Source organism: Chiloscyllium plagiosum, unplaced genomic scaffold, assembly GCF_037043375.1.
Source record: "Chiloscyllium plagiosum isolate Xiang-an unplaced genomic scaffold, Cpla_swu_hap1 HiC_scaffold_46, whole genome shotgun sequence".
Classification (NCBI taxonomy): Eukaryota; Metazoa; Chordata; class Chondrichthyes; order Orectolobiformes; family Hemiscylliidae; genus Chiloscyllium; species Chiloscyllium plagiosum.
This window is the reverse complement of record NW_028270184.1, coordinates 41,806,146-41,878,067: the sequence shown is the minus strand read 5'-3', so window position 1 is coordinate 41,878,067 and position 71,922 is coordinate 41,806,146. Positions and strand designations below refer to the sequence as shown.

Sequence of the window (71,922 nt, the reverse complement as noted above, 5' to 3'; positions counted from 1 at the left end):
GCTTCTAATAACTACTTGCACTTAATTCGTCCGGGTGTTTTCCGATGTCTCCTCAGGCCCAGCTACACGCTTGCAATGGTTGACGTGTATCCACGTAGCTCTTTCAGCGATCTTAACAGCTGTCTGTGTTGTAAGGAGCACTTGAAACGGTGCCAGCCGACTCTTCACATTGAAGTTTTTCCTCCTGATGTCTTTCAACACTATCCAGTCTCCAGGTTCAAGATTATGCAGTTTCCCTTCGGCTGGTTGGAGTCGTGCTGCTTTCACTTGATTCTGTATTTGAGACAAAAGTGCAGAGAGTTGTATACAGTAACACAACATTTCATCCTCATAGTCGTCTGTTATCTGTCTTACCTTAGGTCTTGGTCCAATTCCTGTGTGGGGTGGTCTACCAAACAAAATCTCAAACGGGCTAAGATTAGCTCTTCCTCTCCTCCTGGATCTCCATATACTTTTAGCACATTCAGGAGTGTCTATGTCCACGTCACCCCAAGTTCCTCACAACATTTTGTCAATTTATTTTTAGGGTAGCATTTTCTCTTTCCAATGACTCACCGCTCGCTGAGTGGTAGGCACAGTGTTGTCTTATGTTTATTCCCAAGTGATCACTGATCTGTTGTAAGGCATTACTGACAAATGGTGTCCCATTGTCGCAACTAAACCTTCCAGGGTTGCCCCATCTGGGAATTATCTCAGTTAGCAAAGAGTTGGCTACTGTACTGGCATCCTATTTAGACGTGGGGATCGCTTCCACCCATTTGGAAAACATATCAACTATTACCAGACAATACCTTTTCCCTTCACTGGGCGTTAGTTCAATAAAATCCATCTGTAGAAGTTCAAAGGTTTTTTGGGTTTGGGGGTGTGCTGCCTGACTCATTTGTATTCCCCTCCCCATGTTATTAGTGGGGCAGATAACACAAAGTTCACAATATTTCTGGGAGTAATGAGTAAATCCATCAGTGCCATAATACTGTCATAAATACCCACCCCCCCCCCACCCCATTTGACACACGGTCCTTACCGTGTGTCAGTCTGGCATAGAATAGAAATCATGATCGTAGGAGACAGGGTTTACCATTGGGGCCACGCTATACTCCTTCCCTCACACTGCATCCTGCTTTCGTCCACTCACGCTTTTCTTCAGGTGTGGCCTGTGACTATAGCTCCCTTACGTCTGCTGTTGGGGCACAAATTTTTGTCATACACATGCCAATCTGATCACGTGGCAGCTGCTGGGCTGCTAAGTCTGCCATCGCATTGCCTTGAGAAATAGAATCATTATTTTCTGTGTGGGCTTCACATTTACACACAGCGATTGATTTAGTCAATAGGACCGCTTCAAGGGAGGTCAGAAATCAGGCCAGTGTGTGATTGGCTTCTCGGTAGGGGTCAAGAAGCCCCTTTGTTTCCACAGGGTTCCAAAATCATGTACAACCCTGAATGCGTATCTGCTATCGGTGTAAATATTCAATGTGTTTCCCTCAGCCAATTTACAGGCCTCAGTCAAGGCAATCAGCTCCGCTGCTTGTGCTGTCAGAGCAGCATACCCAACACAATTCTGCAGCATACCCAACACAATTCTGCAGCATACCCAACACAATTCTGCAGCATACCCAACACAATTCTGGCCTGTCTCCTTGCTCCTGAATGCTGACCCATCCACGAAAAATCTCCATATCTGGATTCTGAAGTGGTGAATCCTGCAAATCTGGTCTCGGGCTGCGAATTTCATTAGTTATAGCGACACAATCATATGGGTCTCCGTCTCCTTCTGTGTGAGAAGGCTAGCAGGCTTAAGAACGTTACATTGCTATATTGTAATGTTCGGCATCTCCAATAGCACAGTATTATATCTGAGCCAACGTGCTGCCGACATGTGTGCGGTAATTTGCACCGAAAGCAGAAAGGATACTGCATGTGGGTCCAGAAGAGTTAATTCACCATAGCCGATTATATTCCTGGATGCTACAACAGCCTTTTCAGCTGCGGCCACGGCTCGCAGGCATTTAGTGATCCTTCTGCTACGGGGTCTACTTTTCGCTGAAAAATATGCTACTGGCCTCAATTTGCCCCCCATGATCCTGCAAAAGTACAGATGTCATGCAGCTACGTTTCTCAACTACTGATTGTACAAAAGGCTTGTTTGGATTTGGAATTCCCAGTGTAAGTGCAGTTTGGACCGCCTTTTAAAATTCAACAAATGCGCTCTCGGCCTCTGTCGATGCTGCTATTAAGCAATCATCCACATGCCGCAGAAGCGCTGACCCCGGGGTTAAAGCTAGAGTCTCCAGACTCCTGCGTAGAACCTTGTTATATATGGTGGGGGGCTCACAGTAACCTTGACAAAGTCGTGTGAAGGCATATGATTTTCCTTTGAATGATAAAGCGAACCAGAATTGAATATCTGGGTGGAAACGTTCACTAAAGAAGGCATTTGCTAAATCCACAACAGAGAATCGTTTACTGTCCGGTGGAATTTGAACTAACATAACATAGGGGTTGGGAACATTTGGGGTGCGTGGGACTACAGCATAATTGACTACCTGCAGGTCTTGAACAAACCTCCATTACTCCGGTACACCGGAAATGTTTGCCTTTTTGACCAGAAAAATGGGGCTTCTCACCAGTGAGTTTCCACAGTGGATTATCTCTCCAGCCATTAGGACCGATTAAAAGACTGGAGTAACCGTTCTATGGCTCGGGTGTTAATTATTATTGTGCTCTGCAAAAACGATACTCAGATTTCGGAGTTATCCTTATGAGCCCCATATCATGTTTGCCTTTTGCTTACAACTCAGTAGGGACCGTTTTAATTCTTGGATCTGAGATTTCTATCTTTGGTAAATGCCAGGCTACCCCCCAAAGCTTTCCAGGGATAGCGGGAGTTACCTGGACTGTCCTATCAGCCTGAGTTAGCCAATTAACTTTCTTGTCATATGTTCACATATCTGCATTGAACCAGATACCCAAATCCTCCTTGAAGACCCAATCTTTCGTTCTTTGCGCACATAGACGCAATACCTGCCACCTGTCACTGAGTGCCTTCGCCAGTGACACGTGGGTAGCGGAGCCTTCCACATTAAAAAGACAGGGTCTGCTTGCTGTTACAGATACCTTAGATAAGTTCACACTGACTGCACATCTGTGATCATTCTAATAAAATTGCACAATAGGGATGCAGTAAATCTTCCTCGTATCACGACTCCTGATGCACCCATTGAGTTCAGGAACCTTCCACTCATCTTTATTCGCATTGACTCTCTGAACTGGCTTGATTTCAGGACTAAATATGCTGCCCCTGTATCTACCAAAAAGGTAAATTTTACCTTCCACATGTAGCATAGAGGTAGGCATCGACGTATATGCATCACTGATATACTTCGCAATCTCAGAGCTTAACACAGAGGTGAGAAATGTTTCAGTGTCAGTATGGTTAGTAGAAAAGATTACCATAAGCGAGTCTTCGTTGTCAAGCATAAAGGAAAGAGGCTTACCTGTACCTTGTGGGCTGCTTACCTCCACCTCAACCCTCCCCTCTGAGTCGCCCTGCCGCTCAGGCTCCGGGCTGATTGACGCTGTCTATGCTGGCACTGCCTTGCCCAGTGGTCCATTTTTCCGCAAACAACTCAACCACCAGTTATGCCTCTGGTAGCGCCTCTTCTGCGACCTCCAGCTCAGCCTCTGTTTCTTTCTGCAGCACCTTCCGCCAACGGCTGGGTGACCATTTGCATCATAGTTTTGGAGTTTATGTGCTTGTTGTTCCATCTTGAGTTTCCGCTTATTCTTCTCGTGGGTAAGCAATTTTTCATCATGCATTGCATGTTGTTCTATCAAATTCAGCTTTCGGGTGTCCCAGGTAATGCAAGTGTCTTCTAGCTTTTTAGCTGATTTGTCCTTCATTCCATTGATGAAGCTGTTCCTGAGCTGTGCCTCATACAGCTTGATCTCTGCCGCCGTTATGTCGTCGGGTAGTCTCAGTCCACTATGGGCGTTATGGACTTCAGTGAGGAGCGGAAGGTACTGGGACACTGTTTCACCTTCTTGTTGTTTGCCCATTGCAATTTTGGTCATGTCCATTTGCACTGGGAATGCCTCTCGACGGGCGGCTGCAACAAAAGCATCAAAGCTTGGGGTCGGCTGCCCTGGCTTGGACGTTTACGACTGGCTATTTATACTTGATTTTGGTGACATCGGCACCCAGGTGTCCTCTCAAGAGACGTCTGATTCCATGTGACATGGGACAGAAATCAGTACAGAACTTTGTCACGTCTTCAACGAACTTATTACCTCTAACCTCGCGTGTGTCAGGAAATTACCCATAGGCACTTTCCAGATCCTTCATGGTCCATGGACTGTGGACCACCACTGGATACCCTTCTGGACCTGCAACTTCAACCATTGGAGCTTTCAGAACTACCTGGCTAGACGATCGCACACCACTACTCTCACCGTCTGACTCGTCATCCATCGGGGGTAATCGCGAGCAGGCCCGGGATCCTTTTCAATCTTGGAGTGGCGCCCTTACTTTGGGCTTCTTGCTTCAGTTGATTAGTGGTACGAAGTGTTATCATTGATTCAGCACACCTTGAGGTGGCGCCGCTGACTAGGAACCTTCGCCAGGCAGATCTCTTAGGGGGGCTGTAGGAATTGGAGGGCAGTCATCAAAGTCAGAATCTGAAACAGACTTAAGACACTGCACAGGTCCGTTCGGTTGTTTTCTGAGCGTGTCTCCATGTGTGCTAGTGTTTGTATGTGTATAGGATCTACCTTTGACATGAGATATCCTTTCTCTGATATCTGCCTCAGCGTTCCACATGTTATAAGCACTCCAATTCACAAGTTCTGTTTTCCCTTCCGTTTCTCCTTCTCTCTCTCTCTCCTTCAACCTCGACCTCAATATTTCCAATTGTCTTTTAGTCAAACTTCCTCCCTCCGGAAAACCAAATTCCTTGACCCACAATTCTAACTGCTTTACAGACTCTGGGCCGTAATTATTTTGTATGCATTTTATTTTTGTTTGGCCATTCCAAGTCCTCGGTGGACCCTCTTTTTGTTTGCTCTGGCCAGAGCCCATTTTTAGCGTAACAATAAGCGTTCAGCTCTCTCTCGCGCGCGTAGTATCATATTTTTGCATTGACGTGCTTTGTTAGCTCCGCAGATCCCCTCTCGCCTTCGGCGCGTCTGCCTCAATGCTTTTGTTTTCGTAAACCAAGTACGAGGTACGTCTTTGGCGAGTTTAACTCAGCCAGCTGTGGCTTCAAGTCTAAAACCACACTTAAAATCACTGTCTCTTAAGCACTCCAGAGATGGCAGTCCTTTCCCTTGAGTTTAGTTCAAATATCACGCGAGAGTTTACTGAACACTTTTCCGGATTCATTTATTCTCTGAGAATGAGTCTCTATGTGCGATTACTTAAGGCACGACTCGTAGCCTGAAATTATTCAATTCGAATCCCGGCGCGAGGGCGATCCACAGATTCCCAGTCCTCTCACGCAAAGGGGCCAATTCAGCGCTCGAGATAAAGTGATAGACTTTCAAGGCGCTGGTGTCTGCGCCTCTTGGGGATCTTCAGAATCCCACCCAGTCGCGGGGTGCCGGGACGAGCCCCCAAGTTTACTGTCGTGGAAATTAAATCGACTCGACTCAACTGTTAGCACGAGCAAACAAAAGAGTTCTATTCAGGTTCTGCAGAACCGACCGAATATATTCGGCCAGATGTTTCATGTAAGGGCCACCTGAGCATATTTCAGATACTCTTGAAGACTGGGAAAACTTAAGTTGTTATTCTCTCATCCACTGGTCGTGGACATAACTGTTCCCTATGCTTTCCTCAGATTTCGCTGAATTCGAATGTGGCAACGTCAAACTGAATGTTTGCAAACGTCAAACAAAGACAAGCTATCTCCTGGCTGCAGAACTCAGCACAGCATTAAATTTAGAAAAGCATTCACTTTCAGATTTCACAGTAAATGTTAAATTTGTTAATTTTCCATTAAACTACCCGACACAGATTCTACACCATCTGACCTTACTTCATTTCTTATTATTGATTCACTTTCATTTCTTACCAATGAGGCAACCCTATTCCTCTGCCCGCTTGTCTATCTTTTCGACAGGATGAGTATCCTTGAATATTCATCTCCCAATCCTGATCCTTTTGCAGCGATGTCTCCATGATGGCCACCATGTTGTATCTGCCAGTTTGTGTTCGTGTCACAAGCTCATTTACTTTATTCCTGAGACGGCATGCATTCAGATAGAACACTTCCGTCCTGTATTAACCGTCCCTCTTTTCATTGTCATTTGTTTGTCCTGTGTCCTTGAAGTTTGATTGCTAACACTTTCCATTCACTCTGTATCTGTGTTGGAGGTTTTAATAACTTCTGCTGAGTTCTGCACTTTTGGCTTCTCCTTTAATTCGGGTTTTCTAATTTTCCGTATAACCGACCCCCACCCCACCACCATTAATCTTAAAGTCCTGTTTATAACCGTAGTTATACGATTTGCTAAGACTCTGGTTCCAACACGGTTCAGGTGAAGACCGTCCCATTGGAACAGTTCCCGTCTCCCACAGTGTTGATGTCAATGTCCCATGATTCAAAACCATTTCTCCCACACCAATATTTGAGTCATACATTTACCTGCTGACCCTGTGCCTATTAGCTCATGGCTCAGATGATAATCCAGAGATTATTTACTTTTTGGGTTTGCTTTCTAACTTAGCTCCAAGCTGTGCATTTCGCTAAGCAGAACCTCTGCCCTAGTTTTGTCTCTGTCGTTGGTACCTATACAGACCACGACTACTGGCTCATTCCCCTCTCACTCCAAGTTCCTCTGCAGCCCAATTGCGATATCACAATGCGAGCACCAGGTAGGCACCAAAATCTTCACGACTCCCAATCCCGGACACAGAGAACAGTGTCTATGCCTCTGACTATACTAACCCCAGTTGCAACAACATGTCTCTTCTCCTCCCCCCCCCCCCCACCCTTGTTAGGTTCCCTAAACTTGGTGCTGGGGCCCATTGTCTCATTTTCGCTGCAGTGCCCATTCCCATCCACGCAGGGAACAAGATTTTCAACCTGTTCGACACGGACAGGGGCTGAGACTCCTGAATCTACCTCCTGGGTCCCTCTACTGCCTCGCTCATAGCTACACACTCCCCTCTCTCTGACCACTGTCTGAAGTTGAGTTAGTTGATTCCCTGTACACCTCCACCCCCATCACAAAGGCCTCAAAGCCCTCCGCTTCTTCCTTTCCCGCCGAACGAAACTGTACCCTTCCACTGACACCCTCACATAGAAGATGGAAAATTACAGAGTGCCTAGCCTAACCTTGGTTGAGGGAATCCATCGTGAAGGATGAGATTTCTGAATACTTGGAGGTGTTTGATAAAATAGGAATAAAACATGGTTTCATGAGGGGGGGGGGGGTCATGGCTGATAAACCTGCTAGAATTCTCTGATGAAGTAACGAGCAATAAGACCAAGGAGAACCAATTGATGTTATCTCGCTGCACCTAAATAATCCTTTGACAAGATGCCGACAGGAGGCTATTGAGAAAGATAAGGGCACATGGAGTTAGCGGCAAGAAGCACGGCTGTCTGACATAAAGCAGAGAGTTGGAATAGAAGGGTTGTTCTCAGGATGGCAGCTAGAGACCAGTGGTGTTCCAAAAGACTCGGTGTTGGGACCATAACGTTACACTTTATGCATTAATGATCTAAATGAAGGAACTGAGGGCATTCTGGCTAAATTTTCAGACAGTACAAAGATAGATAGAGGGACAGGTAGCATTAAAGTTGTGGTTTGGCGGCAGCAGGTTGCTCTAGCGCACCTCCTCAATTTCCCGCAACTCCACCTTTGAACACCACCCTTCCAACCACAACAAGGATTTGAACACCACCCACCAACTACAGGATACAACCCATCATCCACCGCAATTTCCACCACCAATAGTCAGACCCCATCACCAGAGATATATTTCCCTCCCTACCCCATCAGCATTCTGCAGAGACTATTCAATCCACGACTCCATCCTTCAGTCCACGCCACCCACCAACCTACCTCCCACTCCTGGTACCTTCCCTTGACACTGCAAGAGATATAAAACCTGTGCCAACACCTTCCCCTCACCTCCATCCAAGGCCCCAAATGATCCTTCCACATCGGGCAGACAACATCCCGTGCATCCAAAGACCTCATCTACTCTGTCTGTTGCTCCAGGTTTCCTCTATATTGAGGAGACAGGGCATCGACTTGCGGAACAGTTCAGGGAACACTCTGAGACACTCACGAATAACAACCCCACTGCCCCGTGGCTAAACACTACAACTCCCCATCCCACTCCCCCAAGGATATGCAAGTTAGTGGCCTCCGCCACTGCTAACTTCTAGCTACCCGACCTCTAGAGGAAAAACGGATGATCTTCCAACTTGGAACCCTCCAACCACACGGCATCAAGGCCAATTTCACCAGTTTCCTCAGCTCCCCACCCTCCATCTTATCCCAGATCTAACCCTCAAACTCAGCACCTCCCACTTGAACTGTCCTACCTGCCCATCTTCCTACCCATCTATCCACTCCACCTTCCACTCACAACTATCACTATCACCATCCACCTTCATCTACCTCTCGCCTTCCAAGCTACCTTTCCACAATCCCCACCCACTCCCATTTATCTCTCAGTCCCCTTCCTCCCAGCTCCCTCATTCCTGATGAAGGCTTTTTGCCCGAAACGTCGAATCTCCTGGGCTTCAGCTGGTGCCTGACTGGCTGTGCTTTTCGAGCATCACACTTTTTGACACTGATCTCCAGCATCTGCAGTCTTCACTTTCACCTGATGAAGTAATTGCACAGGTTAGGAGACTGAGCAAAGAAATGGCAGATGCAGTATAACGTGGAAAAATGTGAGATCATACAGTTTGCCACGAAGAATAGAGGCATGGACTATTTTCTAAATAGCAAGTCAATTGAGGATCTGAAGTGCAAAAAGATTCGGGGTTTCTAATCCAGGAGTCTCGAATGATAACCTTACAGGTTGTCAGTGGTTAACAAGGCAAATACAATGATGGCATTTATTTCAAGAAGGCTTGAATTTAAAAAAAATGGAAGTACTTCTGAGGCTCTATAAGGTTTTGTTCAGGCTACGTTTGGATTATTGTGCGCAGGTTTGCGTCCCATATCTCAGGAAGTACTGGTCATGGAGCATTTTCAGAGCAGATTCACGAGAATGGTCCCTGAAATGAAAAGCATAAAATATGAGGAAAGATTGGGGGCTCTGGGTCCATATTTAATACGGTTCAGAAGGATGTTAGGAAATTTAATTGAACTGTGCAGAATACTGAATGACGTGGACAACGTGTATTTTGTGAAGATATTTTCAATGGTAGGAGAGATTAGGAACAGAGGGGACAGAATAAAGAGAAGACATTTTAGAATAGAGTTAAGGAGGAGCCTCTTCAGCCAGAGAGTGGTGAATCTATGGAAATCACTGCCACAGAAGGCTGTTGAGGCCAGGTCATGGAGTATATTTAGGACTGAAATAGAAAAACTCTTGATTTTAAAGGGGATCAAGGGGTAGGTGTAAAAAGTGGGAGAATGGGGTTGAGAAACTTAACAGCCATCATTGAATGGCAGTGCAGACTCAATGGGCTGAATGGCCAAATTTCTGGTCCAATGTCGTCTGGTCGTATGGTTAATTTTTTGTTCGCCTCACTCCCCATTGTAGATGTATCCTGGAAATTTATCTTTATATCAGTTATAAAGAGTAATATGTCGATGACCGGGCAATATCATGTTCCCTCCATCCAGTCTCACCAGCCATGTCCCCCAATTCCATGTGTGATTTGTCTCCTCCCCAATATCATAATCACACTGCAATTGAAGACCAGTGATTGGCACTTCATCACAGTTAATTGACATCAATGAAGTTAACAGCAGGATCTTCACCTGCCATCTCTGATCCTCGAATTATCATCTGAATTGCGTTTGTCATGTTATATTCTCTGTTAACATATCCATGCCATTTGACTGTTATAAACCATGTTGTCTTAAGCGCATTTTCCTGTCAGATAATGGACAATGAAAGTTCTCTCCGTGTTCTATTGACGTTGTAATCAACGATCAGTAACCGGGTTGAACCGGGTTGAACTGAATTCCTGCTCATGACAGGTAAATTTTGGAATAGCGGAAGTCTTCAGTTCCAAACAAAAATTCCTTTCTGTATAAATTATAAGTATCAAACTACTATTTATACATCACTCGCTGATATGTGGCAAGGAACCAGACTGTTCTCAAGCTTCATAAACCTTTTTGCCCTTCACATTTTTACATCTCCATGTCCTCCCCACTCACCGATTCTGTCCAATACCACCGTTATGATACCTCAGTCTCGTCCTCAGTCTCAGTGCAACTTCTGAATAAACCATGATTTGTGCCGTGGTTCAATCTGGATGCAGCAGTTACAAGTCCCTTCTAACCACATGCCCATCAAAATAATTGCTCTTGAGAATGTTTAACTTGTTCTCTGCAAAAACGGGAAGACAGTTTATGGAGGCCAAATCATTGACTCATAATCAAGCGCCACAGAATAAAGGTCTTTTGATAACTCATGAAGGAAATTGGTGCAATTTAAAAACAACCATTATCATTTGTTATAAAAGTCCATCTACTTGCCTCAAGTCGTTTAGGGAAGTCAATGTGTCATCTTTCCCTGGTCAGGTTTCTGTGTGACTTCCGTTATGAAGATGTGGGCGTACTGTACCTTTAAGAAAATTAAAAAGATAATTACTTCCTGGCAGCCCCAAATGTTCTGAAAAATGATAAAATGTAACACTTGGTGGAATAACTCGATTAGCTGGTTGCCGGGAGACAAAAACAAATTCAACCAATCAGTTTAAATTACACCCCAAAACGCACAGCTCCAAATAAGCTTGAATTTAAAATATTGTCAATCTTATAAGACAATGACAGAATCCAATGCTTTCGGTTTGCAGGACCTGGGAAATTGAACAGTTGAGAGGAGAACTGCCAAGCTATTACCATGTAAAGATTGCCTGAAAAATAGCTTTCATGAAAGTACCTTTATTAAACAGTAACTGTTGAAGCAAAATCCCCAAGAACAAAAAAAGACAGGAATACGCAGAAGAACTGAAAGCTTCCTGGTTTAGAGATAAAATGTTTTGTTTTGTGAATCTTAATTAGGACTCTAGTATTGTGGAGCAGGAAGGTCAAATATAGGTGAGAGGACGAAGTTGGAAATAGTCGTTGGTTTATTATTCGCTTTTATACTTTCAGAAGTAAAGTTGTTAATTTTTACTTTAAATAGGTTTGGACTCGAAATTTATCACAGATTACTGCACAGAATAAATCTTTTCTCTGTTGCTGGTTTTAAATTAAGCAGGAGAATGTATCCTGTGTTGTAACACTACAAACCCACAGCAATGCGTTTTATTCGAACCCAGCCTGGAATTCACAGTAACATTATGCAACCCACACTAACTGTGTGTGTCAGTCTTGAGGGACTGAATGAGATGCTGTATTACTGTGGACCAGGTATTTGGTGTTGCCCCCATCTGCGCCTGTGCAGGAGGTTTCAGAGTCTAAATGGAACATATGAACATAGGACTGAGGATCAAGAGTTGGTAATCAGACATTTAGTCATGGTTCCAGCAGGCACTAAGATCTTGGCTGATCTGATTGCGATCTCAGCAGCTCTTTTCTCACTGTATATATTTTCCTAAATTCACTTGCCTGTCAAACGTTTGAATACAATACAACTTTGAATAAATGCAAACATCCAGGCACCACAAACGTCTGGGAAAGGGAATTCCCACTTGAACTGCCCGAAAATAATTTCTCATTTGTGTTCCGATCAATGTTGGAGGGTCACTGTTTGCTTTTCCAGCCCTACTCTTCCACTGGTTACAACAAATTTTAAATTTAACCAGTTTAGTGATATTACCAATTGTGTAGGTCTCACACTGGCCATTTTTTGGAAAATTATGAGACACAAAAAGTTGAACACATCACAAGTGGTAAAATGGGAGAGTGTCCCAAATTGTTTTCTGCTTTTGAAGTTAGTCTGTTCACACAAGCTGCTTGAAGTGGAATTTCTTTCAAGGAAAGTTGGATTTGGCTGAATTCCCTTTGCTTCAGGCTGTGGAGAGATTCCAATGAATACTCATCAGGAATCCTTGAAAAGTGGTAAAGGTAACTCAGGAATTTTATGGTCTCACATTTTGCTACCAGTTGGAACAGAGTAAGAGAAATGGATCAATCGGCGGCTGCTAATTAGGCAGGGAAACGTTTTCGCCCTCTCTGTGTTAGAGCATAAAATAACTTCAATTGAACACCAAACTGGGCCATGTGCGCTCTCCATGAATGGATGATAATGAACTATATGCAGGTGCCTAGTTGCAGTTGTTGAGCACAGTGCTTTCATTCGCAAAAAGAAATGCCCCCGCTTTATAATTTGATGACATGTTTATAAGTGTCTGCATAATTTGCAAATATTAGTCGATGTGTTTATAATACGTGTGCTAAATCAATATTACTTATTCTTAAATTGAGTTTCTACTTTAATCTCCTTAACAAGAGAAAATACGCATTCAGCTGATACACTTTTCAGAAAGTCATGGATGGTTTAATAAGATTTATCATCTAAGATCGAAACTGATAATCCACAATAAAAAATGCATTCATTCCGTGAATGAGTAAGTGGAAACATCGTTGGTAATCATCTGAAAGAATTATCTTTTTTTTAGTTTAGGGGATCAAACCTTCACACAGTGTATCTGATTTGGTCTCAGCATTGCCCTGTACAGATGCAGCGAAACATTCCTCACTAAACCTGATATCTTTTTGCCAGAAACAGCATCGTTCCACTTACCTTCCAAATCACTTGCTGCATCTGCAGACTGACTTCATATGACTCATTTACCAGGAACATGGAAACAGCCTGTATCACAGAGTTCTGCAATCTCCCCATTAAAATTGATTTCCATTGTTTTATCCTTCCTGCCAAAACAGACACCTCACCTTATGATATTTCTGCTGAAAGTTTGCTCACTAACCTTGCCTGCCTATATCACAATAGAAACTCGCTACCTTTATTTGTTGACACATTGAATGATCATATTGGTATACCAGTTAATTGAGCTTCAAGCCGTTCCCTCGTCTTCCTCCAGCTCTTTCATACAGATTATTGATCATTGACGATCCCAGAGTGATCTCTGAGACAATCTATCAGTTACAGCTTTGCAACCTGAAAATGAACATTTATCTCTACTCTCTATTTCCTGTTAAGTTGCTCAGGTGGTTTGAATGGTCTCCTCCTGGGCTGCGAAATGTACTCAACGAGCTGAATTACTTCATTCTATATTCCTTTGCAACTCCTTCGAGGTGCAGAATGGTTCCCTCCCATCTCATTGAAACAATCTTATGTAGCTGATTGGGGTTGTCGCCTACCCTTTAACAGCATCGAAGGTGGATTGAGGAAACAAAACAAAGGTAGGGGCAGAAGTATATCTCTGAAGCAGCATCGAGGAGTTACTTGAGGGAACAACACGTGGGGTTGGGACATCAGTGTGTCTCTGCAACAGCGTCGAGGGTGGATTGAGGGAACAACACATGTGGTAGAGTCAGCACTACATCCCTGTAATAGCCTCGAGGGGTGGATTAAGGGAACAACACGTCGGGAAGGGACGGCAGTTGGCCATTTAGCAGCACAATTCAGAATAGTCATGACTGATCCGATTATGTCTGACAATCCATCGCCTGTCTGTACTCAGTAAACATTGAATCCCCTGCCCAGCAAAGATCAGTCGAGCTCAACCTTGAATATTTTAAATACTTGAGTCTTCACTGCTCCCTGAGAATGAGGACACCACAGATTTCACAACACTAAAGGGAAAGGAACGTCCTTATTTCATTGCAGGACCCGTTATTTTAAACTTAACTTCACATCAAATCGCCTCTTTTGAGACATAAGGAAACAATAATTAGGAAAAGACAGAAACCAGTCAGCCCTCTAAACCTGTCCCACATTCCTCCTGACTCTTTACGATCAACTATGTATCAAACCCAGCCTCTGCTGCTGTCTCAGCACGAGAATACCTGATCGCATAACAGCACACAAACGAGCGATATTAGGCCATTCCGACAATCGAGTCTGATATGCCGTTCAATAATTTCTTATATGTTCCTCAACCTCATTCTCCTGCCTTCTTCCAAGAATCCTTGATCCCCTTATAAATCAAAAACTTATCTCTTGGTGTCTCTAAGACACGAGTGTCTCGGTGTGTGTGTATGTGTGTGTATGTCCATGTGCTTGTTATCTGAGTATTTGTGTGCCTACGTCTGTCTGTACATCAACCTATGTGTTTCTATCTGTGTTTGTGTCTATCTGTGTGTGATTGTATATGCCTCTGTGTGCTTCTACGTGTGTGTATGCCTATCTTCTTGTCTGTTTTGTGCACGTTAGTATATTGGGGTATTTACCAATATTTCTGTGTAATTCTGTGCCTGCACCTCTGCGCAATGTGGTATGTGTTTTTTGGGGGGAGGGAGTGAGAGAGCTGACGTTGGAACTGCCAGTGGGTTCAAAGTGAGAATTGCTCTTCATTGAACATTGCTCCTTGCTCGGTTGGTGGGACAAGGATGTTTCAGAATCTCTACACGAGGAGTGCCGATCCTGCCCAGCTTGTACCAGGTCCTCCGCACATGGCGATGGTGGGGAGGGGGTGAGGAATGGAGTATCGTATATCAGGCACTCCAACACCCAGCTTGGTCCTTTCTGTCCTATTCCAGGCTGTTTCTCCTCTAATCGGAGAAATGGAGGAAGGGAATGAAGGTGGGAGTGGGTGGCCCTGCTGTTAGTGCTGGTGTAGGTGGGGGTGGGGGAAATCGTGAGATGGCTGGAGGGAGACAGACCACAGTGCAGAATCCATGCAGTGTTATTCGTGCGGTGTATTGCATAGACCACAGACAAAATGATTGAAGGAAGGTGCTGAATTCAATCGTGTGGTAGTGCATGATCCTTATTTTCAGATAGAGCGTGAGGCTTGTTCGGTTTTCGGTGCGATGACAGACACACAGTGAGTGTGAGAGAGCAGAGAGAATACGGTGACCATTACCCTGGCAAACTTGGGAGGACATTGATGCTTGTCCTGTATTGCTGGATATTTCTTCAGATCATCTCAGCGTTGAGGTGAGGCTCCTCTAATGTGTTGCCCATGTCTCTCACTAATAACGCCCCAGACTCTGCCCCTCAGATCCCACAGTATCAGTTTGGGGAGATCGTACAAACAGCAAAGAGAAACAAACATTGGTGCGTTATATATTTAAACCAAAACTGTCATGCAAATATTTTGCATCATATTCTCTGGAAATTAGATAAGGAAGCATATGCAGGGAAGAGCAATGGCCTGGCAGTATTATTGCTGGACTCTTAAGCCAGAGATCCACGTAATGTTGTGGGCGCCTGGCCTGAATTTTTCCATGGCTGGTGGTGGAACTTGAATTCAATACGTATCTGGAATCAAGGGTCTATGATGAGAAGGAATCTGTTATCGCTTGTTGGGGAAAAAACTCATCTGTTTCACTGAATGCCGTTTAGGGAAGGGAACTGCTGTTCTTACCTGGTCTGGCCTACATGTGACTCCGGACCTGCGGCAACGCTGTTGACTCTTAATTGCCCTCCGACAGCAGCGGTAAATGCTGGCTATCCAGTGACGCCCACATCCTGTAAATGAGTAACAAATACTCGTGATTGCTGCTGTAATAATTGATGGTATCGAGTTGCATTGAAAACGCCTTAACTAAGTAACTGCTAATGTTGTGAAAAATAAATTCGATTAGTGTATTTGAGGTGGGTTGAAGACTATGTTGTGAACCAAACTATAGAGCACGTCATTTCAGATTTGGTGTTGTGTGGTCAGAACGACTAATTAATAACCTTGCTCTTAAGCAGCTTTTGAGGAATGTCATTAATATGTTGCATTTTACATGGCGTCTGCATACAATATAGCATGTGTGAGCATTCTGGTCAAACGTCATGGAAGCCTGGGGGCTAGAAGGTCAAGTTCGCTCCAGCGAATTGGAAACTACAATATAACAGTCAGTGGGAGACAAGCAATGGTTGTTAGAGTCATAGAGTCCTACAACAAAGACACAGGTTGTAGGAATCAGTCAAAAGTGGTCCATTACTATCAAAATGTCCATACACACTAACCACATTTCCCTGCCATTGTCCGCATCCTTCTCATCATTTATATCTGTGTATTTGTTCAATTGTGTTTTAAATTTTGTGAACGTACCCACCTCAAACACTTCCACTGGCATCTCATTCCATATGTGTACATCCGGTGTGTAAAAGAAATGCTCCTCAGGTTCCCTTTTATTCTTTTCCATCTGACCTTAAACTGATGTCTTCTAGTCCGTAATTAATTACCCCAGTGACAAATGACTCATTGCATTCACTTTATTTATGCCTCCCATGATCTTATTCGCTTTTATAAGATCCCCGCCCCCCTCAGTTTGATACACTCTAAAGTAAAACGTACTACCTCGCCCTACCTATGACCATTGAGACCTTGGCAACATCATTGCAAATTTCTTCTGAACTTTTTCACAATTTAATAACATCTTTCCCTTCGCAAAGTGAGCAAACGAAACATTAAGGTGCATGTATGCGCTCACCAGTGCATCCTGCAACATAATTTCCCAACTTCGATGTTCATCGCCATGACTGATGAATGCCAGAGTGACAGAAGCCTTCTTCACTGTCCTGTCTAACTCTGAATCAACGTTCAGAGAACCATGCTCCCGAATTCCAGGGTTCGTCTGTTCCACTCCACCTCTTAAGACTCAACCATGAAATTCCGACCTTGATTTGACTTTCCAAATGCTAGACCTCACATGCATCTATATTAAACTCCATTTGCCATTTCTCGGCCCATGTCCCTAGCTGATCAGCGTCCTGCTGCAATTTGTGTTAACCTTCCTCACTGTCCACAATACCGCATATTTTACTGTCATCTGCAATCTTAGTAATGATGTCTTGTACATTCGAATCTAAATAATTACACATATAACAAACAGAAATGATCGCAGCACCGACCCCCGAGTCACTCCACTAGTGACAGACCTCCCATCCAACAAACATCCTTCCAATATTACACTCTGCTTCCTTCTATCAAGCCAAATTTGCATCCAAATTGCAAGCTCCCACTCAATTCCATGCGATCTAATCTTCCAGTCCAGCGTAACATGTGGAATGAAATCTTTGTAGACTACGTATACCGCCCTGCCCTCGCCAACATTGATGGTCACTTCATCAAAGAACACTAACAAATTTGTGAGCCATGATCTCCTTTGTACAAAAATGTATTGACTGTTCCTAATCACACCCTGTCTTTCCAAATGCATGAATATCTTCTCTCTCAGAATCTTCTCAAGAACATTACATAACGCAGATGTTCGGCCTGTAGCCCTTCTTGAATAATGACAAAACGTTCACTGCCCTCCAGTCCTCTGGGACTTCGCCCATGGCCAGCGATGATGCAAAAATATCAGCCAACCCCCCCCCCCCCCCCCCCCCCCCCACCCCACCCCGCTATTTCTTTTCTCTCCTCCTGCAGTGCTTTCGGATACTTCTGGTCAGAAATGGTAGATTTAAAGAAATACTGCAGAATCTGAAAATGCGTCTATTTCTTGAAGGTAAAAACACCAAAATATGTTAAAGTGACTTAATGATGGTTAACATAACATCTTATCGATTATATTAATCACAGGAATTGACTTCAGAAGAATTCCAGACATTTTGGAAAACTGGGAATTCTCAAAAAATTACAATCGAGAAGAGTGCCATGACACTGATATGGAAATCAAAAAGTGAACATGTATATTAACAAACAGAACACAAAGATGGCATACATCGAAAAACTATATTTCAAATAAAACAAGATAAAAGCAATGTCAAATGTAGGAATTTTTTATCGGGAGAGGAGGGTTTATTGTGGTGAACAGGGAAATGGACAAGAATATAACCAGTTCCTTTGTACGAAGATCCCGAAAATCTCTGAGAAATACCAAATGATCATCTAGGACACGTGGAACTAAAGACATAAAGTAAATTCATATCAGTAACAAGGTAGTACTTAACATTGTAGCTGGATTGAGAATTGATAGGTCTGAGAGCCAGATGTACTTCATATCAAAATATTACAAATAAATCAGCAACAGAGTATTAATTGCACAGTCGATTAGTGTGTTTTATTTTCTTATGCATTCTGCAGACGACGGAAGCCATTCTCGATGAATGGAAGGTAGTAAACGTGATACAAGCATGGTAGATGAATGGAATGTATCCAAGCATGTACAAAGGCAAGAAGAGATAATGTGGAGAACTGCAGAACAAATAGCTTGACATCTGTCGTTACATTGTTGAAATCTATTACATAGGGTGAGATATTGGACATTTAAAAATTAACAGCAACATTAGGGAAATCGTAAGCATTGCTGAAAGGGAAATCATACTTGATAAACTTCGAAATAGTTTGTAGGGTATTTGGAGGAACAGATGTAAGTGGAAAGTTAAAGTTAGGTTCGCCTTCATTTAAGGAAATCAGAATATTGATGGGAGGTCATGTTGAAGCAGACTGTGTCTGGAGTATTGTGTACGGTTTTGGTGACCGAATCTGAGAAAAATATACTGACGACAGAGGCAGTGCAATGGACATTCTCCAGATAAATGCATCAGGTGGTGAGATTGCCTGATGAGGAAACTCGACCTGTGTTCTCTCGAGTTTCAAAGAATAAGAGGTAATCGCAGTGAAATTTAGAATATACATTAAACAGTTGACAAGTTGGAAATAAACAGTACGTTTGTCTGGCTGTCTATTCTACAGTTAAGGCAACAATAGCATGAGAAGGGACATGCCATTTAAGACCGCAATAAGGAGGAAATTATTCACTTGTTGGGGACTGACTAACACAGGGGCATGGAAACCTGCTGGAAGTGCAAGATTAGGGAAATTCCCTAGGTAATCTACATGTATCAATAGGAACCGAATGACTAGGGAACAGTAGAACCCATCAGTGACTTGCTAAGTTGCATCCAAATAAACTTGAGTGGTAGGAGATAGATGGTGGTGGTAGAAGGCTGTTTGTGTAACTGCAAAGCAGTGTCCAATGGTACACCATAGGGATCAGTGCTGCGCCCCTTATTATTTGTGATTCGGAGGTGCCAATGTTGGACTGGGGTGGACAAAGTTAAAAATCACAAATCACCAGGTTACAGTGCAACAGGTTTATTCGGAATCACGAGCTTTCAAAGCGCACATTCATGTGATGAAGAAGCAGCGCTTCAAAAGCTAGTGCCTCCGAATAAACATGTTGCACTATAACCTGGTAGTGTGTGATTTTTAACCTTATCATTTGTGGTATTCATAAATGATGTAGATGTGAACAGGAAGCGGTGTTGGGGGAGGGTGATAAGTAAGTGTATGTGTAACACAAGGTTTGGCCGGGTGGTTGGCAGTGGGAAGGAAGGCCTTATGTTACAGGACGATACTGATAGAATGGTCAGATGGGTGAATCAATGGCAGATTGAATGTAACCCTGCTAAGTATGAGGTGATGCAGTTTTGAAGAAGGAACCAGATGTGGAGTACTCAATGATTGGTAGCACACGAGGAAGGTCAGAGTGTGCTTCTCCACACATCCCAAAATGTGACTAAAAAGGTTAAAGCACAAGTTGAGAACGTATAGGGGATCGTAAACATAGCCTCCTTTCATCGGCACATAGATTATAAGAGCTTTGCGGAACATTGGTGAGGCCAAGATGGAATACTGTGTGTCGTTCTGGGAGACACATTACAGGAAGGATGTGATTGTTCTGGAGGGTGTGCAGAGGAGATTCACCATGATTTTCGGTTGAATGGAGCATATCAGCTGTGGAGAGTGGCTGGAAATGCTCGATTTGTTTACTTTGGAGGAGAAAAAGCAGAGGGGTCGCGATACAAAAGGATAAGATTTCGATAAGTTTAATTGGAAACATACTCGCTTTCGGAGCGTAGCTCCTTCATCAGCTCCGAAAGCTAGTGTGCTTCCAATTCAACCTGTTGGACTATAACCTGGTGTTATGTGATTTTTAACTTTGTACACCCCAGTCCAACACTGGCATCTCCAAATCAAGATTTCGATGTACATGAACAGGGTGGAAAAAGGTCAAGAACAAGGGGGCACAATTTTAAAGTGAAGGGTTTGAGGATGAGAGAGAATTAGAGGATTATACTTCACCCAGAGGGTGTTGGGGTCTGGAATGTACTTCCTGAGAGGAGGGTTTTCATGGGTAACCTCACAACCGTTACAAAGTACTTGGACGAGCTCTTGAAGTGTCATAACATTCACGGCTATGGGCCTTGTGTAGGAAAGTGGGGCTAATGTAGACCGTGCTGTATATATGATGGTACAAAGTCTCTGCTCCTGTAAGTGTATGGTGTGGAAGGACCTGGACATCTCTGTACACCAGGTCACTTAAACCTATATTGCAGGGATAGAGAGCAGTTAGGAAGATAAATATGGTGCTGAGCTTGATATCAATGGCGTAGGTGTGTATTATTGCAGCTGTGCAGGGCCCTTGGTGAGACTGCATCTCGAACATCGTGCAGTATTGTGTGCAGTTATGGTCTCCTTACATAATGAAGGACATATCTGAGAGCAGTGAAGAATGACCAGACTGATCTGTAGGATGACAGGCTTGTTGTGCGAGCAGAGTTTGGGGATCTGGGCCTGTATTCCATGGGGTATAGGAAAATGAATCGACATCTCAGTGAAATATATACAACTCTGACAGGGCGGGGCAGATGGGAAGCAGGGTTTAAAATTCCCCAGGCTGGGAAGTATAAAACAAGGGGTCACAGTCTGAGGTACATGCATGCCACTCTGCATTGAGATGAGAAGAAATGTCTGCACACAGAGAATGTTGAACATGGGGAATTTTCTCTCGCATAAGGCTGTAGAAGCCGAGGCACTGAATATAAATAACAATTTCTGGAAACTAAAGTAATGGAGAGAGAGCAGGAGAATGCTTGGAGCTAGAGGGCCAGCCATCATGACAGGTCCAATAATGTGGTAGCTGTGATCCCGTGGAACACTGTCTTACTGAAATCATAAATGTTATTAATGGCGGTTTTAGAGGGAAACCGTTAAAGTATAACTACAAATCAAAACAAAAATAATCGTTACACGCACACAAAGTATAGCTCAGACTTTAAATCTTATATTGTAATGAAATAGTGCTGTAAATGCAACACTTCAACACTACAGTGACAGACTGCAGCATGATTTGGAGATACCGGTGTTGGACTGGGTTGTACAAAGTTAAAAATCACACAACACCAGGTTATATTCCAACAGGTTTAATTGGAAGTACACTAGCTTTCGGAGCGACGCCCTTTCATCAGGTGGTAGTTCCTTCTAAATGTAGACTACAATTCCTCGTTTCAGACTCCGGTTCAAGGTTTACAGAGCAGTTTGCATTCCTTTTATAGCTGAACACACTAAGGGCGCATTTCACAGACAGAGGACCCTGAGGCTGGGATTTGTTGTTCATTAGGTGCCGTGTAAGAAATTGTGTCACAGTGAACAGGAGATCCTTTTGTGAAGAAAGATCCGCAATTCATGAATCGTGTTGCAGCTAAATTGTGTTTAATAAACAAGCGTTATTGGTGAACTGCTTGTATATTAAATGGAAGAGCAAAATTGATGGACCGAAGGGACGGCAGCAGTTTTTACTTTATTTTTCACGATGTTTACACAAACTAAGGGATATGAAAACTGTGCGTGGGAAACTGCATTAAGGAGACTTTCTCCATGAACTAGAATGGTGGAGGCTAAATGTGTTGTATGACCTCCACCTTTCCCAATATTTCTGTGCAGTCTGTGGGAAATCTCTGTAAATGTTGTTACAAACTCTCAGATGTTAGGAAGGAGGTCTGTGCAGGGTCGTCAGGACTAAGTTTTCACATCCCTTATTCCGATATTGAGGCTGGCGCTGGGTGTTCTGTCCGGTATTTCCTTTAAGACCTCTGAGCAGTTTGATACAATTGAGTGTCTTGCTTGGCCGTTTCAGACACATTGAATAGTTTATCACATGACTGTGTGCCTGGAGTCACTTTTAGGCCACACCAGGAAAGCACGGGAGATTCACTTCCTGAATGTACATTAGGGGAGGAGATCGATGTTTCAATCGACATTGGATTCAAGCTCACTGTTACTGACACCAGATTTTCCGACTCGATATGTTATTAATTGCCCTAAACTTCCAGAGCATTATCCTGGTGTGGATTAGTAATCCATGACATTTCCAGAACAACACCGTCTCCACATTGGCGCCTACCAGAAACCACACAGAGCAGTTTATTTCTGTGCTGCTTGACAGCTCTGTCAAAAATAACTCCCACCAATGTGACTTTCGTGATGGGACTGAGGGGCTGGTAATTGGTCAGATTGTAATTATTCCTCACCTCGGGGACTGGATATGGTTGAGTAATTTTCCACATCGGCACGAAGACGTCAGAGTTCGAGCTAGAAGGAAACAGCTTCCCCAGGGACACGGCTTGTAATGCAGCACAAGTCTTCAGTCCTATTGCAGGAATGGGGTCAGGGCCAATTTCCATTGTTGTATCTATTTTATTTTCTCTTTTTTTTCTTTCTATTTTCTTTTTCTTTTCTCTTTTTTTCTTTCTTTTTTTTCCGGTGTGTGTGTATATGTGTGAGACACAGTGAACCTTTGTTGTATCTACTGTGGTCAGCTGTTTATTCATGTCACGTATAGCGAATCGATTTGATAGAATACTGGCGTCTGTGATTTTGTAGGCCTCATGAGGAGTCTGGTGTAGATCCTCCACTCCAGACTTTTGGCGGCGAATAGTGCAGATACTACATCCTTGTCTTTTACACTGATGTACAGGGGTGTTCCGTTATTTAGGATATGGATATTTGTGGAGTCCACTCCTCCAGTAAGGTGTTTAAAATCCATCGAGATTTATTCCTGGATGTTGCAGGACTCCAGAGCTTAGATTTTATCTGTTAGACTTGGGATAATTTCTCCCTCACCACTAGATATTAGTTCTACTGTTTGGAATGTAACTGGTCAAGTGGGTTGTCAACAGGTTGAGGTCCACATGATTCTGACCTTGGCAGGTGCACGCACACTCGTCACTGAACCATAGATCAGCTTGATGGTAATAGTAGACTGAAGGATTATCCTGGGGACAAGTTTACAGATTGTGTTTGAATGCAATTCTGCTGCTACAGCTGCTGTGATCTACAGCACCACATGAATACCTAGTTTGAGCCGCATTATCCGCAATTCAATTCGACTGACTGCTCCCCAATTCACACCAAGTCCCGTACACCCATTAGCCCTGTACTCAGTTACCTGGTTTCTGCTGTGGGAACATTTCCATTTTTATATTCTCATTCTGCTAAGGGTCACTCCCTGGTGTTACGCCTCCAATTTTTGCATTACTCAAATACTTTAACATAATCATCTGAATCTTTTCCATTCCTGTAATGTCGTCTTCGCTGTTTGAAGTTAATGTGTTTCCCGCTGTTTCTCTCCCTGACCATGATTAATAACTCTTCAGTATCCGGGATTACCGCTTTATGTAGTTTCAGAACCCAGGAATTTGTAACCTTTGCCTTATCATTCACTTCCCAGTGTATGGGGTTCCGTGTTGGACAGGGCTTTTGAGCATCTTTGATGAACATTGTTGGAAGTCGTTCAAAAGCAGGAATTGCTGAATAAACTAAGCAGGTTTGGCAGCATCTTGTGGAGTGAGAGCAGAGTTAATCTTTCGGGCCCAGTGTCCCTTCTACAAAGCTCCCAATTTCTCCAGCATTTTTCTTTTGAATTTTGTCTCCAGTATCCATCGTTATTGGTTTAATTGAAAACTTGTGCTGTGCTATTCATTTCTGGAGAGCTCAGCAGGTCTGGCAGCATCTGCAGAGTCAGAGAAACAGAGCTGGCGTTTCAAGCCCAGTGTGACACTTCCACTGAACTGAAAAGTCTTGGAAACTGGGCTTTTGAATCCCTTGGCAAAGGTGGAGGATGGGTGACAGGGAAAAGAGGGCGTGGCGAAGGATAAACCGGCTTTTAGCAATGATGAATGAGAATATGACGTAAATTGGTTTCAAATTAAGATGTGAATGGGGGAAATGGGGTTTCCTCTGCTGAGAGTAAGATAAAGAAGACGCAAACACGCACCGTCATAGGGAGGCCAGGAGGAAGAATGTTGAACATGTGGTATCATATTGATCTGGCCAGAGATACATTTTCACTGTAGAAATCATCACCCCTTCAGACAAACGATTTCAGGTTTTTGACGTCTTACTGGTACTAGTCAGAGTTTCATGCTGCATCAGTATTGTAACATGAAGAAAAACAAATCACAGTATGAAGTTTTGGGTTGAGTGTTGTTTTCCTGTAATTTTTAATATTGTTTCAATTTTCTGTGGTTATGCTTAAATGATTATTCTTGAAGTTACTATCAGATGGCGTGCAGGAAGTTGGGGGGTAACATTGTAGAAGTTTATAAAATCATGGGAGGCATGGATAGGGAGAATAGGGGAATACAAATAAAGAGGGCACAGCTTTAAGATGAAAGGGGAAGATATAAAAAGGACAAGGGGCAACTATTTCACGGAGTGGGTGATATGTGTATGGAATGAGCTGCCAGTAGTTGATGCAAGTGCAGTTACGACATTTCAAAGACATTTGTACAAATATGTGATTGGGAGATATTTTGAGGCATATGGGGCAAATGCAAGCAGATGGGACTTATTTAGTTTGGACAACCTGGTCAGCATGAACAAGTTGAATCAAAGGTTCTGTTTGTGTGCTAAATCACTGCATAAATCTAGAAAGGGAGGAAAAAGGAAGAAAAGATATGACGTAAGCAAATTGGCAAAAAAGATTTTAAAAAGGCATCACGTGCTTTTCGGAGTATATTAAAAAGTCGTTCAGAATGAGTGTGTAACCTTTGGTAGAGATGAAGTGCGGAAAGTGTATTGAGCATATTTGGATGGTGTGACTGGGGAATTGGCCAGAGGTGAAAATGTGTTCCTGAAAAGCGCAGCAGGTCAGGCAGCATCCAAGGAACAGGAGAATCGACGTTTTGGGCATAAGCCCTTCCTCAGGAATTGGCCAGAGGGAACAGGCAGATCATTTACACTAGTATTTTACATCATCCTTCACAGGGGAAGGCACTGTAAGTATTTCAGTGATATGAACAAAATGGTAATAGGAAGGAAGTTCATGAACTGCCTCTATCAAAAGGAATAAGGTTTTTAACAAACAGATAAGATTAAGGGTAGACAGGTCAGCAGTAATTCATAGTTGGTTTTAAAAGAAATGGTTACAGAGTGACTAGTAGCTCTGTGTGATATATTCCATAACTCTTTGGATTACAGGGGTAGTCCAGTGAAATTGGAGAATCTCCAATGTGGCGCCTATCTTCAACAACGGAGTGAGACTGAAAGCTGCAACCATTTAGCCTCAGCATTATTGCTAGGAATGTGTTAGAGTCTGTTATTAAGGAAAGAATTGCTGGACATTTAGAAAAGCTTCACGCAGAGTCAGCATGGTTTTGTGAATGTGCATCTATATTTTGCCCTGTAAAATCACGCAAAGTTTTTTTCTGAATATCCCTGAGAATGTAACATGCGCACTTGCTGGTAGACACGAGGCTTTCCAGAGATTTTCCACGAGATAGAACAAATTAAACGTTCTTACACAAGACAGAGGGTCATAGGATGATGGAATACGTATTCGCATGAAATAACGATTGGTTAACACAAAAATCGGCCAGTCAGGATTCATCGATCTTTCTGATAAAAAAAATATCTACTGGAGTACCACAAATATCATTACGACGGTTTCAGTCGTACAACCTATACTGACAGCGTGACGGCAGAAGTTGAGTGCAATATCCATCCAAGTTTGAGGATGACACTGAGAACCAAAAGGCAGATTTTTTTATTTAATAAAGAGGACTCCCAAACTAAAGAGCAGTGCAAAGAGATTGGAGTGTTCTTGTGTATGAAACATAACGTCAGCACACAATGCAGCTAGTAACTCGGCTGGTTCATTCAGCGCAATCCTGGGATGAAAGGATTGAATTATTGCGTACATCTAAAATGGTGAGACATTATTCTTTGTGGTTGAACTGAAATAGAGTGATATTACTGAAACGTACAAGATACAGTGGGGGCTTGACAAGGTAAATTCTGAGAATATGGTTCCACTCTTGGGCAAAGTTTCGAACACGGGGACATAGATACAGAATAAGGGATATCGATTTCCAACTGAGATGTAGAGAAATGTATTCTTTCAGACGGTAGTGAATGTCTGGTTGTCCCTAAGTCACGTTGTGTAGTCTGAGTCACTGCATGCATTTACAGAACAGGGTGGATTGTTTTTTGACGTATCAGCAGGTTGAGGGATACGAGGGGTTAGCAGGACATTGGAGGTGAGCATTGGATTCGATCAGCCATGTTCTTAATGAATAACAGGGCAGAATTGAGGGGGCGAATAGCCTGCTCCTCTTCCTATTTCTTACATTTTTATGCATTGCTTTTGGAAAGAAACTGGTTATTTTCTTGGAAGTCGTGTTGCACAATGTTGCATTCAGGGAAAGAAATGGATTTGTTTGAGTTAACCCTCTTTGGGGTATAGGGGTTGTATACACAGTGAATCTGGGTCTGTAACATGACCCACATCTAGAGCAGAAGTTACAAACAGATGGAAAAGTCTGGAAAGAGGGATTAGGTTTGCAAGTTACTTCCTGACCGATCCCGGATTTTCCAAGGACATTTTTCAAAACTGCACCGAACCATCGGTGTGGCCTCGATCTGCCCCTGTGTAGCAGGTCCGAAGGGCTGAATGGAACAACAGAACAGAGGGCTGAGGGACACGAGCAGGCCGTTCGGCCCTTTGCCACTACTCCACCAGTAAATAAGGTCGTGTCTCATCTCCTTGTGGTCCCAGCTGCACTTTTTACTCCATTCACCATTATCGCTGATTCACCTGTCTGTGGACAATCAGACAAAGCCAGCCTCGATATAATATAAAGGTTCAGCCATCCCAAACTTCTGCGTGACTTTCTGTTCGTGACTTTCTCCTCACTCCGGTTCTGAGATTGGGCGGTGTCACTGTTTCCTTTACCAGTCCCACTCCTCCACTGTCCACAAAAAAATTGAAATGTAACCAGACTGCTGATATGGCTGATGGTAAAATTCTCAGACTGGGTCAGTTTCATTGATAGGACCAAGTCAGGCCGATTTTTTTAGTCAGACACAAATAACGAATATATCTAATGGAGGAGCATGGTTGATCTGTGGTTAGCTCTGCTGCCTCACATCACCAAGGAGCTGAGCTCAATTCTAAACTCGGCAAGCCTGTATGTGGAATTTGAACATTCTCCCGGTGTCAGTGTGGGGTTTCATCGAAATGCTCCAGTTTCATCCCACAGTCCAAAGATATGTAGCTTAGAGAGGATTTGCCATGCTAGATTGCCCATAGTGCGCAGGGATGTGTAGGTTAGGTGGGTTAGTCATGGGAAATACAGGGTTACATCGGTCAGGTCTGGGTTTTTAGATTAGATTACGTACATTGTGGAAACAGGCCCTTCGACCTAACAAGTCCACACCGACCCGCCGAAGCTTAACCCACCCAGAACCATTCCCCCACATTTCACCCATTCACCTAACGCTACGGGCAAATTAGCATGGCCAATTCACTTAACCTGCACATTCTTAGACTGTGCACCCGGATGAAACCCACACAGACACAGGGAGAATGTGCAAACTCCACATAGTCAGTCGCCTGAGGCGGGAATTGAACCCGGGTTTGTGGCACTTTGAGGCAACAGTGCTAACCACTCGCTGGATGCTATTCAATTGGTTGGTATGGACTCAGTTGGGGAGCTGTCCTGCTTCCACATTGTCCAGGATCTACAACAATGACAACAAGTTTGGACGATACAAACACCCAGTAGTTATCTACCTGATCCACTCTCCTCAAGGTTTTGAATGTTTCAATAAGATCACCTCTAATTCCAAGATTCACCTGTTAAAGCCTCCATAATGTAAGCCTTTCATCACTGGAATACACCAACTGTAATATATCTGAACATCTTCCATTGTAACTCTCTCCTTTCTCAAGTCAGGCGACAAAAATTAATCTTACACTCAGATGAGTTTTATGTTAGTTTCCTCAGCGTTGTGAATCTTGGAGCTCTCTTTCCGCAGAGTATTGGAGGCAGATAAATTGAATATTTTGAGGCACAGAGAGAAGGTTAATAAATTACAACACAGTCAAGGATTATTGGGCAGGTATGTGCAGTGTGGGGGAAATGCTGACAGTGGAACAAATGACACTGATCCAGAACATTCAGGAACATAATGCAAAACAAAATGATCATATTGATAACAATTTAAAATGCGAACAGTAATAGAATAGAATTCCAAAGGACCATGGAGCTGCTCTGTCATTACAGAGAGACTAGGCGTGGTGGTTTACCCTGCGGGTCACCACACGTCGGGGATGGGATGAGGTTGAGAGCATGTCCCCTTCATGGTAACATCTGTCATTGTGGGGGAACTGAACCTGGGATGTTGGCCTCCCTCTGCATCACCAACCAGCCCTCCAGCCAACTGAGTGGGAGACTGTGGAACAGTTACAGGCAGAAGCAGTCACAGACTAAGGGCAAGAGAAAATTTCAAAAGTAGGAAAAATGTACAATTCAGATCATGGTCAAGATAACTGCTGAGGATAAAAACGATCTTCGCTCGAAATAGTACTTTCTTACGAGACAAGTGTTTAGAAGCCGTTTTTGGATGAATACAATATGGTGAGGCAAGTGAAATAACCGAAATGAGTAATTGTGATTGGTTGCGAAAGCCATAAAATAAGTCTAGATTTTTTATTGGTCATTGTTAAATGTGTTTACCATTACAGAGACGTATAAAGCAAATGGAATATATTGTTAGAAGAGTCTGTCCCCGTGGAAGCACCAAGGAACAGGCGCTTGAAGAATACCGGGGTATAAGTGCCTGAGTGTCGTCCGGTCAGTGACAGGAACCCAGGGGGTTGAATGTCTGCAAGTTCCTGTAACATGGAGATGAGAAAATCATCAGATCAGACGCGATATTATTAAATTCTAGAGCACTTTAGAAGGGCTGAATGGCCTCCTGATGGATTTGAATTGTATGTGATTTGAAAAACATGTATATTTACTCCTTCCCCTTATGTGTTACATACTGGGGCATTGACATTTTCATTAAAATGGAAAATATTTGAAACATTATCTGGAAAATTCCATAATAATTTTACAACCGTGTGGGAGGATTCCAATGGTATGTTGTCTGTGTGAGAGAGAGAAGGAAGGGGAGGGAGAGAGAGAGGGAGAGAGAGAGTGACAGAGAGAGAGAAGGAAGGTGTGGCATGCAGCAGTTGAACCATACGACTTGTTCAGAGGTAAATACTGTAACAGAAATACAGTGTCTGTCATGGAGCAGGCAGAATAAGGTAACCCTTATCCTAACAGAGCAGGGAAGATTGTTGATGCTTGCCTTGTATTGCAGGACATTTCTTCAGACTGCAGATACTGCAGGTGAGCTCAGACCATGTTCGGTGGCTTTGGTGGTGTGCAACACTCCCCCCCCCCCCCCCCCCCGGGAAGTGAATGGTTCCCCCTCTGTACTAGCCCATTCATTAGGACCTCCATGCCCCTGTCGACAAACCGTAGTATATCTAGTCCGGGTTTTTAGATCAATGCACTGCTGTGGTTTGCGCAGCTCACCGTGCTGGACAGATATCTGGTCCAGGTTTATAGATCAACCCTCTGATATGATCTATGCAGTGTTTCAGTCCGGACAGATTGCTGGATTTTATTGACCAGTGCAATGAATGAATCTGCACACAATGTTCCAATCTAGATTGATTGCTGGGTTGTACTGAGCAGTACACGAGCCTGGTTTACACAATGTTCCACTGTGCATATATCTCCTTTAGTTTTATTGTGTCTGGGCTGGTTCTGGAGGTGGATTGAGAATGTGATACAACTACCATTTCAGCTGATCTGACAATGCCTTTCCTTCCCATTTTTGTGATTGGACCCTTCATCTCTCACCCCATTGACGTTACAGTGTGCCCATGCACAGTACATCATATTGGTGAATATCCACTGTCCTGGCAGCAGTTACAGCCTCTTCATTCAGAAACAATCACCCAATCCCATTGTCTTCGTCTCTGTGGGGAAAGAAAGGGTGGCCTCCCAAAAGAAGGCCGTCACCTTAGTCCACCACTCAAAGCACACTTCCCGGGACCACTCTCCACTGCCAAACAGCCACATCAAAATATTCCGTGTGCACTGAGAGCAATGGAGCCCCTGAAACATCAGGGAGCAGACCATCAGGGAGGTGGAACAATACTTCTGAACGGATCAGTACGGAGTGTTTCATTAAGTCTTGAAATCCCTCTCCATTCCGGTAATACACAACCTTTTATTCTTCCTGAAAAAGAAAACCACAGGTTCACGGTTACCCACGTTATATTCGATCTACCAAGTCGTTGTCCATTGCATAGACATTTACAGATTCTCTACATCCTCTTGATAATTTCAGTCCCTGCCTAACTTGGTGTAAACTTAAATTTAGTTAGAACACATTTGTTCCATTTCTGGACACCGTTGATATATTTTGCAAATAGTTGATGGCCCAGCACTGGTCAATGTGTCATAGCAGTCGTAAATTTGTGTTAAACTGATAGAGACTGATTGCTCCCTAATTTATCCCTGCTCCTGGCTCAATAACCAGCCCTCCCTGTATTCCCGTTCAGCAGCTTTGAAAGGCTGAATGTTTCCTTCCATTTCCTGTGTAACAGGTATGAGAGATTAAAAGATCTGCTCCAATTGCTGAGTAACAGCCTCCAATGGCCAAATGGCCTCATTCTGTTCCTGTGTAAAACTCTTGATGGGCTGAATCGCATGCTTCAGTACATGTATAGTTGGGAATGGTGCAGAATATTTCGGAACCATCAGTGAACAGCCCACTTCTGACTTTACGATGGAGGGAAGGCCATTGATGCTACAGTTGCTGATAACCCACAGTGCCTCATGGATGTCCACCTTCCATTTGCTCAATCCTTTAGATGTTTTTCTACTTCACAAGAGACAGTGTCACGTAACACAGTGGACAATATCTTCAATTTGAGGCTCAGACTTCCCTTCTGCCTGGACTGTGTGCTGGCTGCTCATACAGATACTGTCAGGGACAGATTCATCTGGGATAATGAGTTTGGTGAGAATGTTTCCCTCTTGTTGGTTCCCCCATCACTTCCCCCAGTCTGGCTGCTGTATATTAGAGGCCTCTCCGTGTTCAGTCAGTGGTGGGCCTGTGGAGACACTCTTGGTGATGAACAATGAAGTCCCACACACAGAGTACGCTTTGTAGTTTTGTCACCCTCAGTGCTACCTCTGAATTGTTTTCAACATTGAGGGGAACTGAGTTATCGCCAAGGCGTGGAGTTGGCGGCAGGAGATTTCCATCCTCAGGTGCTTTCTTTGACCATCTGTGACCTGTTCCCATGAGTTACACAGGTTATGGAATTTATATTGAGGAATTCCAGGATAGCTCTTTCCCTGACTGTATCCCAGGGTGTCTCCACCACTGGTGAGTATGTCCTGCTAGTGGGTCTGGATAAAGCCAGGGATGGTGACGGGGCTTCATGAAACATTACTCATCAGGCCTGATTCTGTGAAAATGATGGTGTCAGACTGTTTCCTGACCGGGAGCGTGTTGCTGGAAAACCACAGCAGGTCAGGCAGCATCCGAGGAGCGGGAAATCGAAGTTTCGAGCATAACCATTTCATCAGGAATGAGGCTTCTGGGCCGGGCGTCTGAGAGGTAAATGGGAGGAGGGCGGAATGGAGAGAAGGCAGCTGAGAATATAAGTGGCAGATGGAGGTAGAGGTAATGGTGATAGGTCCGACAGGAGGGTAGAGCGGATAGGTGGGAAAGGCGATGAATAGTTCAAGCTGGTGGTGCAGAGTTGGAGGCTTTAGACTGGGATATGATGGGGCGAGGGGAAATGAGGAAGCCAGCGAAATCCACATTAATCCCTGTGTGGTTACATGGTGCCAGGACGGAATATGAGGCACTGTTCTTCCAGGCGTTGGGTGGTAATAGTTTTGCGACGGAGGAGGCCCAGGACCTGTATGTCCTCGGCAGATTGGGAGGGGGAGCTGAAGTGTTCAGCTACGGGTCTGTTTGGTGCAGGTATCCCAGAGATGTTCTCTGAAACAATCTGCAAGTTGGTGTGCGGCCTCCCGACGTATAGGAGAGCACAACTGGTGCAATGGATACAATCGATGACATTAGTGGAAGTACAGGTAAATTGCTGACCGATGTGGAAGGACGCTTTGGGATGACAGACAGAGGTCGGGGGAAGATTTGGGAACAGGCTTTGCACTTCTTGCGGTGGCAGGGAAAGGTGTTGGGATTGGGGTGAGGGCTGGTGTGAGGCACAGTGTGAGTCACGGAAGAAATCATCTCTCTGGAATGCTGACAGATGTGCGGAGGGAAACATATCCCTCATGGTGGGGTCTGTTATTAGGTGGTGTAAATTAGGAGGTGGTGTAAATTAGGTGGTATTAGGAGGTTGATATGGTGTATATGAAGGTTGGTGGGTGATATGTGAGGACGAGGAGGTTCTGTCCTTGTTGCATTGTGAAGGGTGGGGTTAGAGGGAGGAGCTACAGGAAGTGGAGGAGATGTGCTGGAGGGCCTGATGGACCAAGTGGGTGGGACAATTGCCGCCTTGGATGAAGAATGCCATCTGGGATTTTCTCATTTGGAATTGGATCTCCTTGGGGTAGGTGCAGTGGTGGCCGAGCAATTGGGAGTAAGGGATGTTGCTTTTACAGGAGTTAGGATCAGTAGATGTAGTACAGGTAGTTGTAGGAGTCGGTGGGTGTGCAGTAGAATTCTGTCGTTAGTCCGTCGCCAGAGATGGATATGGAAACGTCCAGGAAGAGGAGGGATGTGTCCGAGATTGTCCAAGTGAACTAGACTTCAGGGTGGAATGTGTTGGTGAAGTTGATTAACTGTTCAACCGCCGCATGGGAGCACGAGGAATCGATACAGTCACCAAGAAAATGGAAGAAAAGGTGGGGGCTGGGGGTGGATGGTGCTGATGTCGCTGGGGTAAATTCCCCGGAACATTCTATCTCCAACATTCTATAACTGACATTCCCCGGAACACTGACATTGTTTGTGAACGGCCAAACGTCAGTGAATTGAACAAACGATAAAATTCCTAGAGAAGAGATCCCGTTCCAGGGAGAAGGAAACACTCTTCAGATGTTCCCTCATGCATTTCAAGGGGTGAATACATTTAATCTGTGTTTACATTTTTCATGAAACAGGATCGACCACAATTTAGACCAAAATACAGAAATTCCTAAACTCTGTTTATCTTCAGTTACCTGGGAGAGAATCCTTCAGGACAGCAACGTTTTCACCCTCCGTATTAGGAACTGGAAAGAAGTGGTCAGTGTCTACTCTCGAGTAATTGTGTATGTGGGAATGTTTTAGAAACCATTTGTCCTTATGCATCTGTCTCTGTGTGTTTGGGGAGGGAGGGTTTCTTGTGGTTTATGTCACATTTTTGTCAGTAATTCAGATTCTCTCGTTTGTTATTTCAGCTCCAATTATTTTAATAATTCCCTGAATGCAGGGACACATTTGAAAATCTCACTGGGTCCCCAATCAAACGGGTCCCTTTGCCTCCAGGCTGATGGATAATGGGTTTGTTTCCCTTCTTCATAGTTAACGTAGTGACCATCTACGTCCTGCTTTATAAAGATTGTGGATTGTCTCCATGTGTCAGACGTTACCTGGGGGCCATGGCAGTGGCGGATCTACAAGTTATTATCCTCGACCTGATACTGAGACACATTCCCATTGTTTATGAGAAACAGTTTTATTTCCTTAGGCACTCCATCCCCGTGTGTAATATCCACGCCGTCCTGCTGAATGCAGCCACTGACTGTTCTGTCTGGTTCACCGTCACTTTCACCTTTGATCGGTTTGTGGCCATTTGTTGCCAGAAGCTGAAAAGTAAATATTGCAGTGAGAAAACGGCGGCTGTGGTTCTGGGAGCAGTGACTGTGCTGAGCTGCTTAATGAATATTTTCTGGTATTTTATGCTCTTACCTCATTATCGGCTAGGAAACATGCCCTGGTTTTGTAACGTAACAAGCACTGTTTTTTTCTCCAGTGTCTGGGCCTCAATCGATTTCCTCCATAACATTCTAACCCCGTGTGTCCAATTTTGCCCGATTCTGCTGATCAATGTTCTCACCGTCAGACACATTTTAGTGACCAGCAGAGCCCGAAAGAGATTCCGGGCTAACACTAATGGGGACGCTCAGTCTGACACTGAAATGAGAAACCGAAAAAAATCCATCATTTTACTGTATGTTATCACGGCCAATTTCATGCTGTTATGGTCCGCGTTAATGGCGTATTCTATATGGTACCGAATGTATTGGATTGGGTATCAGTCTGCAGAACTCCATCCCTTTGTGCAGGAATTGCGCTGAAGAATGTGCTGAAATCCATCAAACAATCAAATTCACTCATTCATCAATCCATCCGGGATTTTCTCATTTGAGTTCTGAGTTCCAGCGATGAAGCAGACAGTCGCTATGCTAACAGATTGAGGGCAGCGTTGGTTTGTCCATTCTTATCCCACAGTGGGGAGGGGGTGGGGGAGTCGATTACAGCGGCACATTTCAATGTTTCCAGTCGATTACAGCGGCACATTTCAACTCAGGGGCCAGTGAGAAAATACATCATCCCACTGACTGTATCCATCACTTCAATTTGTAATAAATAAAAATGTTCATTAAAAAGTGCTGAGCAGCAGAGTGACCGATGTCATTGTGTGTCTTTGTGTTGGAGAAGCTGAGCTGGAGAGAGACAGACTTAGCCCCAAGCGCTGGTCCTCAGTGAAGTGGAGGGGACTGGACCCTGAGCTGAGGAGTTGGCTTTAACCCCTTTCTGTCTTTGTTTTTATATTTGGGTCCCCCCACTCCAACCTGGCCTCCCCATTTCCTCTCCCCCTTTCTTTCTCCTAATTTCTCCCCCTCTCTCTCTCTTGCATACTCTCTTTCACTCTCCCTCTACCCCCCGCCTTTCTATCTCGCACTCAACCACCTGTTTGTCCACCGTACTCCACTCTTTTCTCTCCCCTCCCCTTCACTCTCACCCTTCTGCTGTCCCTGTCTCCCTCCCGCAACTCCGTTTCTACTACGTTTTCCTCCTTATCTAAGGTCCCACATCTCTCTAACCTCTCAACCCCCGCACATGCAGCCTCACCACCAAAACGCTAGTCTATGGTGTGCGGGAGAGGGAAAGATCAGGGAGACAGAGTGTGTCAGATAGAGAGGGAGGAAGGGAGAGGAGGGAGAGAGATGCAGTCAACGAGAAATGGGGGAAGGTGGGGAGGGAGAGAGGTAGTCAAAGAGCGAGGTCGGGAAGGGGCGAGGTACAGAGAGAGAGATGAGTGGTAGAGTGTGAGAAAGAGTGAGAGAGGCGGAGGAGAGATGGGGTGAAAGACAGAGAGTCAGATAGAGGGAGAGAGTGAGGGATGCGAGAGACAGAGAGTGGCGATACAGGGAGAGAGTGAGAGACTGGGCGAGGGAGGGGGCGAGAGAGAGAGAGACAGAGTGGGGCAGAAAAAGAGAGGAAGAGAGAGGGCGGCAACAGAGAGTGGGGTGAGGGCAAGAGAGTGAGGGGGTGAGAGAGAGGTTGAAAGGGGCGCAAGAAAGAGAAAGGTGTTGACAAGAGAGATAGAGAGGGCAAGACAGAGCGAGAGGGCGAAAGAGAGTGATTAAAAGTGGGAGGCGAGAGAAAGAGGAAGCGAGAGAGAGAGAGAGCGAGATAGAGAGAGAGAGAGTGGCCAGAGAGAGAGAGAGAGAGAGCGGCTAGATGGAGTGGGGGGAGGGAGGGGGAAAAGAGAGAGAGAGAGAGATAGAGACAGAGATGGAGACAGTGACACAGAGGTACGGAGAGAGAGAAAGGGGGCAGGAGACTGAGGGTGGAGGATGAGAGAGAGAGTGAGGCGGGCCAAACGAGAAAGTGTATGACGGGGAGAGAGAAGGCAGGGCAACAGAGAGAGTACGTGAGTGAGTCAAAGGTGGAGGGCGAAAGAGAGAGAGGGCGTCGAGAGAGAGTGAGGGCGCAAGAGGGGTTTTGAGAGGAAGGGGGGGAGAGAGGGAGAGTGAGAGAGAGAGTGCGAGAGGGGGCTGGAGACGAAAAGAGGGTCAAGAGAGGGAGGGATGAGGAAGGGATACGAGAGGAGAGAGCACGAGAGCGAGACTGAGAGGGTGAGAGAGAGGGAGAGAAATGCTGCGAGAGAGAGGGGACGGGAGAGAGAATCACAGAGAGGAAGCAATTGATGGAGAGAGGCGGTGAGCGAGAGAGAGGGTGAGGTATGAGCGAGAAAGACAGAGTTGGCGAGAGACATAGGTTGGGCTAGAGAGTGATAGAGACACAGAGAGGGTGTGAGCGAGGCGGGGGGAGAGAGAGATGGGGCAAGACAGCGATAGAGGGGTGAAAGAGAGGTTGTGAGCGAGAGAAGAGAGAGGGAGGCGAGACAGAGAGAAGGGGCGAAGATGGTGCAAGAGATAGAGGGTGAGGGCGAGAGCAAGATAGAGCGAGAGAGTTGGAGAGAGGATTAGAGAGAAAGAGAGAGAGAAAGTGCGTGAGAGCGAGAGAGTGAGAGCGAGACAGAACGACAGAGGGTGAGAGAGAGGGTGAGAGAAAGAGAGAGGGCGAGAGATGGCTAGAGTGGAAGTGATGGGGCGAGAGAGCGAGAAAGAGAGGTTGAGAGGGAGAAACAGAAGCAGGAAAAGAAAGGGCAAGAGAGAGAGAGTGATAGAGTGGGCAAGAGAGATCGCAAGAGAGAGAGATTGCGAGAGGATGCAGAGAGACAGACAGACGGGGGGGCGAGAGAGGGACAGAGAGAGGGCAAGAGAGATGGCGAGAGATAAGGGCGAGAGAGAGAGAGAGCAAAGGAGACAGTGCGCGGGGGGGAGGAGAGATGGGGGAAAAGAGGAGAGAGGGCGAGGGTGAATGTGAGAGAGATGGGGTGAGAAAGAGAGGGAGGGGTTGAGAGAGGGGCAAGAAACAGAGAGAGGATGAGACAGAGAGCGAATGTGAGACAGAGAGAGTGGGAGCGAGCGTGATAGTGAGAGGGAGGGGACAGCGAGAGGGAGAGGGTGAGCGAGAAAGCCAGAGAGGGCATGCCAGTGAGAGAGAGAGGGGCGAGTGAGAGTGAGGGGAGGAGCGAGAGAGAGCGAGAAAGCGAGTGAGGGGGCATGCAAGGAAGAGGGGGGCGTGAGCGAGAGACAAAGATGGCGACCGAGAGAGTGAAGGGGCGAGCGAGAGAGAGAGTGAGACACATATGAGACTGAGAGATATGGTGTGAGTGAGAGAGAGAGAGGAAGTGCGCGATGGAGCGAGCATGGGGGGTGGGGGGGGCGAGATACAGTGGTGGCAAACGAGAGAGATTGAGAGAGAGGGGGGTGTGAGGAAGAGAGAAAGGCTTGAGCGATTTGGGGGTTGAGGAAAAGTTACAGAGAGTGGAGCAACACGGGGGTTTGAGGGAAAGAGCAGGGTGCTGAGGAATGTTATAGAGGGGACGAGTGAGAGAGAGATGGAGTGAGATCGAGAGACAGGAGTTGAGGGAGAGTTATAGAGGTGGTGAGCGAGACAGAGAGGAGGTAAGCGAGAGTTATAGAAGGGCGAGAGAGAAAGGCTTGAGAGAGAGGGATGTTGAGGGAGAGTTATAGAGGAGTTGAGCGAGAGAGGGATAAACGAGAGAGAGGGATGGTGAAGGATCATTATAGAGGGTGCGAACGACAGAGCGGGGCGTGCGAGAGACACGGAGGTGAGCAAGAGAAGGGGAGAGGGAAGTTATAGAGGGGAAGAGGAAGAGAGAGAAAGAGTTGCTGAGTGAGTCAGCGGGGTTGGGCGAGAGAGAAAGAATGGCGACCGAGAGAGAGAATGAGTGTGTGAAAGAGAGAGGAGAAAGAGAGGGAGACTGAAAGAGAGTGAAAAACAGATTGCGCGAGACAGCAAGGGAGAGAAAGTTTGTGAGAGAGAAGGAGGTGAGACACAGGGGGCAGTGTAGAGAGAGGGGACAATAGAGGGGAGAGAGATGGAGAGAAAGTATGCAAGAGAGAGAGGTTGCGGGGGGCAAGAGAGCAAGGGTTTGGGCGTGAGTAAAGGATGGAGCGGTCAACAGCGAAAGAGCGAGTGCGAGAGACAGAAAAAGAACAAGAGAGAGAGAGACCGTGAGGGGGCGAGCGAGACAATGGATAAGAGAGAGAGGGGGCAAAAGAGAGAGGGTGTGCAGAGAGAGACAAGGTGCAATCAAGGCACAGGGTGCGCATGAGAGAGAGAGGGCGAGAGCAAAACAGAGAGAGAGTGAGAGAGATGGAGGGCGAGACCGAGATTGAGAGAGAGGAGGCAGAGAGAGAGGGTTGCGTGAGAGAGAGAGAGGAAGAGAGAAAGGCGGTTCGAGAGAATGGGCGAGAGATGGCGACAGTGAGAGAGACAAAGAGAGAGAGAGACAGAGAGAAAGTGAGAGAGAGAAGGTAAGTGAGAGGGTGCGAGAGAGGGGGGCAGAGAGAGAAAAGCGGTTCGAAAGAGAGGGAGAGAGAGATTGGGCGAGAGATGGCGAGAGAGAGAGAGACAGAGAGAGAGACGGAAAAAAAAGCGAGAGAGAGAGTGGGGGGGTAGAGAGTGAGGGGCAGAGACAGAAACAGAGACAAAGCGAGAGATAGACGATGAGAGGGGGGCGAGAGAAAGGGGCAGAGTGAGAGGGCTGAGAGTGAGAGAGTGTGCGAGAGCGAGAGAGGATGAAATGGGGCGAGAGAGAGACAGAGACAGCGAGAGAGAGTGGGCTCGAGAGTGAGAGAAGGCGTGTGCAAGAGAGACAGAGAGACAAGGGGTCAGATAGAGAGAGGGAGAAAGAGAGAGGGAGAGAGAGAGAGGCGAGCGAAGAAAGAGTTTGCAGGCGAGAGAGAGGGAGAGGAGAGAGAGCGAGAGGGAGTGGGAGAAAGACAGAAAGAGAGGGTGCGCGAGACAGAGACAGGGGGAGGGCGTCACACAGGAAGTGGGGGTGACACAGCGAGGGCAAGAGAGAGTGAGAGGGCGAGTGGGGGCGAGACAGGGAGAGAAGGCGGGAGTGACATAGAAAGGGTGAGAGAGAGAGCGCGCAAGTAGGGACGAGAGATGAAGAGAGGAGGCGAGAGAGTGAGAGAGGCTTTTGGAAAGGTGCAAAGGGACGAGGGACCGAGAGCGAGACAGAGAGAGAGAAGTTGACAGAGAGAGTGTGCGAGAGGTAGAGGGTGTGAGACAGAGAGGGTGAAAGACATGGCGAGATGGGGCTAGAGAGGAAGCGAGAAGGCAACAGAGCGAGAGAAGGTGAGGGAGAGATAGAGAGAAAGAGAGGGCGAGAGCGAGAGAGAGAGAGATGACCAGATTGAGGGTGAGGAAGAGAGGAAGAGAGAATGAGAAAGGGACAGAAAGAGAGAGGGGGCGAGAAAGAGAGAGGTCAACAGATTAGTGCGAGAGGGAGAAAGCAAGAGAGAGCAAGAGGGGGAAGAGAGAGAGAAAGACAGAGGGAGAGAGGAGGCCGTGAGGGAGAGAGACAGGGGGGCAAGAGAGAGATACTGGTATGCAGAAAGTCGGAGAGAGAGAGAGGGAGGGAGTGGGTGAGAGAAGGTTTGTGAGAGAGTGAGAGGGTCAGAGAGAGAGAAAGAGAGAGCAAAAGTGAGAGAAAGAGAGTGGGAGCGGAAGACAGAGATGACCGGGCGAACGAGAGAGACAGAGTGGGCGAGCAAGAAAGAGACAGAGGGAGCGAGTAAGAGAGTCAGAGAGAGAGGGTTTGAAGAAGAGAGATGGGGCGAGCACGAGAGAGGGAGATAGAGCGGGGGTGCGAGAGAGGGAGACGAGCGAGAGATAGAGAGACAGAGGGGCAAATGACAGAAAGAGAGAGCGAGGGACGATTGAGAGAGAGGAAATGAGAGAGGGAGGAGTGAGAGCGAGAGTGAGAGGGCAAGAGAGAGCGGGTGAGAGAGAGAAAGCGAGAGAGAGAGAGAGACAGATGGATAGTGGGCGAAAGAGCGAGAGCTAATGGACAAGGGAGAGAGATAGGAAGCAAGAGAGATAGAGGGGGTAAGACAGAGAGGAGATGAGAGTGAGAGGGGGCAAGAGAGAGGGAGAGTGGGAGAAAAAGATTGCGAGAGAGAGATGGTTGAGAGAGAGCGAGGGGGCGAGAGACAGTGAGCGAGACAGGGAGAGTGTGGTTGAGACAGAGATTGAGAGAGAGATGAAACGAGAGAGACTGGGTGAGACAGAGAGAGACAGAGTCTGTTCGAGACGCGAGGGAAAGTAAGTGCATGAGAGTGAGGGAGGGTGGAGATGATGAAGAACTAGAAGAGGGAGCAAGAGAGATGGAGAGAGGGAGGGTGAGAGGGAGAGAAAGAGGGGAGAGAAAGTGTGGAAGAGAGCGTGGATGAGAGAGGAGGTCAGAGAGAGCGAGGATGTGGGCAAGAGAAAGAGATAGAGACAGGGCAAGAGCGAGAGTGTTAGTGAGAGGGGGCAGAGAGAGGGGATGAGAGAGAGCGAGAGGGAAACAGAACGTGAGGCAGAGAGAGAGATGAGGACTCTGTGTGTGTGTGTGTAAGAGAGAGAGAGAGAGAATGGGCAAGAGATGCCGAGACACAGTGAGACAGAGAGAGAGAGAGAGAGAGAGAGAGAGAGAGAGAGAGAGAGAGAGAGAGAGCGACAGAGAGAGGGAGAGACAAAGAAAGCAAGAGAGGGAAAGAGAAGTCGAGGTGGCAAGAGACAGAGGGGGATGAAAGAGAGGGGTCGACAGAGAGCGCGTGAGAGCGGGCAAGAGCGAGAGAGAAAGGTCGACAGCGAGAGAGAAAGAGCAGGAGAGGGTGAAAGCGGGCGAGAGAGAAAGAGAGGGAGAGAGAAAGACAGCGAGACGTGAGAGGGAGATGGGGAGAGGGAAAGAGAGAGAGTGAAAGAAGGAGAGGTGGGTTCAGGGAGAGAGCGAGATAAAGAAGTGAAGAAAGAGAGAAGGGGGAGTCAGAGAGGGCGAGAGAGAGCGAGACAGAGCAAGACTGAGTGATGGACCGAGAGGGAGGCAGCGAGATAGAGAGAGAGTGAAGAAGAGAGATAGGGAGAGAGAGGGATCAAGAGAGAGAGAGAGTGAGGGAGAGAGTGTGTGAGAGAGAGGGGTGTGTGAGAGAGGGGTTAATAGAGAGGGGGTGAGAGAGATGGGGTGGGAGTGAGAAAGAGGGTTTCTGAGAGAGACGGGCTAAGAGACCGCGGGTGAGAGAGAGAGGAGCGAGAGTGAGAGAGTGAGTTACTGAGAGAGGCGAGAGAAAGATGAGGAGAGAGTTATAGAGAGGGAATGAGAGAGTGAGAGACGGCGAAGGAGAGCGAGGCAGCAAGCGTGAGGGAACGAGAGCGAGAGGAGTTGATGGAGAGTATGTAAGAGAGAGAAGAGAGCAAGAAAGACGGAGTGAGAGAGGGGGAGATCGAGAGAGGGGATGCAAAATAGAGAGTGGGGGCAAGAGAGAGGGAAGTGGGCGAGAGAAAGAGAGAGCAAGAGCGAGAGAGTGAAACTGAGAAAGGGGCAGAGAGAGAGAGGGGGACAGAGAGAGAGGGTGAGAGAGAGAGGGTGAGAGAGCAGGTAAGAGTCAGTGGGTGTGTGTGAGAGAGAAAGGGGTGAGAGAGAGTTGGAGAGGGGACAAGGTACTAGAGAGGAGGTGAGAGAGCGAAGATGTCGGCAAGAGGAAGACATAGAGATAGGGCAAGAGCGAGAATGTGAGCGAGAGAGGGAGCAGAGAAAGAGGGGATGAGAGACAGCGAGTGCGAGAGAGAGTAAGACAGAACGGGGGCAGAGAGAATGAGAGGAGGACAGTGTGTGGGAGAGAGAGTGGGATGGGCAAGAGATGGCGAGAGAGAGCGAAAGAAGCGGGGAGAGAGAGAGGAAGCGAGAGAGAGAGGAAGCGAGAGAGAGGGAGAGACAGAAAGAAAGCAAGAGAGATAGAAGGCGAGGTAACAAGAGAGAGGGGGTAATGAAAGAGAAGGGTTGAGAGAGAGAGAGCGTGAGAGAGGCAAGAGCGAGAGGGAGAGGGTGAGAGCGAGAGAGCAAGATCAGGAGAGGGTGAAAGGGGGCGAGAGAGAGAGAGAGAGAGAGAGAGAGAGAGAGAGAGAGAGAGAAGGAGTCCGAGGGAGAGAGAGTGAGATAGCGAGAGGCGAGAGGGAGATGGGGAGAGGAAGAGAGAGTGAAAGAAGGAGAGGTAGGGTTAGAGAACAAGCGAGAGAGAGAGAGAGAATGGGCTGACGAAAGTGAGAGGGGGAGGAAGTCAGAAAAGGCGAGACAAAGCAAGATGGAGCAAGAACAAGAGTGATGGACCAAGAGAGAGGCGGCGAGATAGAGAGGAGGGGGAAAGAGATTGTGAGGAATAGAGAGGGAGCAAGAGAGAGAGAGTGAGAGAGAGACGGGGACTAGAGAGGGGTGAGAGAGCGAGAGGCAGAGAGAGTGATAGAGCGACAGCAAGGGTGGCGAGGCAAAGAAAGAGGGTGCGAGAGAGGGGGGTAAGTGAGCGAGAGACAGGGAGAGACAGAGGGAGACAGAGAGAGAGCAAGAGAGAGAGAAGGGGCGAGAGAGAGGGGGATAAGAGAGGGTGAAACCAGTAGAGAGAGGAGAAGGCCGAGAGGAGGAGGCTGAGTGAGAGATATAGAGAGAGAACGAGGGAGAGAAGCAGTCGAGAGAAAGAGAGACATGGTATGACAGAGAGAGAGAGGGTTGAGAGTGAGATTGGGAGAGGGGGTAGAGGGGCCGAGAGCGAGAGGGGATAAGAGAAACGGATGAGAGAGAGCAGGAGAGAGACAGTGAGAGGGACAGCGAGAGAGGAAGAAACAGGGCGAGACAGAAAGAGGAATAGGCCGGGAGGCAGAGGCAGAGAGAGAGAGAGAGTGGGCACAATGAGCAAGGGAGAGAAAATGTGTGATAATAAGTAGTGGCGAGAGAGAGAGAGAGAGAGAGATGGGTGAGAGTCCAAGAGAGAGGGGCGAGAGAGAGCATAGGGCGTGAAAAAGAGAGAGAGAGAGGGTGCGAGAGACGGTCAACAGAGCAAGAGTGGGAGTGAGCAAGAGAGAGAGCGGGAGCGAGATTGGGTTGCGCAAGGGAGAGACGCAGAAGGGGTAAGCCCATGGTTATAGAGAGGGTTGGAAAGCGATGGGGCGAGCTCGATTGAGAGAGAGAGAGAGATGAGGCACGTGAGAGAGAGAAGAGATGGGGCGAGCGAGAGAGAGAGGGCGAGCGAGAGAGAGAAATAGATGGGGTGAGCGACAGAGAGGGAGGTTGAGCGAGAGAGAGAGAGACGGGGTGAGCAAGAGAGAACGGGGGTTGGCGAGCAAGAGATGGGAGTCGAGTGAGAGAGAGGGATTGGGTGAGCGAAATAGAGAGAGTGGGCGAGAGAGGGAGAGATGGTGTGTGCGGGAGAGAGAGGAACGAGAGAGAAAGAGGGGTGTGAGAGAGGGGTGTGAGCGAGATAGAGGGGGCATGAGGTAGAGTTATAGGGGGCGAGGGAGAGAGAGAAAGGGGGCGTGCGAGAGCGAGGAGGCGAGAACGTGAGGGAGAGGGAGGGAGAGTGAGAGAAAGGAGGCAAGTGAGAGAGAGGAGATGAGAGAGAGACGATGAGAGAGGGAATGTGGGGGCGGGCGAGACAGAGATAGAGAGTGACAGAGTGGGGGAGTGCAACATGGCAAGCGAGAGGGCGAAAGAGAGAGCAAGCAAGAGAAAGATTGTTGGTGTGTGAGAGAGAAGAAATATGGAGAGCCAGAGAGAGAACGATGGCATGTTAGAGAGAGTTAGCGAGAGAGGGAGCCAGAGAAAGAGAGGGAGCGAGAAAGTCGGTGCGAGAAAGCAAGGAAATGTGTGAGAGCGAGTGGGGTTGAGAAAAAGAGAATGGGGCGATTGAGACAGGGAAAGGGATGGGGCGAGCAAGAGAGAGAGATGCGAGCGAGTGAGAGAGAGCCAGAGATGGGGTGAGCAAGAGAGAAAACTGGGGCAAGCGATAATGGGCAGTCGAGTGAGAGAGAGGGAATGGGGTGAGTGAGAGAGAGAGTGTGTGAGAGAGTGGGAGGAGGCAAGCAAGAGAGTGAGTTTGGCGATCGAGAGAGGGGCGACAGAGAGAGGGAGCGACAGAGAGAACCAATGCAAGAGAGAGACAGAGAGAGTGTGGCAAGCGAGAGAGAGAGAGTGGTCGTAAGGGAGAGTAACAGAGGGATCGAGCAAAAGAGAGAGAGTGTTCATGAGAGAGAGGGTCGACAGACAGAGAGGGAGTCTGCCAGAGAGAGCGCGGGAAGCGAGAGATTGAGAGAAAGAGTGAGTGGGAGTGTGGAGGCCAAGCGAGACTGATATAAAGATTGGATGAGAGAGAGCAAGAGAAAGCGGGTGTGCGAGAGAGAGAGAGAGGAGGCGAGCGAGAATATGAAGGAGGGAGCAAGCAAGAGTTGGCGAGAGAGACAGGCAGCGAGTGAAAGAGAGGGAACGTTGCGAGTGAGAGAGAGAGGGGCTGAGAGACAGTGGGCTAGAGAGATTGGGCGCGAGAGAGCAAGGGAGAAAAAGTGGCTGAGAGTGAGAGTTGGCGAGACAGAGAGAGAGGGTCGAGAGAAAGAGAGAGGAGTACGACAGAGATAGACAGAGAGAGTGAGGGGGCGAGTGAGAGACAGAGCGAGATGGACCAAGCAAGAGAGAGAGAGGTGTCGAGCGAGAGAGGGAGAGAGGGGCGAGTCAGGGAATGTAGCGAGCAAGAGAGAGAATGGTGGCAAGCAAGAGAGAGAGTTGGCGAGAGAGAGGAGTTGAGAGAGAGTAAGAGCGAGAGAGAGAGTGGGTGTGAGAGAGCAAGGGAGAGAAAATGTGTGACAGAGTGTGGGGGCAAGAGAGAGAGATGTGAGAGATTGAGAGAAAAGTGGATATTGAGGAAAGGGTGCGAAAGAAAAACAGAGAGAAAAACAGAGAGAGGGGGCGAGACAGAGAACGAGAGAGAGAAGGGGTGATCATGAGCTATGGTGGAGTCGAGCAAGAGAGAGGGCGCGAGCAAGAGAGAAAGTGACAGATCTGCGACGATGAAGAGAGAAAGCATTGGTAAGCGAGAGAGGGGAGTCGAGTGAGTGAGAGGGAATGGTGAGAGGGAGAGAGAGAAGGTGATAGAAAGATTGGTTCCAAGAGAGAGAGGATGAGCGAGAGAGAGAGAGAGGAGGTGAGGGAGATTTTACGCGAGCAAGATAGAGAGAGAAAGGGGCGAGCGAGAGAGAGGGGGCGTGCAAGAGGGAGAGAAATAGGGAGAGGGGTGAGCAAGAGAGAGATGCCGCGAGAGAGAGGGGTGCGATAGACAGAGAAGGTGAGAGAAAGGTCAAGAGGAGGAGAGAGCGAGAGGGAGAAAGAGTCTGAGAGAGGGAGAGGGAGAGAGAAAGAGAGAGCATGAGGGAGAGAGTGGGGGTTAGAGAAAGTTGGAGAGGAGCCGAGCAAGAGAGAGGGGTGGAGTGAGAAAGAGAGAGAGAGGCGAGAGGTCAAGAGAGAGGGGCGAGAGAGAAGGGCACGAAAAAGAATGAGAGTGAGGGGGTAAGAGAGATGGTGCAAGAGAGAGTGAGGGGGCATGGGAGAGAGAATGGGCACGAAAGTAGGGGCAAGAGAAAGAGAGAGGAGACGAGAGAAAGTGAGCAAGCGAGAGAGGGTACACGACAGGGAGGGTGTGAAAGAGAGAGTGGGGTGTGCAAGAGTGAGAGAAAGCGAGGGGTGAGCAAGAGAGAGAGGGCACGAGAGAAAGAGGGTGCAAGAGCGAGAGAGAGAGAGAAGAATGAGAGAAACAGGGTGCAAGAGAGAGGGTGAAAGAGGGGGAAGAGGAGATGAGAGCGAGCGAGCGAGAGAGAATCCGAAAGAGAGAGGGGAAGAGTCGGTACGAGAGAGAGCTCGAGATAGGGGGCAAGCGAGAGAGATGGGCGGAGCGAGAGAGCGAGGGGTGCATGTGAATAAAAGAGAGAGAGACGAACGAGAGGAAGAAAGAGGTGCAAACAAGAGTGGGAGAGTTGGGGACGGAGAGAGGGTGAGAGAGAGGGGGTGAGAAGGAGTGAGAGAGAAATAGAGAGAGAGAGGAGAAACCGAGAGGGAGAAGAGAGAGAGAAGGGAGCGAAAGAGAGACAGAGTGAGAAGATGAGAAAGAGAGTGGGCGCGAGACCAATACATAGTGGCAAGAGAGTGAGAGGGTGCAAGAGAAAGAGAGGGGGTGAGAGATAGCGATCAGGGGAGGGAGAGAGAGAAAGAGAGGAAGGAAGCAAGAGGGAGAGGAAGAGATCCAGGAGATGAGCAAGAGAGAGAGAGGGTGCAAAAGAGAGAGACAGAGAGATTAGAGAAGCAGAGAAATGAGAGAGAGAGTGTGTGAGTACGAGAGTGATAGTGGGCGACAGAGAGTGGGTGCGAGAAAGAGATACAAAGAGGGCGAGCGAGAGAGAGAGAGGGAGGGAGGGAGAGTTGAGAGGAGGTGAACAAGCGAGAGCGAGGGAGTGCGCGAGGGAAAGAAAGAGAGAGAGAGGGTGAGCAAGGAAAGAGAGGGCGCAAGAGAGAGAATTTTAACAGAGAGAGAAAAAGATATGAGAGAGAGGATGAGAGATAGGGGAAGAGGAGGTGAGAACAAGAGAGCGAGGAAGTCCGAGAGAGAGAGCATGAGAGCAAGAGGGAGAGAGTCAAGGCGAAAGTGAGTGAGAGGATGAAGTGAGAGAGAGTTGTGAGCAAGGGAGGGGGGGGGGGCATGCAAGAGGGAGAGAAAGAGAGAGGGATTGACCAAGAGAGAGAGAGGGCACGCAGAGACAGAGAATTTGAGAGAGCCGGATATGAAAGAGAGTGAGAGAGAAAGAAAGACGAGGCGAGGTGAGAAAGACAGAGGGAGTCAGCGAGAGAGAGGATGAATGAGAGCTAGAGAGAAGGAGTGAGCGAAATAGAGGGGTGGAGCGAGATAGACAGAGATGACAGAGAGGGAGAAAGAAGATGTAAGAAAGAGAGACAGAGAGAGGGAATGAGCACGAGAGAGATAATGTGGCGAGCGAGAGAGAGTGATCGAGATAGAGTGGGCGAGACAGAGTGTGTGTGTGAGTGAGAGAGTGGGCGAGAGAGAGGGGGTGTGTGTGTGAGAGAGAGAGAGCAAGAGAGGGGACAAGCCAGAGCTAAATAGAGGGGGCGAGTGAGCAAGATAGGCGGAGCGAGAGAGGGTGTATGCGAGTAAGGAAGAGACAAGTGAGTGGGAGAAAACGGGGACAAACAAGAAAGAAAGAGTTAGAGAGCAAGAGAGAGAAGGAATGTGGAGAGCGAGAGAGAGAAAAGTGGCAGTCGAGAGAGTGGGTGAGAGATGGGGTGAGAAAGTGTGAGAGAGAGTGGTGGCGTGGGGGAGAGCTAGAGACAGGGGGCATGCGAGAGAAATGGGTGAAGTGTGAGAGAGAAAGGGGGCATGCGAGCGAGAGAGAGAGACGAGTGAGAGGAAGAAAGAGGGGCAAGCAAGAGAGACAGTTAAGGAGCGAGAGACAGAGATAGAGCGAGAGAGAAAGAGGGAATGTGGCGAGTGAGAGGTAGAAAGTTGGTAAGCGAAAGAGATAGTGGGCGAGTGAGAGGGGGTGAGAGAGAAATCGCGACAGAGGGGGCGTGAGTGGGCAAGGGAGGGAAAGTTTGAGAGAGAGAGTGGGGGTGAGAGAGTGAGAGAGAGGGGTGAGACGGATAAGAGAGAGGTAAGGGCGCGAAAGGTGCAGAGAAAGAGTTGGGGACGTGAGAGAGGGGGGCGTGCAGGAGGGAGAGAAAGAGAGAGGAGTGAGGAAGAGAGAGAGTGAGAGAGACGGATAGAGTGAGAGAGAGCAGTGGAGCGAGGGAGAGTGAGGGGTTGGCAAGAGATAGAGACAAGTGATACGAAGTAAGAGGGGAGGCTAAAGAGAGAGAGTTAGGGGGCGAGAGAGAGAGAGGGAGCGAGTGGGAGAGGGAATATGGCGAGTGAGAGAGAAAAAAGTGGCAAGAGAGAGATAGTGGGCGAGAGAGAGGGTTGAGAGAGAGAAAGTGGGAGAGAGTGGCCATGAGAGAGTAAGGGAGAGAAATTGCATAAGAGCGAGTGAGGGCGAGACAGTGAGAGAAAGAGAGAGGCGAGAGTGACGACAGTCCAAGAGAGTGGGGGGAGAGAGAGAAAAGGGGGGAGAGAGAGAAAAGAGCGCGAGAGAGACAGAGATTGTTTTGAGAGAGAGTGAGGGGGACTGTGAAGGTGAGAGCGAGAAAGTGTGGGCGTGAGACAGAGAGAGTGGAGACAGGAAAGAGGGGCGAGAGAGAAATTGTGCAAGAGTGGGTACGAGAGACAGTGGGCGAAAGTGAGAGGGCAAGTGGGAAGGGAGAAATGGTGAGCGAGATTTAGAGAGGGTGTGTGTGTGTGAGAGAGAGCGCTAGCGAGGGAGAGAGAGAGAGAGAAGCCAAGCGAGAGAGAGATAGAGAGATGTGGCGAGCAAGACAGAGGGAAAGAACTGGCGAGTGAAAGAGAGGAGTCGAGCGAGAGAGAGGGAAAGGGGTGAGCAAGAAAGAGAGTAGGAGAGAAAGAGTGGGTGCAATAGAGAGAGAGGGCAAGAGAGTAAGAGGAGGTGTGAGACCGAGAACAGAACGAGAGAACGTTGGACACGTGAGAGAAAGAGTGAGATGGACTGAGCAAGAGAGACAGAGATTTGGCGAGCAAGTGAGGGGGTGGAGCGAGCTGGAAAGAATGTGGTGAGCGAGACAGAGAGTGTGTCGAGAGAAAGAGTTGCTGCAAGAGAGAGCAGAGTGAGAGAGATGGAGTTATCAAGCGAGAGGGAGTCGAGCGAGAGAGAGAGACAGTAGGCAAGAGAAAGAGTGGGGTGTGAGAGAGAGAGTTGGCGAGGGAGAGAGCAGTGTCGAGCGAGAGAGAGAGGAAAGGGGTGGGACGGAGAGAGAGTAAGCAAGACAAACACTGAGCGTGTGAGAGAGAGAGAAAGAGGGGATTCGAGCGAAAAAGAGGGAATGGAGAGACAGAGAGAGATAGTAGGAAGAAGTATGAGGCGCAAGAAAGAGAGGAGCGAGCAAGACAGGAGGGCCGAGTGAGAGAGACAGGGGCAAGCAAGAGAGAGAGAGCGGTCGAAAGAGAAATTGGGAGGAGAGAGAGTGTGATAGTGAGGGACGTGAGAGAGAGGAATACAGAGAGAGAGGGCGCGAGCGTGAGTGTTACGGAGTGGACAAGTGTTTGGGGAGTGAGAGAGACAGGACAAGATAGAGTAAGGAAGCGAGAGATAGAGGGGCGGGAGAGAGATAGATTGCAGACGAGTGAGAGCGAGGGAGGGGGCGAGAGGGAGGAGACAGAGAGGAAGTGCGTTAGAGAGAGAGTGAGAAAAGGAGAGAGGGCGAGAGAGAGAGCACGAGACGCTGCCAGAAAGGAACAGATGGGGCGACAGAGTGAGAGAGCGGGGGAGGGGAGTTTGAGAGAGAGAGAAAGCAAGCTTGACAGAGAGACAGAGAAGCCGAAAGATAGAGTGAGAGAGTGGACACTAGCGATAAAAGGGGAAAGGGACGAGTGAGAGAGAGGGAATAGTGTGGGCATGGGAGAGTGGGTGAGCGAAAAGTAGAGTGGCAATTGAGAGAGGACAATGAGAGGGAGAGGGGCAAGCGAGAGAGTAAGGAAGAGAGAGAAAGAGCGAGAGAGAGGAAAGGGAGAGAATGATTGCAGACGAGAGAGAACGGCGGAGCGAGAAGCACGAGACAGAGAGAGTGAGACAGAGAGAAGTGTTAAAGAGACAGTGAGAAAAGGAGAGAGGGCGAGAGAGAGAGCGCGAGAGGGTGCTAGAAAGGAAGAGAGGGGGAGACACAGAAAGACAACGAGAGAGAAGGTGCGAGAGCGAAAGACCGAGAATGAGGGGGCGGGGGAGGGAGAGTGAAAGAGAGATATAGAAGGGGCGAGAGAGGGAGATAAAGACAGGAGGGACGAGAGACAGACAGAGTGCGTCAGAGCGAGAGGGTGAGAGAGGGGGGCGAGAGAGAATGAGGGCAAGAGAGAGAGATAAAGAGAGAAGAAATGAGAGAGAGACAGTGTGAGAGAGAGAGGGTGAGAGTGGTCTAGAGATGAAGAGAGGTCTCGAGGGAGACAGCTAGGCAGGGGAGTGAGAGGGGGTGAGAGTGTGGTAAAGAGGGGAGGGATGAGAGAGAGACAGAGCGAGAGAATGAAGGGTGATAGAGAGCGACAGAACGAAGAGAGACAGAGACAGGGTGCGAGAGAGTGGGGGCGAGAGAGATAGAGGGCAAGAGTGGGCTGAAGAGGAAGAGAGGGGTCAGAAGACTCAGAAAGAGAGGGTGTGCAAGAGACAGAGAGAAGGACTGAGAGGTAGAGGGTGACGGGACAAGACAGGGGGCGACGGAGTAAGAGAGGGGAGAGAGAGAGAGAGAGCAAGGGAGAGCAGAGTGTGGGGCCAAACGAGACCGTGAGAGAGAGGGTGCGACCGAGAGAGGGAGAGCAAACGAGTGAGAGAGAGGGGAAGGGGTACAAACGAGGGAGGGAGAGCAAACGAGCAAGAGAAAGAGAGAGAGAGAGAAAGAAGGCAAGGGGGATGCGGTGAGAGACACAGAGAGAGAGAACAGGGGTGAGCAAATAAGAGAGAGAGAGGTGGCAACGACAGAGAGAGATGAGTTGTGTGAAAGAGTGGGCGCAAGAATGAGATGGAGAGAGCCAGGGTGGGCGAGAGGGAGAGAGAAGGACAGAAGTAAGGAGAGGGAGAGAAATGGTGTGTGCATGAGAGAGAGGGAGGGTGTGAGAGAGAGACAGAAGGAGAGAGAAGGCAAGCGAGAGAGAGAATGAAAGACAGAGAGTAAGGGGTGAGCGAGGGGCTGAGAGAGCGAGAGAAAGCTAAGTGAGAGAGAGGAGAGCGTGGCGCGACTGAGAGGTAGAGAGAGCAAGCGAGAGAGGAGGATAGAGAATGGGAGTGAGTGAAAGGGGGTGAGAGAGAGTGGGTGAGGCAAGGGAGAGAGAGCGTGTAGGACAGTGAGAGAGAGAGAACGATAGAGAGAGGGCGAGTGTGAGATAGAGCAAAAGAGTCAGTGACAGTGCGTGCGTGAAACCGAGAGCGAGAACGAGAAGACAGAAAGTGATAGAGAGAGGGTGAGAGAGAGAGAGAAGGCAAGAGAGAGAGAGATAGCGGGGCGTGAGAGAGAAAGAGGCACGAGGATAAAGATAGCGAGAGGGGATGGCGATAGAGAGAGAAGGTGTCAGCGAGCGCACGATAGAGAGGGGTGAGCGACAGAGAGAGATGAGGCAAACGAGAGAGGCAGGGTCAAGCGAGAGAGAGAAAGAGAGAAAGGGGGAGGGAAAGGGAGAGGGAGATGGAGAGAAAGGTTGAGAGACACAGAGACAGAGAGAGTAGGCAAGTGTAAGAGAGATGGGTTCGAGTGAGAAAAAGAAAGGGAGTTGAGAGAGGGGGAGATCGAGGAGGCGAGGAAGTGAGAGAGGGAGAGAGAGAAAGGGTGTACGAGAAAGTGACAGCATGCGAGAGAGCGTTCAAGAAAGGGTGGAGGCAAGAGACATACAAAGAATGAGGAAGAGAGAGCGAGAGAGAGAGTGAGAGCAAGACAGAGAGAGGGAGAGAGATAAGGTGAGAGGGGGAGAGAGAGGGCGGGAAAGAGGTAGCGAGAGAGAGACAGGATGACAGAGAGTGGGGGCGAGATTGAGAAGGAACGCGAGAGTGAGAGAGTGCAAGAGACAGATAGACGTAACGAGAGAGAAGGCAAGACCGAGATAGCATGCGAGAGACGGTGCGAGAAAGAGGGCAAGAGTGAGAGAGAGAGGGGGCGAGAGCGAGATAGAGCCGGAGAGTGTGCGAGAGAGCGAGAGCGAGAGTGAAAGCGAGACCAAGACCAAGAGTGAGAGAGGGGGCGAATGAGAAATGGAGAGGATTTGAGAGACAGAGAGAGAGAGAGAGACAAAGAGAGAGGAGGCAAGAGAGGGGGAGAGAGAGAAAGCGGGGCCTGAGAGAGAAAGAGAGCATGGAGAGAGATCGACAGACAGGCGTGGGCAGAGAGAGAGGAGGCCAGCGAGAGGGAGTGGGTGCACAAGAGAGAGAGATGAGACAAGCGACGGAGAGAGAAAGGGAGAGAGGGGATGACCGAGAGAGAATGGGCTAGAGAGAAATGTGAATAGAAATGGCGTGAGAGTGAGGCAGAGAGGGAGTCGGCAAGTTTGGAAGAAAGACGGGTGAACGGGAGAGAGGGAGCGTTGAGTGAGGAAAACAGACTGGGGGCGAATTAGAGAGATGGGGCCGTCGAGAGAGAGAGAGGGGGATGAGAAACTGAGAGAGAGAGAGTGGGAGAGAAATCGTGTAAGAGAGAGATGGGATGTGAGACAGAGGGAGACAGTGTTCATGAGAGACAGAGAGAGGGAGACAGCATGAGAGAGAGAGTCAGCGTGAGAGAGAGAGTCAGCGTGAGAGCGCGAACGTATTGGCGAGTGAGAGAGAGATAGACAGCAAGACTGAGAGTGAGAGCGAGAGTGAGAGATAGAGACAGAGCGAGACCAAGTCAGAGAGCAAGACAACATGTGTCCAACAGAGAGAAAGAGAGACAGAGGGTGACAGAGAGAGAGGGGGGCGATAGAGAGAGGGGGCACAAGAGAGGTAGCGAGAAAGGAAGAATGAGTGAGAGAAAGACAGTGGCAAGAGAGTCGACGAGAGAGACAGAGAAGGGTCAAGACAGCGGGCGAGAAAGAGAGAAATGGGTGGAGAGGGCTGCGAGGCAGAGTAAGTGTTGGCAAGAGTGTAGTCGAGAGACCAGTAAAGAGAGTGAGACAGAGAGGTCACGAGTGAGAGAAGAAATGCGAGAGGGTGCAACAGAGAGATACAGGGAATGAGAGAGGGGGCAAGAGAGGTAGAGAGAGAGGGGCGAGAGAGAGAGGGTTGAGAGAGGGAGAGTTGGCAGGAGCGCGTGCGAGGAAGAGAGAGAGAGTGAGGGGGAGAGAGGGGCGAAAAAGAGTGAGAGCTGACAAGAAAGTGGGCAATAAGACAAAGAGAGATGGAGCAAGTGAGAGAGGGGTTGAGCGAGAAAGAGAGAGAGACTAGTGAGAGGGGGAGCGCGAGATGGAGAGAAAGTGTGCGAGAGAGAGAGCCAGAGAGAGATGGTAAACAAGTATGTGAGAGAGAGGGCGCGAGCAGGAGAGCGGAAGGAGGTCGAGTGATATATACAGAGAGGGAGGTAGTGAGAGAAAGGGGTGAGAAACTGAGAGAGGGAGGGAGAGAGAAGGTTTAAGAGAGAGGGGTGTGATACAGGGAGAGAGAAAGGAAGAGAGAGAGGGTGACCGAGTGTTAGAGTGAGAGCGAGAGAGGGAAAGAGAGACAGAGAGAAAGCGAGACAGAGCGAGCGAGACATGGTATCCAAACTGAAACCGAGGGGTAGAGAGAGGAGGCAAGAGAGAAAGAGAGAGAATAAGGCACGAGGGAGAAAGAGAGAGAGGGCCAGATAGAGAGAGCTGGCGAGCAACAGAGATTTAGAAGGGTCGAGCGAAAAAGCGAGAGAGGGTCAAGAAAGAGAGAGAGGGAGACGGGGACAAGAGAGAGAAGGAGGGAGAGAAAGGGTCCGAGAGAGAGAAGGAAGGCGAGAGAGAGATTGAAACAGAAACAGTGAGGGAGACAGAGTCATGGGGAGAGCGAGAGAGAGAGAGAGAAAGGGTACAGGAGACCGGAGTGAGAAAGAGAATGAAGGAGGGAAGATCGAGAGAGGGTGTGAGAGAGCGAAAGACATTCAGAGAGAGAAGAGACCGAGAGAAAATGAGGGAGGCCAGAGAGAGGGGTGCGAGAGATGGTGAAAAGAGAGATAGAGCAAGAGAGAGAGACGGAAGCGAGAAAGACAATGAGGGAGCCACCAGAAAGACAGGGTGCGAGAGATGGTGCGAGAGAGAGAGGGTGGGAGAGATGGTGTGAAAGAGAGAGAGCGAACGCGAGAGCAAGTTTGAGCAGGAGAGCGGGCAAGTGAGCAAGAGCGAGACCAAGGTCAAGAACGGCAGAGAGCGGGCAAGTGACAGAGAGCGAGACAAAGACAGAAACGGAGAGTGCAAGAGACAGAGAGAGAGAGATGAGGTGAGGGAGAAAGAGACAGCGGGGTGCGAGAGAAAGGGGTGGCAAGAGGTAGAGCAGAGGCGAATGAGCGAGAGAAGAGATGATCCAGAGAGAAAGAGAGAGTGGGTCGAGTGAAAGAGAGCGAAAGATAGAGTTTGAGCGAGAGGGGAGAGAGCCTGACGGAGAGAAAGGGCGTGCACGAGAGAGAGAGAGACAGAGAGAGTAGACAAGTCTGAGAGAGAGGTTTGAGCGAGAGGGGGCAATTAAGAGAGAGAGGTAACAAGAAATTGAGATGAGGAGAGAGAGCAAGGGTGTAAGGGAGAATGGACGAGAGAGAGGGCGAGAGAGGGTGAGAGAGAGAGTGGGGGCAACGGTGAGTCATAGAAATGAGACACAAGAGTGAGAGATGGGGCGAGTGACAGAGAGGGGTTCGAGAGTGAGACAGAGGTGGCAGAGAAAGAGAGAAAAAGATAGTGAGGACGTGTGAGAGAGGGAGAGAGAGAGAGAGTTGCTCTCTATATAATCCATCCTGAATCCTTTGGTTAGATTCCAGTCTGTAACTAAGAACATAGGAACTAGGAGCAGGAGTAGGCCATCTGGCTCTTAGAGCCTGCTCGACAATGCAATAAGATCATGGCTGAGTGAGGGGGAGATAGAGGGGTGAGAGTGAAGGTGGAAGAAAGAGAGAGAGGACGAGAGAGAGGGGGAATGCGAGAGAGAGTTAGCGAGAGAGAGGGCGAGAGGGAGAGCGAGAGTGAGAGGGGGGCAGGAGAGAGAGGTTTGCCTATATACAAACTGTTCTTGTCCGATTCGAGAGAGAGAGATTGAGAGAGAGAAAGAGCGAACGAGGGCGAGAGCGAGATAGAATGGGAGAGTGGGTGAGAGAGCGAGAACGAGACCAAGACCAAGAGCGGCAGAGAGGGGACGAGAGAGAGAGAGAGAGAGAGAGAGAGAGAGAGAGTGATGGTGAGCCAGAGAGAGGGGATGAGAGAGAGAGAGAGGGGAGGCAAGTGAGCGCGTTGGTGTGAGAGACTGTGTGTGAGAGAGACGGCAAGATGGAGTGAGAGAGAGAGGGAGCGAGAGAGTGAGGAAGGCAAGAGAGAGAGGGCGAGAGAGAGAAAGCGAGAGAGAGAATTAATCGATATAAAAACGATCCTGAAACCATTGATTAGATTCCAGTCTGTAACTAAGAACATAGGAACTAGGAGCAGGAGTTGGCCATCTGGCTCCTGGAGCATTCTCCACCATGCAATAAGATCATGGTTGAGAGCGGGGAGAGAGAGAGGGTGAGAGAGAGAGAGTGCGTAAGAGAGGGAGAGGGAGAGAGAGGTAGGGCGACAGAGAGAGAGGGAGAAGGAAATAGAGAGTGTCTGAGAGAGGCGGCGAGTGACAGAGAGAGAGAGAGAATTAATGTATATATAAAGGGCCTGGAATCCTTTGGTTAGAATCCAGTCTGTAACTAAGAATGTAGGTCTAGGAGCAGTAGTAGTCAATCTGGATCCTGGAGCCTGCTCCAACATGCAATAAGATCATGGTGAAGTGACGGAAAGAGAGAGAGCGAGAGAGAGAGAGTGCGAGAGGGTGTGTGTGTGTGTGTGTGTGTGTGTGTGTGTGTGTGTGTGTGTGTGTGTGTGTGTGTGTGTGTGTGTGTGTGTGTGTGTGTGTGTGTGTGTGTGTGTGTGTGTGTGTGAAAGAGAGAGAGAGAGAGAGAGAGAGAGAGAGAATCGCATGGCAAGATACTCTTACATGGAGAGGAGCAACTATTCCAAGCACTAAGACCCCACCAATTCTCACTACCACTCACCTTTGTCTAACACATAGGGGAATTCATTTTTTTCCAACTATTAAAGTCGAATGATCATAAACTATTCATAATCTGAATCATCCTGCTGGCTGCGTTTCTTCCCCATATTAAAGCGGCGATGTCTCTCTGATGGCAGAAGGGAATGGAAAGAGTTAACTTCAATCTCATCTTCAGTCATTGAGTCGTCGAACTTTAGGAACTACTCGGTGGCAACAGAAGCAGAGTCTGGAGAGACAATAAATGAATTACATTGTTCTTTATCATTTCCCGTTTCTCACTGAAGAATTCAGAAGTTGATCTTGAAGTTAAGAGGTGAGATAGAGTCCTTGGATTAATTATCTGCTCAAGGAGCTGAAAATGTGTTGCTGGAAAAGCGCAGCAGGTCAGGCAGCATCCAGGGAACAGGAGAATCGACGTTTCGGGCATAAGCCCTTCTTCAGGAATCTCCAGATAACTTAAAATGAAGAGAATTGATCATGAAAATAAATTGACAAAAAACTAAACATGAACAGCAAAAGTTTCAGTGGGTGCATAAAAAGTGAGTAGCTAAAGTGAACATCGACCCCTTGGAAGTTCTGACTCAGAAATTGATAATGGGTACAGGGCAACAGCAGACAATTTAAACCGATATTTTACATTCCGAAAGAGGATACCGTTATCATTCCAAAGATGGTAAATAAGCAAGGTAATCAAGGGAGGAAAAATGCTAGAACAGTCTTTATCACAAGGGACAAAGGAATGACAAACTAATAGGGCTAAAGGCAGACAGGACCTAATGGCCTGGATCAAACATTTTTAAGGTAACTGGCTGAAGAGATATTGGAGGCATCAATTAAAATATTGCAGAATCACTGGATACATGGAGCATCCAGTGGAGCATCCAGCGCCAGTTCAAGAAGGGAAGGGAGACAGAATTCAGGAAACTACAGTCTAGTTTGTTTAATATATCTTTTGGTAAAACGGCAGAGTCGACTATAAAGGAAGAAATAACAAGATATTTTAAAAAAGCTTGTCATTAACATGGTATAGATTAGATTAGATTACTTTACAGTGTGGAAACAGGCCCTTCGGCCCAACAAGTCCACACCGCCACGCCGAAGCGCAACCCACCCATACCCCTACATTTACCCCTTACCTTACACTACCGGCAATTTAGCATGGCCAATTCACCTGACCTGCACATCTTTGGAGTGTGGGAGGAAACCGGAGCACCCGGAGGAAACCCACACAGACACGGAGAGAACGTGCAAACTCCACACAGTAAGTCGCCGGAGGCGGGAATTGAACCCGGGTCTCTGGCGCTGTGAGGCAGCAATGCTAACCACTGTGCCACCATGCCGCCCACCGTGCCGTATTCTGGGTTTTGTGAAAGTGAAGCCATATTTGACAAATTTGTGAGAGTTCTTTGAGGAGATAACAAGTAGGGCTGATAAATGGAAATCCAATGGTGTTCTGTATATGGATTGTAGAAATGCATTTGATAAGATGCTACATAAATGTTAATTGCATAAGGAAAGATCTCACTGTATCGGGGGTAATGTATTAGAATAGACTGAGGATTGGTTACCCACACTGGCTGTTGCTGAGGCCTCTCTTCGAGGACTATATACAACGTAAGCTCCCATATTTAAGAAAGGATAAACTGGCATTGGAGGTTCAATTAGCTGCTTCGAGGATGAACAGGTTGACCTATCATGAGTAGATAGATTTTGTCCCTTACTCTTGTAATGATGGATATCAGCAAATGCAAGAAGCACTGCACACGCTCCAGCCAACAATTGCTCCTGGTGATTGATGTCAGCGCGGACCATTGAAAGGACAGTGGGCGGAGGTGGAGGACCTGGTGGGGAGGTTGCTCCTCCAACCAATCAGAGTTTATGATGGGCGGAACTAAACTAAACCACGTGATCATCATCACCCGTGGAACAGATTCGCTCAAATGAATGCACGGGAATATATGTAGCGTAAAGGTCTGGTAAGGAAGAAATAAACAGCAGGAAACGGGATAAAAACTGTGTTGCTATGAGCGGAGAGGTTTTACAAACATATTGCGCATGTTGGAAAACGCAAATTTGAACGTCCCAGTACCGTGTTTGCAATAAACGGGGAATCGCCTCAGCGTGGCTGCAGGCCTGAGTGAGTGCCATTATCTTTATTCGCGGCAACGATTCACTGGACACATGCGCGGCCGCTACCTTTATAGGGGGTAAGGTTCAGCCAGACGTATGGGCAGCCTTCCCTGGTCGAGAGTCATAGGGTAGGATTTGCACAGAGCCAGTCAAATGAATGCTTAGTTAAGGATTTGTTTCGTCATTCATTTGAATGATTTGGATGCCAACATCGGAGGGATAGTTAATGAATTTGCAGGTGAGCTAAAATTGTAGGTATTGTGGATAGCAAAGAAGGCTACTTCAGAGAACAATGGGATATTGATCAGATGTGGTTTAATTTAGATAAATGTTACGTGCTGCATTTTGGATAGGCAAATCAGGGCAGTACTTATATACTTAAAGGTAAGGTCCTGGAGAGTCTTGCGGAACAAAGAGACCTTGGAGTGCAGGTTCACAGCTCTTTGCAAGTCGAGTCGCAGGTAGATAGGATAGTGAAGTAGGTGTTCAGTATGTTTTCCTTTTTGGTCAGAGCATTGAATATAGGAGTTGGGAGGTCTTGTTGCTGCTATAAAGGGCATTGTTTCGGCCACTTTTGGAATATTATGTGCAATTCTGGCTTCCCATTTTCAGAAGGTTGCTGTGAATCTTGAAAGGTTTCAGAAAAGATTTACAAGGATGTTGCCAGGGTTGGAGGAATTGAGCTACAGGGAGAGACATAAAAGGCGGGGGCTGTTTTCCTTTGAGTGCCATAGGCTGAGCGGTGATGTTAGAAAGATTTTTAAATTCATGAGGGGCATGGATAGGGTAAATAGACAAGGTGTATTCCCTGGAGTGGAGGTGTCCAGAAGTGGAGGGCATTGGGTTAGGGTGAAAGTGGAAATAATCAAAGGGACCTGAAGGGCAACTCTTTCATGCATTGAGTGGAATGAGCTGCCAGAGGAAGTGGTGGGGGCTGGTACAATTAAAACATATAAAAGGCATCTAAGAGGAAGCATTTACAGTGATATGGGGCAAGTGCTGGAAAATGGAAATAGATTAAGTTGGGATATCTGGTTGGCATGGATGAGTTGGGCGGAAGGGTCTGTTTGGTGCTATGCATCTCTATCATTATGGAATTAAAACAGCTAATAGTGCTTTGATTCACCTCTGGGCTCCCTAATAATTTTCTTAATAGATAGCTTCCTCGTTCGCGAACAATGTGTATATTTTTGACATGTTTAGTATTTTACGATTACTTTTACAGACCATTTTGTAAATGAATTTTTCACTTGCGCCCAGCCCCTGACCATGTGCTGCTCTGAGAAAGTCAACAGTCTAAAAACTTGTCTTTAAACATTTAGACTAAAATGTAATACTGAATTATAGAACACATTTACTGCATTAGAAAATAGACAGACAGGCAGGAAGGCTCAGAAAAAGGGGGGAATCTCGAGGAATGCAGACATCTGGGCTCAGCAAGTGATAACAGAATGCTGTAAGGCAATTAAGAACATTTACCTGTGCGAACAGGGCACCAAGTGATAACACTCTCAGGTACTATCGAAAGCTTTGTAATTAACGGTTGGATATTGTTCACTATAATGGTTTCTTATTACCCCTTGCCAGCGGGGCAGACACAGAGAGAGAATAAACTTCGCTGACTTGAGAGTTCAATATGACATGAGAGAGAGAGAGAGAGAGAGAGAAAGAGAGAGACCATTTTAGTGCTGAGGCGGTTGAATCCAGTAGAAAATTAACTCTTAGTGCTTATCTGTTTTGGTTTGTATTCCATTGCATTTTGAGAATTTTTGATGATTTTGAGTAGCCATTATGAAATGCAAACTCAATAAAACGAAATATTGATAAAGCTTTAACTTGCTTTAACTTACAGCGCTGTCAATTCTAACCAATTAGATATTCTGTCTTGTTTGAATTTGAATCACAAACTTGAAAAGAAGGCAAGTTTAATTCAAGACTAATTAATCGTTTTAAATATAACCTGCAGTAACATTTTAGTATTAGGTACAGATGATTCTGTGTTTAAGATAAAAAAGCAGGATTCTGCTCCTAGCTTAAATTTATTCTAATATTAAAATTGAAGAGGTTCTGGCACAATCTGTCAGGAAGCCATTTTATGGTCAGACGTTTGCCCTCCTTGCCACGAAGCCATTTTGTAAAGCAATGATATCAGACATGCGAGCTGTGCACGGTGCATCTCCCACTTAATTTAGACTGGTACTTCTTTATAGGAACTTATCTCGCCAGCAGAAGCCTAAATCGGTCGGACTTGCTTTTCCCACTTGATGGATAGCGCAACAACTGTAGGAGTGATCAGTCAAGTGCACACAGACCTGTCAGCTAACTTTTCTTCCCTATGAATTATTGTCTTTCTCTGTTATCTGTCTAATTAATAACATGCAATTACTTTGTAATTTTTTATACGAAGGAAACCACTTTGTATCAGTACATCGGATTAACCTGCTGGCATAATTGAAGACCTGTTACCCTACTCTCCTAGGTTATGAGAATCGAGATAGTTTAGCTTGTAGGTATCAGTGTTATGTTGTAACAGTGATGCTATTAGTGAATAAAGGGGATGACTAAAATTAAACTAAACTGTCTGTAAGTGGCTTTTATTCCAGACTTCAAAGAGTACGATCTCCAGGATGAACCGAGAGGCTTTACCGGTTTGAGTGCACAAGGGATTCCCTGGGCCATCTCAACTCTGTACTTTAACAGCTTTATTATCAGATTAATATTTGCCAGAATACCTTTGACAGTAAAGAATTCCTTTTTTGTCCAACAAGCAGGTATATTTTTCTTCCATTTCTGACTGTCAAATTCTGCAATATTTTCATTACCTGTAATCCATTTTTCACTCCCTGAAGCATCAACTGTGTTTCTCCTCACATAGATACCAGTGATTAATGTCAAAGTCCTGTTGCTTGTGGAGAGGGTGATGTTTGACTTTCTTGTACTGCTGCAGTGTATGTGGTGAAGGTGCTCCCACAATGCAGTTGGGTAAGAGGCATTGCAGATCATTCACTTAACGACAGTGAAGATTTGAAAATAATGTCCCAATCAACAACAGTTTTTATTTTTATTAGCATGCATATAATTTCATAAAAATATTATTAACAACTTGGGACATAAGGTCAGACATGGAGATATTAGGTCAGTTGGCCAAAAGCATTGCCAAATAAGCGGGTTTTCAGGAATACCTTAAAGGAGGAAAGCAGACTAGTGACGTTTTGGCTGTGAATTTCAGACCTTGTTGCATGGACAGCTGGAGGTACAGCCGCACAGGTGAAGTAATGAATTGGCACATCGTTGGGAGTCTCGAACACATTGGGTTGTCGAGGTGTCAAATGGTGTGTGGTACAGGGAGCTCGGGATGATCACAGCCAGGAAATAAATCAAGGGAGAGAGTTTTAAATTGTTGTCTCTTATCAATGGGAGATCTTTGATGAATGAATATGTTTTGGTAGAACTGAATACTTGGGCGGCAGAGTTTTAGATTTTCTTGAGATTACAGTGAGGTTGAATGTGGGAGGCTGGCCAGGATTGTGTTTGCATAAATAAGTCTGAAGATAACACGAGCATGGATGAGAGTTTCAGTGTATAAGCTGAGACAAGGGTGGAAGCAGCGGGAAATAGTGGTTTTGGAGTGGAACTGGCCTGTCACCCTCACCTCACCTCTGGGATTCAGCTGGTTGTCAGGTTGTGAGTCAAGGTGGTAACGCAATCGGGAGCTGACTGGGCCTGGTGGAACCTAAAATGAGTGTCTCTCAGCTGTTTGTTGCTGAACAGCTGCTGCTTGGTAGCCCTTTTCATGACACCTTCCATCACTTTACTGCTGATTGAGTGTGGACTGAAGGAGTTAAATTATCTGGGTTGGATTGCCCTGTGTTTTTGTGTTGAACATCCCTGGGCAATGTTCCACATTGCTCGTAGATGCCAGTACTGGAGCACTACTAGGCTTGTGGGTGGCAACTCCTGGAGCACAGACCATTGGTATTATTTCCTGAATGATATCAGGGCCCATAGCCTTTGCACTGTTTAACCATTTCTTGATGTTATTCGAACTGAATCGAACTGGCTTAAAACTCACATCTGCAATGTGAGGAACCACTGGAAAAGGCTGAGATGATCATCCCACTTTGCACTTCTGGCTGCAGATTGCTGCAAATGCTGTTGTCTTTTCTGGTGCATGGAGGAGAAAGTGAGGTCTGCAGACGCTGGAGATCAAAGCTGAAACTTTATTGCTGGAACAGCACAGCAGGTCAGGCAGCATCTAGGGAACAGAAGATTCGACGTTTCGGGCACATGCCCTTCTTCAGGCATGTGCCCGAAACGTCGAATCTTCTGTTCCCTAGATGCTGCCTGACCTGCTGTGCTGTTCCAGCAATAAAGTTTCAGCTTTTCTGGTGCATGGATGTGTGAGGCCCCTCCATCAGTCAGGGTGGGGATATCTGTGATGCTTCCTCCAGTGAGTTGTTTAATTGTCCATCAGCATTCACGACTGCGTGTGGCAAAACTACAAAGCTCAGATGTGATCCACTGGTTGGAGAATCATTGAGCTCGATTTCATGCTGGTCATGCTGTTTGATAATCAAGTAGTCCTGTTTGGTAGCTTCACTAGGTTATTTCTCATTTTTAGATATGCCTGTTTCTGCTCATGGCATGTCCTGCTTTCCTGTCCATTGTGATGAGTGAATGCGGGACGTACAAACCCATGAGATTACAGATTGTGCTGAAGTACAATTCTACTGCTGTTGATGTCCCACACTGCCTCATAGATACCCAGCTTGAGTTCCTACATCTGTTCGAAGTCTATCACATTTAACACAGTGATAGGATATTCAACGCAAAGGAGGTTTTTCTCAACCTTAAGGCGAGACTTTGACAGCAAAAGTCAAAGTGTGAAGATCGCTCTTACTGATATTGTCATGGACAGATGTATCTGAAGCTGGTCAATTCATAACAATGAGCTCAAGTACGTTTTTCCCTCTTGTTGATTCCATCACCACTCGCTGCAGACTCAGTTGAGCAACTATACCTTTAGGACCTGACCAGCTCAATTAATAATTCTGTTGCTGAGCTAGTCTCGATGGTGGACAATGAAATCCTGTGCCCAGAGTACATTTGACACCATTTTACTTCCTCAGTGCTTCCCGCAAACGTTCTTCAACAAGAAGGAGAACTGATTCATCAGCCGAGAGAGAACGGTACGTGGTAATTAGCAGGAGCCATAAGACTTCCTGGTGTCCGGACTTAATGCTGAGTACTCCCAGGACTTCAGTTGTACGTTTTAATATTCTGGATGAAAAGTTAGAAACATTAGGTTTGTTTGCTCATTTTAAATATCTCTAACCCAGGTTTTATTTCTTTGTGAAACATTGTCCATCATCCTTTCTCCTCCACCCTCCCCTCTAACTTCAAGATATTGGAGCACATCGAGTTTCTCTGTCACTAACATTGAGATAATCCGATCAGCTGCCTCTGCTGCTTCTCTCCCTCCCACTAGCCCACCGAGCCATACTGCCTGACGTGGTACTCCTGGTTTTGTCTTAAAATTACGTCTTTCTCCATTCTCTTGTCATGCCTTCTCAGAGCTCATCTTGACCCTTCAGACATTCCAACTGTCTGTTTCCTCCTCCTCCTCATTACTCCCGGGATCTTCTTGCTTGCTGCAAACTACAAATACCAGAAGCCTCTTGCTCCCAATAAACTTGAAATACCGGGAGCCTCTTGCTTCTTGTAAACTTCAACTTCCGGAAGCCTCTTGCTTTCTATAAACTACAAATACCAAAAGCCTCTTGCTCCCTATAACGTTAAATACTGGAAGCCTCTTGCTCCATTTAAACTTCAAATACCAGGAGCCTCTTGCTACCTTTAAACTTCAGATAACGGGACCGTCATCATAACTATAACTTCAAAGACCACGCGAATCTTGCTTCACGTAAACTTCAAATGCCAAAAACCTCTTGCTCTCTGGAAACGTCACCTACTGGGGGCCTCTTGTTCCCTAGAAACTTCAAATACCAGGAGCCCCTTGATCCCAATAAACTTCAAATACCGGAATCCTCTTGCTCCCTATAAAATTCAAATAGCGGCTAGCCTTTTGCTCCCTATAAACTCAAGTACCAGAAGTCTGTTGCTCCCGATAACTTCAAATACCAGGAACCTTTTGCTCCCGAAAACTTGAAATTCTGGGAGTCTGTTGCTCCCCGTAAACTTCAAATACACGGAGCCTCTTGCTTCCTATAAACTTCAAATACCGGGAGCTTCTTGCTTCCTGTAAACGTCAAATACCGGGAGCCTCTTGCTTCCTATAAACTACAAACACCAGGAGGCTCTTACTCCCTTTAAACTTCAAATACCAGGACCCTTATTCTTACTTTTATTTCAAAGACCACGTGTATCTTGCTTCACGCAAACTTCAAATACTAGAAGCCTCTTGCTCTCTGTTATCTTCAAATACCGGGGACCTCTTGCTCCCTATAAACTTCAAATACCAGGGCCGTTTGGTCCCAATAAACTTCAAATACCGGAAGCCTCTTGCTCCCAATAAAATTCAAATACCGGCTAGCCTCTTGCTCCCTATAAACTCAAGTAATAGGAAGGCTCTTGTTCCCGATAACTACAAATACCAGGAGCCTCTTACTCCCTACAAACTTCAAAGCTAAGCAGCCTCTTGTTCCTTAGAAATTCCAACGCCAGGCGCCTCTTGATCCATAAAATATTCAATTACCGGGAACCTCTTCCTCCGTATCAACTCAAATACCAAAAGACTTTTGCTCCCGATAACTTCAAATACTAGCAGCCACTTGTTCCCTATTAACGTCAAATACAGGGAACTCTTGCTCTCGACGAAATTCAAATACCAAGAGCATCTTGCACCCTATAAAATTCAAATATCTGGAGCCTCTTGCTCTCTATAATCTTCAAATTCTAGGACCTTCTTGATCCCTACAAACTTCAAATATCAGGGGCCTCTTGCTCCATGGAAACTTCAATTGCCGGGGCCCTCTTGCTCCCTATGAACTCAAATACCGGGAGCCACTTGTTCCCTGTAAACATCAAATACCAGGACCCTCTTGCTCCCTACAAACTTCAAATACCAGGAGCCTCTTGCACTCTGTAACTTCAAATACCAGGAGCCTCGTGCTCCATGGAAACTTCAATTGCCGGGGCCCTCTTGCTCCCTATGACCTCAAATACCGGGATCCACTTGTTCCATGTAAACATCAAATACCAGGAGCCTCTTGCTCCCTCCAAAACTTCAACTGCCGGGGTCCTCTTGCACCCTGTAACTTCAAATACCAGGAATCATCTTGCACCCTGTAACTTCAAATACCAGGAGGCTCTTCCTCCATAGAAACGTCAACTGCCGGGGCCCTCTTGCTCCATATGACATAAAATACCGGGAGCCACTTGTTCCCTGGAAACATCAAATACCAGGAGCCTCTTGCTCCCTCTAATTTCAAATACCAGGGACCGCGCGCTACCCATAATCTTCAAATACCAGGAGCCTCTTGCTCCCTATAACTTCAAATACCGGGTACTTCTTGCTCACTGTAAGCTTCGAAAGCCAGGAGCCTCTTCCTCCCTACAAACTTCAAAGTTAAGCAGCCTCTTGCTCCCTATAACTTCCAGTGCCAGGCGCCTCTTGCTCCAAATAAATTTCAATTACTGGGAGTCTCTTCCTCCCTATATACTCAAATACCAGAAGGCTCTTGCTCCCGACAGCTTCATATACCAGGAGCCTCTTACTCCCTATTAACTTCAAATGCCAGGAGCCAATTGCTCCCTATAACATTCAAATACCGGGTGCCTCTTGCTCCCTGTAAACTTCAATTACCAGGAGCCTCTTGCTCCCTATAACTTCAGGTACCGGGAGCCTATTCTTCCCAGTAAACTGCAAAGGCCGAGAGCCTCTTGCTCCCTACAATCTACAAAGATTAGGAACCTCTTGCTCCCTTTCACCTCCATTACCAGCCTCATCTTGCTCCCTGAAAACTTCAAATACCAGGAGCTTCTTGCTCCCAGTAAACTTCAAAGACCGATAGCCTCTTGCTCCCTACAAATTATAAAGATAAGGAGCCTCTTGCTCCCTATAACTCCCATTACCAAGCGCCTCTTGCTCCCTGTAAACTTCAAATACCAGGAGCCTCTTGCTCCCTATACACGTCAAATACTGGGAGCCACTTGCTCCCAACAAATACCCGGACACTCATCCTACCTATAACATCAAATACTTGCTCCTTGCAATCTTCAAACGCCAGGAGCCTCTTGCTCCTTATTGACATCAACTACTGGGGGCCTCTTGCTCCCTATAAACTTCAAATACCAGGAGGCACTTGATCCCAATAAAGTTCAAATATCATGAGACTCTTGATTCCTATACAATTCAAATACCGGCTAGCCTCTTGATCCCTATTAGCTCAAATACCAGAGGGGTCTTGCTCCCGGTAACTTCAAATACCAGCAGCAACTTGCTCCCTATTAACATCAAATACCAGGACCCTCTTGATCCCTATAAACCTCAAATACTGGGAGCGTCTTGCTTTCTATGACAGGAGCCCCTCTCTCCCGATAAACTACAAATACAGGGATCATCTGCCTACCTATAAACTTCAAATACCAGGAGCCTCTTGCATCCTATAACCACAAATATCGGGAGACACTTGTTCCCTATAAACATTAATTACCAGGAGCCTCTTGCTCCCTAGATCTTCAAATACCGTGGGACTCTTGCTCAATCTAAATTCAAATACCGTGGGACTCTTGCGCCCTACAAAGTTCAAATACCGCCTCTTGCTCCCTATAAACTTGAAATACCAGGGTCCTCCTGCTCCTTATAACCTCAAATACCAGGAGTCTCTTGCTCTCTATAACTTCAAATGCCGGGGGTCTCTTGATCCCTACAAACTTCAAATACCAGGAGCCTCTTGACCCCTATAAAAGTCAAATACCAGCAGCCTCTTCTTCCCAGTAAACGTCAAATACCGGTAGCCTCTTACTCCCTATAAACGTCAAATACCAGAAGCCTGCTGCTCATTTCAACTTGAAATACCAGGAGCCTCTTGCTACCTATAACTTCAAGTACTGGGGGCCTCCTGTCTATAAGCATCCTGTACCAAAATCCTCTTGCTACCTATAAACTTAAGTACCGAGAGACTCTAGCTCCCTAAAAATCTCAAATACCGGGAGCTTCTTGCTTCCTATAAACTACAAATACCAGGACCCTCTTTCTCCCTATAAACTTAAATACCGGGAGCCTCTTGCTCCCTTTAAACTTCAAATACCAGGACTTTCATGCTAACTATAACTTCAAATGCCACGCGAATCTTGCTTCACGCAAACTTCAAATACCAGATGCGTCTTGCTCCCTGTAAATTTCAACTACCGGGGGCCTCTTGCTCCCGAGAAACTTCAAATACCAGGAACCCATTGGTCCCAATAAACTTCAAATACCGGAATCTCTTGTTCCTTATAAAATTCAAAGACCGGCGAGACACTTGCTCCCTATAAACTCAAATACCAGAAGGCTCTTGCTCCCGATAACTTCAAACACACCATATCACTGTCAGGGGAACGCTCCTGCTTACACCAGGCGACACCATGTCACTGTCAGGAGACACTCCGGACTTCACCAGCCCACACCATGTCACTGAGGAGAAAGTGAGGTCTACAGATGCTGGAGATCAGAGCTGAAAATGTGTTGCTGGAAGAGCGCAGCAAGTCAGACAGCATCCAGGGAACAGGAGAATCGACGTTCCAGGCATAATTCCTGAAGAAGGGCTTATGACCGAAACGTCGATTCTCCTGTTCCTGGATGCTGTCTGACCTGCTGCGCTGTTCCAGCAACACATTTTCAGCACACCATGTCACTGTCAGTGGCGCACACGTGGCTACAGCAGCTCACACTATGTGACTGCCAGTCGGACATCCAGGGCTACACCAGCCCACACAATGTCACTTTCAGGGGAGGCTCTGGGTACACCAGTCCACACCATGTCACTGTTAGGGGGCATTCCGGGCTACACCAGCCTCCAAAATGTGATTGTCTTTGGGTCACTCGGGGTTACAGCAGCCCATACTATGTGACTGTCCGTGGGACAGACTCGGGGACACTCTGGGCTACACCAGCTCGCACCATGTCACTGTAAGGGGGACGCTCCGGATTACGCCAGTCCACACCATGTCAACGTCAGGGGGACACTCCGGGCTGCACCAGCCCACACCATGTCACTTTACGGGATACACCCCGGGATACACCAGCCCACACCATGTCACTGTACGGGATACACTCCGGGATAAACCAGACCACACAATATCACTCTCAGGGGGACACTCCCGGCTACTCCAGATCGCACTATTTTACTGTCAGGGGGATCTTCCCGGCTACACCAGCCCACAGCATGTCACTCTCAGGGGGACAAACGGGTTACATCAGCCCACACCATGTCGCTTTCAGGGGCCACTCTGGTCTACACCAGCCCATACCATGTCATTCTCAAGGAGACACTCTGGCCTACACCAGCCCACACCATGTCACGGCAGTGCGACACTCTGGGCTACACCAGCCCACACCATGTCGCTGTCTGGGGGACACTCCGGGCTACACCATCATCTTCCATGTCACTTTCATGGGGACACTCTGGCCTCCAACAGTCCACACCATGTCACTATCAGGGGGACACTCCGGGCTATACCAGCCCACACCATGGCACTCTCAGGTGGACACTCCGGGCTATAACAGCCCACAGCATGTCACTGTCAGTGGGACACTCCGGACTACACCAGCCCACACCATATCACTGTCAGTTGGACACTCCGGGCTATACCAGCCCACCCCATGTCACTGTCAGGGGGACACTCCGGGCTATACCAGCCCACACCATGTCACTCTCGAGGGGCACTATGTTGCTGTTAGATGGGATCTCCAGCCCAAACCATCCCACACCACCTCAATATCCGGCGAACACTCCTGACTGTACCAACACACACCATATTGCTCTCAGGATATCTCTCGGTGGTACTGCATCTTACATGATCTCGCCATGCAGTGCCTTCTGTCAGTGGATTGACGACGGTGAAGTTGTTACCTACCTGCTTGGTAATGTTCTCTCTGTGCTCAGTAACCCCCGTCATGCATTTGTCCTTTACTGTGGTGCAAACCCCACCCTCTTTGCCCAGTATATCGTCGACAGCATATCGGTTTTGCTGGGAAGATAGTAATTCTGAGAGTATGTCTTAACTCCTGCTTAGTCCAAACTGTCTCCTTGCCCAAGCAGCTGAGACCACAAATATAATAGTTTCAATGTTGATGGTTAATAATTCCTGCAGATGCTCACAGCAAAAGGTACTTAGAAAGTGTAACCAAAAACTGAGCTTTACTGTTGCCCTAAGCCTTAGCCCCCCTCAAATGCGCGCAGAATATAGATGAAGCTGAACGTTTGGGAGGGAAAAGTAGTTGGGAAAACTGTCCACAAAACTACTACACGGTAGATGCCTATTTCATTAATATAAATGAAGTTAGTCCCTTTGTCTTGTCTGAAAACAAACACGGGTATAGTATAGATAATGGAGGGGTCTTCTCAATAAAAGCAGGCCTGTCTTTGTGACTACCCTGAAAGTACGGGTAGTTCATATCTACAAAATATGTTCTCCCTTGGCCCTGGGTGAAAGCTATTCAATAAAAAGTGGTGGGTTTTTCAGTAAGAGATGTGATTATTGCCCATGACTAGTTCCTTCCATCCCACAATTGAGAAGACGGAGGTGCCAGTCGGTGTCTCATAGTGAAGGTGGGTACCATTACAAATAGCACAAAGAGCTGGAATAATCGCAATAACAGAGATACACTCCTCCAGTAGGCATATGCATTAGATGCGATCCGCCACAGGGAAGCAGTAGCGGTTAGTGCATTGGACCAAGGCACATTGAATATACATAGTCACATTCAAGTCAGTGCATCCCCATCCTGTACAGTTGTAACAAATTAGATAGGCTTCCCCGGACTTATTAGAGGAAGTCCACAGGCTCGCAGTTGGGGATAAGTATTAATCAAAGGGAATATTATATCTGGTAAACGCCGTACAGGTATTCCATATTCCGTCATTGGGATTCAGGAGGGGGAAAGGGGTCAAAGAGTCCTTTGCTGTTGTGAGGGCGTAGCAGACCACTTCATGCTGGCTGAATATTTTATGATGACTTTGAAAAAAAAACTTGTTAGTGAAGGATGACATTGCCACCTTTCTCTTTTGCAATGTGTTGATTTATGCCTCTTTGAGTAGAGGCAAGGCTTACCAGGAACACAGAAAGGACAACTGAAATCACACTGGCACAAAACACCTTGACAGGGTAAAGACCATTGAGACTTGTTCCGTAAATGAACTGTCCAATCTTCTTGGTACAGTTGACCATTGTGGTAGTCATTCTTGGTAACATTCCATTTATTGAAGGAATCAGTCTCTCGGGGCACAGAAGGCCATCTTTTTGGCATATATGGTACACAGTTTCTGTTTGCTCAGGATCACACGGGTAAGCAGCCCCTTCTTCAGCGCTAATGCTGGCGACAACGAGTCCACATAACAGGGTAAGTTCAATCTTCATCATAATGGTCGTTCTGGATCAAGGATTAGGATACGTAAAACAGAAGAAGAATTACGATTCGAAACATGCAGCTATATCATAGTAGTCTGGTTCGTTACCAAGTGATTGCGGTTCCTCTCCCAGTTCCCCATCGTCTCTGTCTCCATAATCACTCCCCCACCCCACCCCAATCCCCCCCCAGGGGCTCATCTAATGACCTTGGAAAAATGAAGGTGAACCCAGGCAGAATGCAGTCAGGTTGGTGAGGAGAATCTGGAAGGGCCCTTACCATTGATGTTGGAGGCTTTGACTTCTCTAATTCTTGATGAGAATGAAAGAGCCTGGGTCAACAGTTTGAACATTGTTGAGGGAGGGGAGGAGTTTCTCTTGAGCAGCACAGTCCTTGGAATGAAGACCTCACAAAATTTTGGTCAAAGAAAGAACACAGGAGGGTATATCCTCAAGTCATGTGTTTGAAAGGAATAGAGGAGGAGGCATTATTCCATAGTGAGAAGACAGCTCGACCTTGGATGATTTCGTCTGGGGACAAGTGAGTTTTCTCCACAGGAGTGCATCGTAGATGGAACAATACCAGAAGCACCAACCTAATCCAGGAAAACTCTGTCTCAGGAGTCCATTTGGTAAGTTTAGTGTTCTGACTCTGGTCAAGATGCTCCACGAACCCTGCAGCCTGCGGGAAATAAGCAAAATGAAGTTGGTGCTGGATCCCAAACTGAAAGCATAATTCCTCATTAATATCTCTAATAAAATGAGGGCCATTGTCAGAAGGTAGACAAACGTATAAACCAAAACGGATAATAATCTCCTTGAGTAAAATATTTACAACCGTTTTAACAGTAGCGTTGGAAGTGGGTAAGCTTCAGCAATGACCAAATATTTATCGTGCTGGCACCTTTGCAACTCAATGAAATCTTTACACATCTTTTACAGTTGGAATTAGTTTTTCAGAGGTCGACTCACCGTTGTCAGGACTTTCAGTCTGTCTCATCATGTCAGGCATCATCGTAAGATGGCCGTGAGAATCTGCTGTTGCGGCCTCATCAACACCACGGTCACCAATGGCGACAGGGGATTGGCCAGTGGTATGCGAGAGGTCAACAATCCTGTATTTTCC

The 71,922-nt window shown here is 47.0% G+C and overlaps 1 pseudogene; it reads left to right on the top strand.

The window, feature by feature from the left end:
- Positions 1 to 32,148: 32,148 nt before the first annotated feature.
- LOC148136331 (uncharacterized) lies at positions 32,149 to 59,540 on the top strand (annotated as a pseudogene).
- Positions 59,541 to 71,922: the final 12,382 nt, after the last annotated feature.